This window comes from Takifugu rubripes, chromosome 12, assembly GCF_901000725.2.
Source record: "Takifugu rubripes chromosome 12, fTakRub1.2, whole genome shotgun sequence".
Classification (NCBI taxonomy): Eukaryota; Metazoa; Chordata; class Actinopteri; order Tetraodontiformes; family Tetraodontidae; genus Takifugu; species Takifugu rubripes.
Genome location: NC_042296.1, coordinates 5,898,342 through 5,967,750, shown reverse-complemented (window position 1 = coordinate 5,967,750; position 69,409 = coordinate 5,898,342). Strand labels below are relative to the sequence as shown.

The 69,409-nt window shown below is 46.8% G+C and overlaps 5 protein-coding genes and 1 non-coding gene across 14 annotated transcripts; 3 read left to right on the top strand and 3 right to left on the bottom strand.

Moving 5' to 3' along the window:
• Positions 1–32,525: 32,525 nt before the first annotated feature.
• Positions 32,526–42,995, top strand: fndc5b (fibronectin type III domain containing 5b). 3 transcript variants are annotated; one of them, XM_003968998.3, is made up of 6 exons: positions 32,531–32,924; positions 35,194–35,312; positions 35,687–35,885; positions 37,657–37,746; positions 38,553–38,747; positions 39,035–42,995. In XM_003968998.3, exons 1-5 carry the CDS (start codon positions 32,846–32,848, stop codon positions 38,690–38,692), a joined length of 627 nt encoding a protein of 208 aa, XP_003969047.1. In that variant the 5' UTR covers positions 32,531–32,845; the 3' UTR covers positions 38,693–38,747; positions 39,035–42,995. The 3 variants fall into 3 exon arrangements, with proteins under 3 accessions (XP_029701453.1, XP_029701451.1, XP_003969047.1); XM_029845593.1 differs by lacking the exon at positions 35,194–35,312 and having other exon boundaries at positions 32,526–32,924; XM_029845591.1 differs by lacking the exon at positions 37,657–37,746 and having other exon boundaries at positions 32,530–32,924.
• A 1,281-nt stretch (positions 42,996–44,276) lies between these two features.
• On the bottom strand, positions 44,277–51,395 carry ldlrap1a (low density lipoprotein receptor adaptor protein 1a). 3 transcript variants are annotated; one of them, XM_029845590.1, is made up of 10 exons: positions 51,122–51,395; positions 48,261–48,403; positions 47,148–47,260; positions 46,912–47,026; positions 46,697–46,769; positions 46,495–46,590; positions 46,218–46,333; positions 45,942–45,976; positions 45,677–45,708; positions 44,277–45,257 (listed from the first exon to the last, which is right to left on the bottom strand). In XM_029845590.1, exons 1-10 carry the CDS (start codon positions 51,204–51,206, stop codon positions 45,211–45,213), a joined length of 855 nt encoding a protein of 284 aa, XP_029701450.1. In that variant the 5' UTR covers positions 51,207–51,395; the 3' UTR covers positions 44,277–45,210. The 3 variants fall into 3 exon arrangements, with proteins under 3 accessions (XP_029701450.1, XP_011607315.1, XP_003969048.1); XM_011609013.2 differs by lacking the exon at positions 45,677–45,708 and having other exon boundaries at positions 44,277–44,645; positions 45,079–45,257; positions 51,122–51,389; XM_003968999.3 differs by lacking the exon at positions 45,677–45,708 and having other exon boundaries at positions 51,122–51,388.
• On the bottom strand, positions 47,519–47,591 carry trnav-aac (transfer RNA valine (anticodon AAC)). The gene has a single exon. It is a non-coding gene; the product is annotated as a tRNA-Val (tRNA).
• A 1,548-nt stretch (positions 51,396–52,943) lies between the features above and the next one.
• maco1a (macoilin 1a) lies at positions 52,944–58,869 on the bottom strand. The gene is given in 11 exon segments (NM_001078594.1): positions 52,944–53,733; positions 53,839–54,013; positions 54,740–54,860; positions 55,002–55,184; positions 55,559–55,717; positions 55,807–56,326; positions 56,784–56,962; positions 57,040–57,163; positions 57,283–57,409; positions 57,740–57,881; positions 58,694–58,869. Coding segments are annotated over 11 exon segments (2,013 nt in total). The 5' UTR covers positions 58,774–58,869; the 3' UTR covers positions 52,944–53,530.
• Positions 58,870–58,926: 57 nt separating this feature from the next.
• On the top strand, positions 58,927–61,596 carry srfbp1 (serum response factor binding protein 1). 3 transcript variants are annotated; one of them, XM_011609014.2, is made up of 3 exons: positions 58,927–59,074; positions 59,641–60,043; positions 60,118–61,596. In XM_011609014.2, exons 2-3 carry the CDS (start codon positions 59,672–59,674, stop codon positions 61,276–61,278), a joined length of 1,533 nt encoding a protein of 510 aa, XP_011607316.2. In that variant the 5' UTR covers positions 58,927–59,074; positions 59,641–59,671; the 3' UTR covers positions 61,279–61,596. The 3 variants fall into 3 exon arrangements, with proteins under 3 accessions (XP_011607316.2, XP_011607317.2, XP_029701445.1); XM_011609015.2 differs by having other exon boundaries at positions 58,970–59,074; positions 59,662–60,043; XM_029845585.1 differs by having other exon boundaries at positions 58,985–59,102.
• Positions 61,597–61,773: 177 nt separating this feature from the next.
• On the top strand, positions 61,774–66,572 carry e2f3 (E2F transcription factor 3). 3 transcript variants are annotated; one of them, XM_029845587.1, is made up of 10 exons: positions 61,774–62,087; positions 62,930–63,005; positions 63,216–63,441; positions 63,570–63,698; positions 63,896–64,010; positions 64,852–64,927; positions 65,138–65,363; positions 65,492–65,620; positions 65,818–65,932; positions 66,041–66,572. In XM_029845587.1, the coding sequence occupies exons 1-10, from the start codon at positions 62,070–62,072 to the stop codon at positions 66,242–66,244; spliced, it is 1,314 nt and encodes a 437-aa protein (XP_029701447.1). In that variant the 5' UTR covers positions 61,774–62,069; the 3' UTR covers positions 66,245–66,572. The 3 variants fall into 3 exon arrangements, with proteins under 3 accessions (XP_029701447.1, XP_029701448.1, XP_029701449.1); XM_029845588.1 differs by having other exon boundaries at positions 61,778–61,990; XM_029845589.1 differs by lacking the exon at positions 61,774–62,087 and adding an exon at positions 62,586–62,847.
• Positions 66,573–69,409: the final 2,837 nt, after the last annotated feature.

Here is a 69,409-nt window from a genome sequence, read left to right as displayed (position 1 = left end):
TATTGACTCGCCATATAGCCTGTCTGTTTACTGAGGGGGTAAACTGTGGGATGAATGTGTGGGTCGCTGTCAGGGTCACTTTCCCTGCATCCTTCCCTCTCCACTCGTCTCTCCTCCTCCCAACGCTCCCTCCACCCCTGTCACCCACGCCGTCTCCCCTGCTCCCTGGTTATGTGAGAGTAATGAGAGGTCTAGACATGCTTTATCAGGATTAAGGCCCTGGAAGGCAGTCAGGCACAGTGAGGTCAAGTAGGGAGAGGCAGCTTTGTGGACACACATACACACCCCTGGGATGGACACCCAGACAGGGGTTTTTGAGGAAGGCTGCAGGGTCATGGAGAGGGAATTAGGAGACAGAGGAATGAACAAGCGTAAATGCCACTGAAGTCCTACTTTCTGCTGGTTGGCTGTACGCTGGGGCTTCTCTGGCTCGCCAGAATTTGGAAAACAGCCCCGCGTTACTGCAGTGGGATGGAACTGTGGAGGAAGGAACTGGAGAAGCCGAGCTCGTGGAGAAATGTGAGTGTGGAAGAGTCGTTGCATAAACATATCTGAGATGTTTCTCACAGCCATCCACTCTAATTTATGCCAAAGTAGTCAAAAGTGTTCAAACCAACCGTCCAGTAAGTCCGAAGCACTTTCTTGTTTGCTTTTGACTTGATGGATGTTTCTTTTAAGTCAAGCATTAGCATGAGAAGAGTGGCCCTTAAGACCAAGTCTATGCAAATTCCATCGCTCTGAAATGTAGCTAAGCTTCACGTTGCCTCAAACAACCGTGATTGGCCGACCTCTTTGCTTTATATTCCCTCCTACGTGGTTTCCTGCTACTCGTTACCTAATTGCCTGCTATTTTCTGAGTGTCATACATCTTTGAGCAGCTTTGTGTCATCAATGCATGCGTACTATGGTGGGAAAAGGACATTCAAGGAGGTAAATAGAATAAAACAGGTGCTCTCACTACTGAGCAATGGTGTACTGTTCGTTGTTAATATATCAGAAGCAGAACCGTTGGATATTAACCCTTCGGTCTGGGTGTATTGCCTTTTCAGGTGCATGCAACTTCACGCTCATGCGTTTGAGGTGAAGGACAGCAGATGTTGACACAGGTGGCCCTCTGTCCTCCGGGAGCCCTCCTCCGCCAAAGAGATGGCACCCATCAAATTCCCAACTCCAGAGCTCCCAGATGGAGCTTATTTGTTCTCAGTCCCAAACATCCAGGAGAGGAGATACAGATCTGAGGCAGGGAAACGTCCCTTCCGAAAAAGGATCCCTCTGCAAAAATAAACGGACTGGCTGTGAAAACAGCTTCCAGGGACCGTTGATGAGTAAGATTTGACCTCAGCTCACATCACCTGGAAGCTCCAAGGAGAGAACGTTGCCCCTCTGCCGGATGGCACCACCATGGAGGGTGACCCCGGGCGTTGGGACCTTTTATGGTGATGTTGACACTGAATTAGCACTGTGTGTCACAAGCTGAGCAGATTTTGTCTTTCTGTTTCAGACAATACCCAAATTTATGGGAGCCAGAATTAAACTAGACGACATCATTTCCTGAACTGATTCTGAAGCATCTGACAAAATAATTGCTGCGGTTTGTGCAGAAACAAGGGAAATCAAAAAGAAATATAGGCCCCATTCATCATCCCACCACAAAGCCCAAGTGACTCATGAGTCTGTGCTGATCCCTCATGACACCCTAAACAAACCCATATGTTCCAGCCTGATGTGCACCTTCCCGAGAATGAAACTGTGTGTGTGGCCTTTTATGCTACTTGTGGATCCATCTCCAATTTATATGCCGTGCATGACCCCTCGCTACAGCTTTCAGACGCATTTCCACGGATATTTTTACTAGTCGTGTTTGCAGAAGACTCAGTGATGACACCTGTACCATCCGTGTATCCCCGACATTTTTATACGGCATCAAAAACGCCTCATATCAAACATCCCAGGATAATTAGAAAGTACTTAGAGTGTGATGCCTTGTCTGATGTGTAAATAGAGGTTCTGTCTGGCACTGGAGCTGTGATAAACTCAAATAGGTAGATAGCCTAATTTCGCACATCTTCCACATTCGCAGCTCTTTTTCTCACTCGCATGCACGGAGACTATAGGACACAGAGGGAATGTTAACAAAGACACGCTAATGTGTGCTAATGATGTCGTTATCTCCAGACGAGTGCAAATGGAGCGAGAGATTGGCACCGAGGCAACAGGCATTGAGGTGAGGGTTCACTGGCGCTGGTGTGGATGCCTGTCAAAGGTGTAAATGCGGAGACCTGAGAGCGGGCCGTCTTTGTGCAGGTCATTCAGACGTCCTGGAGCACTGACCTCTGCAGGAGGAACACAGAGCCACTCCAGAGAGCAGTCTGGCATATCTGTGAATGTGTGTCCTGCTTCCAAAATACATCCATTCATGCCGTCCCCCCTCGACAGCAGCTGAATTCTAGCTGACCACAGAGCTGTGAATCGCAACGTTTTGTGCTTGTCACCGTCTCACTTACATCCCTCTGACACCCCCCCCCCCCCCCCACCCCCCACCTTGTTACTTAATTGCCGCTACAACCCTGCCCGCGCTGAAGAGTCTGCTTGCTTTTATGGCTGCACAACGCGGCCACATGCTTTCACAAGCTTGCATCATCATCAGCGACACCCACGCACGCAGGCCCACGCTCACTCTTCTTTAAATGAAAGAGCTCCGCGAATCTCATAAAGGAGCCCAAGAAACACAGCAGAGTTTTTGGAAAGTGCCTCTTTTGTGGGAGCCTGGTTAAAACACAAGTTCCACAGTCCGGTGTCTTGAAGATACCGAATCCCACTCAGTAAATATATGTCCTTCCAGCTCCAAAACCCAATTTAAAATTAATGTTAGTTTAATATTTCATGGGGACACGAACGATGTCTGGCAGGATGGGACGCCCTGTGCCACCCAGGACCACCCAGATGTGTCCTTATCCTAATGGGAGACACTTAAATCAGCATTTAATCTTAATGACGCGGTAGGAAAAAGAAATGATCAGTTCTGAGTGTAAATGTCACCCCTGAGTTAGCTAGCCGCGGCAGGATAATAAAGCATTTTTATAACAGCCCTTTTTAAGATGCCATCAATCAATGAGTCAAGGGCGTTTATTTGTCTGGCACCATGAACTGATAACTGAAGGTGCTGTTCCGAATATTTATAACCGGGTCTTTAAACGTGTGCATTCTGGCTCATTGGCACAGTTTACCAGGACAGCTAATGGAGCTGAGCCACATTTAAAAAAAAAAAAAGCTTTGAAAAAAAAGAAGTCTATTGGGGCTGAATGCTGACGTGCACGTCTGGGCTTTGGCGACGGATCTCAGATGAAATGAGGAAAATGATGTGCACCTTTAAAAAGAAAGCAATTCAAACATTGACATTGACAACTACACTGTGACACTTTCTCAGTTCTGCTCTTGCAAAATGTGATGCTACGCTCCCAGTGAGGGTGTTTGTGCATGTGTGCATGTGTGCACACAGGAAGGGGGGGGGGGGTTGGACCTGCAAACCGGAGCTGCTTGGAAGCGCCCTGATGCCGCAAAACTGAAAATGGCTTTGACAGCCACTGCCGAGGGTCTAATTTTGAAGACCACATCAAGTGCAGAGTGGTTATCTTCTTAGGGTAACTTTGCTGAAAGAAAAATAACTGACTGATGTCTCTTTCACTGAACGTCTCCCAAGTCTGTTACTTTAGGCGGCGGCGGCTTCTTACACATCAGACTCCAACAGCTAATGTTCTGAATAAAACCTTGTTCTGAGAGCATCTAATGCAACGGAGAATAAGGGCTGTCTTAAGCCTGGACATCTTAAAATAACAGCAAGTCACATGGTGGCAGAAAACCATCGCCACTGCTCAGTGTTACTATGTTATTACATTTGAAATGGTGGCCAAACAGCCTGCCTAGGTGTCAGAACTGCATCCCTGAGAGCACCTAAGGGATGGAGTGCACGAGTGCGTTGCTCCTGTTCCAATAGGGCTAAATGTGGTGGGCCGGCTACTCATATGGGACGAGCGAAATCACGGTACAACGAGCAAATACATGGCTGAGCACATGAAACGGTTCCAAAAATAAACCAACGGTGCATCAGCTGTTTATGACACGTAACAGCTCGCTTGACCAAGAAGATCCACAAAAAAGTGCATTTCTCCACTGGGGAGGAAGTACAATGTAAATCAAGCATTTCCATTTTCCACCCTTCTGCAGGGAGCCGTCGGCCTGCGGATCCACCCTGACGTCTACACCCCCCCCCATCCTGCCTGATGAATTTCCAGGCTGTCAGATGCTCCGTCTCCCCTCTCCTTTTCTTTTTTCCTCCCCCCTCGCTGACGCTGTTTATCATTTATGACCTATTCGTGCGCTAATGCTCAGAGTTTGGCTGAGGGTTGCTCTGGAAATGGGGGGGGGGTATGGGCGGTGGGCGTGCACATTTCCAAGCAGGCTGAAATATTCATGTATGTGGGCCCGCGTCGCTGTGTGAGAGCGCCTTCACGTGTACCCCTCCTTGCGCTTTCTATACATGCGTCTCTTCGTGGTTATGGCATAAAGAATACAGCTGCCCGAGGACACATATTGATATGTACTCGTACTCCAGTGCCAGCGTGCACGTGCGCCGCTCTTTGCCAGGTGATGCGTGAAGCCCTGTCGTTGGAGTCGGCTCCCAAATTGAGACTCTGCACATCAATTACCCATGAGCTGCTCTACATGGGCTGAGGAGGAATGAGCAGCACGCCTCCGTTATTCTCCACAATCACGGCGAAGGTGCTTATCTGACCGACTGGGGCTTCTAGACGCAGCGGCTGAGTCGCTGTGTTTGTGGCCAGATTAAAGCCCTTTCAGACGCATTTGGAGGCGACTCATTTCTCGCACAAAACGGGCGCAATGCCTCCATTTGGAGGTGATTTGGCCTGCGCGCGGCCGCATTAATTCAGTCCCGTTGTTGGCTTATCGCCTCCCTCCGTGGCCCACATGGCTCGTCGCAGCGCCGTCAACCGTGAGCTCGCACTCGTCGCGCGGATCTTTAACCCATCTCTTCAAGGTTTACAGACCAGCTGATGCCCTCTGCTTCCCCCCACCCCCTCTTTCCCAGCTCTCCCTTTCCTCTCCAACAAACACAAACATGCACATGCACAAAGGAAACCAGATTGACATGCACACCCCCCCCCCACCCACAATTTCCCAGACCCCCCTTGTCTTTGCTTCCCCTCGACCTCCCACCTCTCTCTGCTCTTTACCCTTCACCCCCCCCCCATCTCCCTCGATCGCTGAGTCGACCGGAGGCAACAGCAGGCACATGTATGGCTGGTTGCTATGTGGGCGCCATGACAACCGTCATGAATTCGACATGGCGCTCACGTATCCAGGCGGATGTGAGCCTGTGTGGATGCAGAGCTTCGAATGGCGCTCACGTATCGCACGAATGAAGCTCTCGGGGGGTTTTAGGGTCGATTTAGAGGGATTCCTCCTTTTATAAACACTTGTGTGTGTGTGTGTGTGTATGCATGCCCACGTGTGTTTGGTTGCCCTTTGATGAACTGCATTTTGAAAGATGTGTTATAAGCCTTGTTATATGCCTGTCATGAGCTAATTCACTTGATATAACAGCAGGACACAACAAAGTGCGTTGAGGCCTATTATCTAGGAGACCATCCGCTCATAAAAAAGTCCCATCGGACTTTTTTATGAAGTCCCATGAAGCGCTGTGTTTTGCTACAGCCTGTACTACTGAGGTTTGCCCGACTAGAGAGGACTTCACTGTCAAAGGGAAATGATCAACGACGCCGAAGTCGTCCGGCAACTCTGCAGACTGATGTCAACTTCAGACGTGGCTGGAAAAGCGTCTCCGCCGTCTCCTCGCCCCCAACAAAAGACGTCAGCGTAACTCAAATGGAGGCAGATCGGCGCAGACCGGTCAGTCACCGCGGACAGAAACCATATTCAGAGCTCAGACTGTGTGACCACTGTGCCGCTTTACTGTAATCTGTCTTTACGCCAGTCCTGCCAACCAGGGCACTTTGTGTACCACCCCAAACACATGCCCCTCTTACCAGCAAAGCCAGCAAATAGGTCTGGCAAGGATTAACACACACACACACACACGCGCGCACGGCGGCACACACACCACCACAACATGAGTTCACTCATGTCTGTTTTCACAAGCTCACTTTGTGATCATGCACAAACACCCACCCACACGAATTCGCGCAGTTTAGCAACATTAGCTGCCCGAGGAATTAGAAGCGGTATGAAGGTTGCAGGGCTCAATCTCTAAATATAAACCGCTCCTTCCGCAGAATTCTTACGTAAGTCATCGAGAAATGAGGTGGCGATAACCGCGGAATACACTATTTAACGCTAGTGAGCCAGTTTCCTGAAGCACTCCTAATGGGTGAGCCAAAATGGTTCACCGCCACCACGGAGTTAGCCTCCGCGCGCGGCGGGACACCTGATAGTATCTGAAAAGTTCAGTCGAAGCCCACCAGGATGCCCCCCCCCCCCCCCACCTCCGCTGTTTCTTTACTCGCGCACATGCATCTGACAGCCGAAAGCCTCCAGTTTTGTTTCATCATTATCAAGTGACAAATGACCTTGTGAGCGGCTGCTACATTAAAATGGAATGTGTTTTCCAAAGCTGGTGGGGGGGGGGGGGGGGGGGGGGACACATCCTGGAGGCTTCAGTCAAGGCCGAGGAAAGTCTGGAGCGAGACACCCGCACACACATATTGGGCGTAATGCTGGCTCCTAATTTTTTCATTCCCAAAGGTCAGCTTCTATTTATTTTCTTCATTCTTCTTTCTTTCATTGACATTTTAAGTGTTTCTTATTTTGCCCGGCAGCTTGTGTCTACGACTCTCTCGGGATTCAAAAACATAAAGTGCTGCCACACAACAGTGTCCAAAGTTTGTCTCCATACCTCGAAGCTGTAAGACTTCTTCTGGTCTGGACATCTTCCTTCGCTCCCCCTCCTGCGGAATGCTGAGGGTGTGCAACCCGTCCATTGGCAGAAGTCGACAAACCTCAACGGGATGCAGAATTAAACCAATGCCTTATGAGGGCAAACTCAAGGAATCTGTCCACGAAAACACACACAGGAGGGACGAGAAAGAATGATCGGGATGACCAAACAGACGAAGATCGTCCCGATGATTAATGACTAATCAAGGGGAAAAAGGAGGAAAGGTCGTGACATTACAACTGTTGTACATCAGCCACACACAATAGTCGCCTTGTTGCCAAGACGTTAGTCCCGGTTCTGCTCTTGTGCGAAACAAATCTGCAACACATGACCTTTAAAAAAGGGATCGCTGTCGCTCAGTGAGGCCTATTAGATTCAGCTTACAACATGTTTTAAAATGTGCCCAAAAACTTTGCTTGGCCGTTGGAAGTCCAAACACGGCGAATTTTACATTTTTAACGTCGTTTCAGACGCACCTTAAGCTGCTGTGATAATTAGCTAAAACAGGAGTCCAAATGTTGGACTTGATCCAGACACAAAAACAAAGTCAGTAATCAAGAGATGCTTCGCAGGGTCACATGACAAGGAGCAGAATGTGCCCCTGGTACACAAAAAACACAGTCTTGGAGGAGCCGACACGCTGTTTCCACTGACTCAAACCACACCGCGTTGATATTTGAGGCTAGCTAGTCATGTTTGCTACGCTGTTGATGCATGTAAGCACCATGAAAGAATAATAATCATCCAGCTGATCAACAAAACATGGTGACGTTTGAACCGGTTTAGCTAATGTGAGCTACTCATCACACTGGGAAGTGGTCTAACCTTAATGGTTCAACAAGGGCGCAATTGGAATAATGAACTCAACACACACATCTCCACAACGTCGGCCCCGCCCGCGCGCGCACAGGTGAGGGTCATGTGCAGATGTTTGCACAAACGACCCGATCTTACCGATCATGATCCCGCTCAGTCTGCCAGCTTGGTCTTACCGTGCACAAAAAGCTCCCATTGTTTTCCCACTGCGCCCGGAGAGCCTGGTGTGTTTCAGAACAGGGATTCAGGATCAGCGCAGAGGAGGATTGGTACCTCTAAAGGTGCCAAAGGCTGGATAAACACCGAGAGATTTATCGCAATTTGCCATCCCAGCTACATTTTTGGTGGCTGCTTGCTGCCAGAACAGAACAACCCACTGAGCGCGATGGCGAGCTTGCCAGCCGATCATCTGATTAATATGGGCTAAATCTGGACAAACTCTTTTCCACTGTGTTTCTGTGTAATTTGGATTATTCTTTAATAATCTCTGGCCTTTATTCCTCCCTTGCTCTACAGTCCTCCTGTTTCCTCGGGCTCCATTTTTCATTGTGCTGTGCCCATAATTGTTTTTCCAGACACTCTTCTGTAGGTCAGTGACACGACCAAGCAGCTGCAACATTATCCAGGGCCACCGGTGGAATGTGAGTCCCACTTAAGTAGAAACGATCATTTAGCATCTTCTTTTTATACAGACTTGCAGCTATTGTATCTCAGACTCTACTTTGTCGGTTACTTCAACTCAACCAGCCAACGCAACGTCAGGAAATCAAGTTTAAGCACATTGAGCCGTGAAATTGGGCCATCGTGTTCGTAAAAATGAACAATATTAGGGCACCTTTGTCTCTGTCGGAGCCGATTAAAGGGGGGGAGATTCAGAGCACATGTCAGAATCGTCCACCATTTGTGTCATTCCGAGGAAAGGCAAGGAACGAATGGAAGAGCCCTGGAGCAAATGATCCCCAGAGGACCTGCGCTCCATCTGTGAGAGGAAAGATGCCTGAAGAACTTGTGTTTATTTTCTGAATTTTGGACTGCTGCCTTTTAGAGAACCCATTTTTGTGACCTTTGGAAGCAGACTGTTGTGACAGGTCCTGAACAAACAAGACAGACTAGCCAGGTTGCTGCTGGCATGCTAATAGCCTAGCATTTCATTTTACAGCGCGTCTGAAGGACAGCACTCGCCACGTTGCACCATTACCGTCAGGCCAAGCTCCACTTCTTCCTTGTTTACATCTCATTGTCAGGCAGAACATGGCACCGAATCATGCATTTGCTGCACAAATATGATTTCTTTTTTTCCCTCTGTTGCAAAGAATCCAAATTATGTTGTTTCACCACCACCACCTCTTTCTGAGACAAGGTCACACCAAAAAAGGCATTCAAACTACCATCCTGTGGCTTCAAATGTGGGTGTTTGTGAAAACCTGTAAAAAAAAAAAAAAATCTGCCTCCTGTCCAATAAACTCAACAGTGTTGTGCGCTCCAGCATGTGAACAAGGTGAAGGTGGGTTACATTAAACTTTAAAGTCAGGAGAATGTGAGGAAATGCACGAGTCATGATTGATTGCTAAGAGAATAAAATTAAATGGGTTAATGTTAGCCATATGCTTCAGGGGTTGCTAAGTAACGCTACATTAGCAGCGTGATCCTGCTGCTGCTGCAAAAAGAAAACCATATTTTTGGAAACTACATCATCAGTTGCTATACTTCATAACTTCCATTTTCTTCCTACTAATTGAAATAACAAGCAACAAACAGAAATAAATGTTGAGATACGCTAACAGACTAAAACAAGCAGCACTGCTGTTGGGGCTATTTCACTGGGAAAATAGTGAATTAGGCTCAGCTGATAAAACATAATAATTCTGTCAGTTTTACAAACTGACTCGCAATTGGATGTGTAACTAAAGACGTTAAGATGTGACCTTTGACCCAGTGGAGCCTACCCGCTTTTCCCAGTGGCCGAAAGCGTCACATTTGCTGTCATGTGATGCTGGATGTGCACCGGGTCTGGTGAGCACGTGGTCCAGTCAGCAGCTTGGTACAGGTGTGAGGCCAAGGGCGGATTTCCCGGTAGGTGTTTCTCTGAAGGACATCGGTGACCCAGTTAGAGGTCACATGTCTGGCTGCGATCATCCCGCGGGACGAAGTTCTTCACCATGGCCGCGGCTACAAAAATATTTTCCCTCCACAAGAATCTGAATTATGCTGGTTGGGCTTCCAGCCGCCACAGACAAGGTCGCGGCGTAAAAATAATAAAAGTAATCGCTCTCTCTGTTTACAAGTGTCACACAGAGATGGGGCAGCAGTTTTTAAACAGATGAAGGGCACTACTTTTGCTCAGCATACATCAGTCTCACCTTTAAATATCCGCTTCAATGTTTTGATTTGTGGCTAGTTAGCGCGCTAGTTAGCTACCACTGAGTTCATTGTATTTTACTGCGGGATTTTACTGCCGCCCAGTTGATGCTTATGGTTTCCACTGTGCCAGAACATCTTGGGAAAGTTCTTACACACCATTAGCATGTGGTTAAAGAGTCCTAGTCTATAAGGGAGACTTTGGTGGTTCATTCCAGTTCATTTAACGCTGCAGTCCTTTAAATTTCATGCTCTTCTTTACAAGAGAAACATGCACGTAATCCCGTGTTTTGGCCTGTCGTTGTTGTCAAGACAAGATGCCACCATATCACCATCAATCAGCCTGAATCGATTTCTTGGTTTCAAAAGAAAAAGCAGGGGAGCAGCTCCAATCCCTAGACAACGTGCACTAACTGGGTCACCGTGAAAAAGCGCTATGGAGACCCTGTGGTCTCCGTGGCAACCACCGTGTTGACACAGCCATTACCTCCTCCTCCTGTGATACCAAAGCAGATTTTTTTTCCCTTTTAATGGTGCACATGACAGATAGTGATACACAAGAGTGCAGCTAATACACGTGCGCTTCCTCCCCTCCGGTGGTGCATTTTATCGCTTCTCCTGCAGATTTGGTGAATATGCCCCCCCCCGCCGAGCACGGTGGAAACCTTTGACGTAAGACACCTGGATGATATTTTATTCAAGATTCAAGATGTACTTTATTCATCCCCGTAAGGAAATTGAATTGTAGTAGCAGCCTAACGTGGATTAATATAACTGTCTAGGTTTGTATTTACAAAGTATAGAAATAGAATAAATAAATACAAATAAGATTAGAACGTTATAAGCATATATACAGCATATATATACAGTATATAATATATACATATTATAAGCATTATAAGAATATATAAATAAATATAGAATAAAATAGAAATAAAATTACAACATGAACATTAGACAATTATTGTTATTGAGTGGGTTTGGGTGAATTATACAGTTTAATGGTGGACGGCAGGAATGACTTCCTGTCCCGTTCCTTAGAGCAGCGAGGCTGCAGGAGTCTGTTGCTGAAGCTGCTCCTCAGTTTGTCCACTGTGTTATGGAGGGGGTGGGAGGGACTGTCCATGATTGTCCACAGTTTCAACACCATCCTGTCCCTCACCACCTCGTCCAAGTTATCAAGTCTACAGCCAACAACAGACCTGCCTTTTTAATGAGTTTGTTAAGTCTGTTAGCATCCTTAGCTTAGCCTGCTCCCCAGCACACTGCAGCAAAGAAGATGGTGCTAGCCATGACAGACTGGTAGAACATGCGGAGCATCCTGCTGCAAACACTGAAGGACCTGAGTCTCCTGACGAAGTAGAGTCTGCTCATGGCCTTCTTGTAGACAGCATCGGTGTTTGTGGACCACTCCAGTTTATTGTCCAGCTGAACACCCAGGAACCTGTAAGATGGGACTATTTCCACATCTTTCCCACTAATGCAGACTGGGGAGGGTGGGGACTTGCTGTTACTGAAATCCACCACCATCTCCTTTGTCTTGGTCACGTTGAGCTGCAGAAGGTTCTCCCTGTTCCAGCTAACAAAACTCTCCACAAGGTCCCTGTATTCATCCTCTTCATGTCTCAGAGTGGTGCTGGACGTCAGCTGTGTAGGTGGTTATGGATGAGCACACGTGTTTCTGTTTCATTTCATATTAAACTATGTGAAAAGAATGTGATTTTTACAAATGATGAACGGCCGCGGGTCTATAAACGGAGACGTGCCGGCCGGACGTTGTATACAGTGAGTCATTTTTGGGATCCCGGCGAGAATGACATCACCATTAATCCATCATTTTCCTCCACTGTTAAAAATCCGGCTACGTTATAGCTCGCTATTTAAAAGGTCTGAGGTTTTTAATGATGTACTGTCAGAATGACAACGAGCCAGCAGAGGTTATAGAGGCCGTTAGGCTAGCTTTAGCACGCTAAATGGTCCTCCTGCGTTGATGCTGGAGTGGCACCCCTGATTACTTATGCAGAATAAAAAGTGAATTTTCATGCATAAAGTCGTCTCTGAAGGGCAGAGCCAACTTTTCCAGGAGGTTCTAGTGAAAAGGAAAGAGCTCGACGATCAATTCTTAGACTCGGAACTTGATATCACCAAAAGCCACAGGTAAAAATACCCATCTATACACTGATAATCACATCAGTAATGGAAATGATTAATATCTGGTGATAGTGGGAAGCAGATTGCTGAAGGCAGATCACAGCCAGGCTACTCCTCGCTCCATAATAATCTAATATATTACCAACGATCCGCTTGTTTCATTTTATAAAGGCAGGAATGGGAATTGAACAACTGTATATCTGGTCAGAGCCGGTGCGGAAAAATAAACTGTTCACACTGGTGGGACGATTTACAGCAAGAATAACCATCATTTAATTGCTCTCTCGAAGGAAGATAAATACAGATGTTAGCACACACAAACACATCCTCGTGTGTTGCCTGTTTTTACAGAGGTGTCGACGTGCATGTACACGCGGGATTAAAATCTAATTTTTCCCCGGGCGTGCACTGTAAACATTGTCGCACAGCGGCGTCCACCTTCTGACCTCCCTCTAAGCACCAGCATTCATTTGTATATGTGTGTGTGTGCGTGTGTGTGTGCGTATGTGGGCGATATGCAGGTCACCGGCCGCGGCGGAGGCCGAATCAGGCTGGACTTGATTGGAACTGGCGGATAATTCCGCGGCTTCCCACTGAGATTAGAGGGAGAGAGAGAGACTGGGTGGTCAGCTAAAGCTCAGACCAGACAGAAAATGAATTAGCAATAGTCTGTCGGCGTCTGCGGACGACAGAACGAGGGGAGGACAAAAGCCTGAAAACAGAACGACGAGGAAAGTTTTTAGAATGGGAAAACTGTTCCTGACCTTGCAGTAGCAAGATGGGAAATACTGCTGGAGTGTTCTGCTCGTGGCGATGTGACCGAACGCCGGCGACAGCGTGGGGCCGTTATCGTTATCGAGAGTCCGAGATCAGGAGCGAAATCTGCAAACACGCGGAAGAGACCACGGCCGATATGGTGGACAAGAATTGGACAGCCGATTTCAGTGCACTGCCAATGTTCCAGCCACACACAGACACACACACACGCACACACACACACACACACACAGAAGCCTCAATGTGAAAAATTCATGCATCTTCCCAGCAGAGAGGAATGATTAAACATTCAGATTCCAACTGAAAATGGAGTCTGAAGTGGTCCTGCAGCGTGTGTGTGTGTGTGTGTGTGTGTGTGTGTGTGTGTGTGTGTGTGCATCACATGCATAATAAAGAAACAGTAAGAGAGAGTGGAAAAAATAGACTGACAGAAAGAGAGTAGACAGGAACAGAGAGACGGGGAAGTAGTTTCAAAAAAAGAGGAACGGGCCTGTGTGAAGGGAACTGAACTGAACTCAGGCAGCTCTCGATGGAGGGAGTGAAAAGAGTACAAACCTCGTGCACATTCATGCCGTTCACTCAGGGTGATAACGCGGTTCAAGCACCGGTACGCCTGTTAGCACTACCGAATCTTTCCATATTGGCTAATATTTGGTTTTTAATACTGAGGAATGTCAGTATTTAGCGTAGAAGCGGCGTTCAAAGACTATTAACGCATCGTGGAAATGCAGCGAAAGAGCGGTTCCAATGATGTCAGAGGAACTGAGCTAATCTGTTAGCAGCACGGCGCCATTTATTGGAGCGGCATTGGATTCTGACAACACACGAGCCGTTAAAGCACTCTCAGATTAACGGGCATTAAGATTAGCCGGCGGGCTGGTAATCGCAGCAGGTGTAAGACAGTGGACAAACATTTGCTGTGATTTGTGGCCGAGTAACTTCCTGTTTGGATTACGATGCTCACACACGTGTTTGCAAGCGGTCCCGGCGTGGTGAGACATCGCCGCCTCAAAGCGTCTTAAGGTTTCACTGTTTTTAGATGCTCAGTTGTGGCAAAAAAACAAAAAAAAAGATAAGAAAAGTCAAACGTTTTGAGACGCAGAACAATTCAAGCCATGAAGCTGCTTCAACATTTAGGAAGATGGAGCCCCGCGGGGCCGCACGGACTGATGTCAACATGTAAATATGAGTGTCAACAACAGCATCCTCATAAATCAGCCCCGTCCCGCAAATCCTGCGCGCACAATGCAGCTTCTGAGAGGCCTTCCTGTTCCCCCGCGGCTGCGCCTCATATAGTGACTGGCGGCTGAAAACCGGGGTGAAACGACCACTGTGGCTCGCAGAGAGGACGCCATTGTTTGCAGCTGAGCGTAACAATGGGACCTCTGTCGGAGCGGATCATCTGTTTTCTTGGCAACTTGGCCGGTTAATAGGGCTACTTATGCTGTGCGAATGGGCCGGAGCCAGGTCGCAAACGGGCGAGCGAATAAACGCCCGCCAGCGGGCGCGGTCGGTTGGCGGCTGTGCTAACCAAGCGGCGTAGCTCAGGAAATGAACGCCTCTAAGAAGCATTGAAATAAGACAACACCCCCCACCACCACCACCACCACACACACACACACACACACACACACCTTCTGCTGACAAGGTGAGTGATGGATAAAGCGAGGGAATAAAGGAGAGCAGGACGGTGAAAGAGAAAGATAAGCACACGCCCAACATTTTCCAGGTCAGCCCGAAGGCCTCAGGCTAAACGCTCTGGTACTGTTTTTTTCTCACTAATACGCCCCCCCCCCCCTCCCCCCCCCACCTCAACCCCTCCACCACTTCATTCTCTCCCGCGCGCGCTCGCTCCTGCCTCAGGGCAAAGTCGAGCTGCAACAGGATTCAGCCGTTCCCACGGAGACCGGAGATACGGCGCTGCCATGGCAACCAGGCATCACTTGCCGGAGCGGAGAGCAGCCCTGCCTCCCTGTCCTCCTTCATCGGCGCTGAGCGCGCTCCGCTACGCCGGGTAATTCAGCGGTCCGAGTCACGGGAAGAGCGGAGTCGACGGGATTTCCGCTTCCTGCCAAAACCTTTAGGTGTGATTGGTTTAACCCGGAAGCGTCAGTGCGGCGACATCACAGGGGGCCTCCTCAAACCCGCGTCCATAAGCGCGACCATGACCGGGGCTAAAGTTACTCCCCCGATTCGACATTCAGTCGCCGACTTTACTTGAAGTCCTCAGCCCGGAGGAGGGTGGACGCCATTTCTGGCTGCTCGACTGGTGTAATAACAACATGATGTGTTCTGACAGAGCCGCGGTTAGTCAGCACAAATGGAATTCTGGTCTGGTCCATACATTTTTCATCAGATGCTGCGGGACGCGCGCATTTAAACCTCCAGTTATCCGTAAGGGCGGCTCATTAAGCAGCAGGCGGCACACCTGGGGTGTCACGTTGGCGGTGAAGAGTAAAGAGGTGCTGCGGCTGAACGCGTCAGCCTGCAGAGTCAGTGGAAGCAACAACTCCAGTCGTCGCTCCTCTTGTTCCTGCTATGGCATTTCGTTCAGCTCGCCCTTTAAAGGTGGCGTGTGCCTTTTGTGCCTTTTGTCGCATGTGCTGTAGATTAACCCCCCTTTCCCCACGGCCACTCGGCTTCCATACCTTCCACGCTCGTCATCCTACTCATCCGATGGACCCCTCGGGGGTGGGGGGATGCTGAAGCGCGCCGCCATCTCGACGGTTTGCGCGTGACACTTGATGCGAGGTCACCTAAAGAGGATTTGGGCAGAATGTGCACGACAGCGAGGGCCTGAACTTATAGATTATTTATGTGGCTGTCAGGGACTCTCAGCATCACGGAGAGGACGTTTACAAAGGTGGGGGTTATACAGTGTAGACCTGTGAGGACAACAGGGGAGAACAAAGGCCGACTAGCACCGCTAAAGTTGGCCAAAGTTCCCAGATTTTGTGTTTTCAGGTGAGCTTGAGGTGAAATCCATCACCAAAGCCCTGATAAGCCCCCTAAACGCAACGCGTGGCGTTCAGGTGCCGCTGAAAAGGTCGACTCCCTCTCCGTCGGGTCCCATCTGTCAGCCTCCAAACACACATCCACACACTCCTCTAGCTCCTACAGTATGGGGGTGTGAAAGGGTTAATTCCCTCACAGAGCTGTGTTTACTTTGGATCACTAATGGACAGTATGGATTTTTTTATAGAGAGATTTTATTGAACCGCTATCATTGGAGCCATTAACAGGAACATTGTGACACATTCATGGATGTGCTTCAGGCTTTACTAAAAGCCACGCGTGTGCTTCCATAATATGGAAATTTCCATTTAATTTCCATATTGTAATTTTTAGATCCATCAACTTGACGCATGAATACGTTACCCAGAGTTGGTTGACTTTTTAACAATAGTTGACACATTTCACGCTCAAAAACAGTCGGTTTTTCAATTACCGCTCGAAGGAGCCGCTTGGAATTGCTTCGTCAGACCATTGCAGTGTGTGTGTGTGTGTGTGTGTGTGTGTGTGTGTGTGTGTGTGTGTGTGTGTGTGTGTTTACAAAGCTGTTGTTATTAGCGGCTTCTAAAACACGCAAACTTCTGTCAGTCTAACAAACAAAACAAAACAACAACACCTCTGTGTATTACGCAGAACCGCGAATGCAGATGCCAACACACAGCCCCCCTGCTAGGCGTCTAAATAAAAATCCACCAACAACACCGGATGTGCATCATCGGTTGTCATGGCCACCAAGGAATATTCTTCGGAGTTGCCAAGACAACAGTTTTGGGGGGACTCTTTGCCAGCTTGTCACTAGCGTGAATGCTAATGGTTATAAATGTCCTTTTAAGTGTACATGGAAGCAGGTTTGGGCGTGTGTGCACTCGTACGCGCGTGCGCGCGTGTGTGTGTGTGTGTGTGTGTGTGCGCGTAAAGAGGGACGGGGGCCAACCATTGGAGCGACTCATATCAAACCGGCCGCCACTCAATCTGACATAGACAGGGGATGAGCGAAATGGAGAGACCCAGTTGCCATGGCAATGCAATCAGCTTTCAGTCGGAGCTCTTCTCCCTTGGGCGCTACCAGCGCCCAATTCCAACCATCACACGAGCGCATACACACACGCGGCAATAAATAGGTGGCAACTGTGGAAATCAGCAGCAAGGGAACGTAAAGTGGTAAAAAGTAGCGATCGATGAAATTTTATGGACGTTTGTTCGTGGAAAAGGCTTCCAGGGCGGGACAGATGTTCGTCAGATGGGATGTTTCCCATGTGGACGGGCCCTTCTAAAATGACGCTTTAATCTCCACTTCACTCCTTCTTTTTGTTTTCTCTCCCCTTCTGTTCATCGTGTCCTCCATTCCTTCCCCCTCCTCTTTGCTCTCTTTTCCTTTCTTTCTCTTTCTCCTGCCCTATATTCATACTTTAATCTGGTCCAGTCGGCCTTCTTGTCTGACTCCAGTAATCTTGTCAGGACAGATGGCACACACACATGCAGACACACACACACAACCACACACACATGTGTGCACGTTTTTCCCTTGACCCAGATTGGCCTAAAACTCTTGTTACATCACATTTCACAGCATCAATCACTTGGGTCAAATATTCTTCTCTGCACACATATAAGCACACACATGCGCCAGCGCACCACAAAACACACACAATGCAACAATCCCACTGTCTGACCTCGTCATGTGACCCATTTGGGGATGGGCTACTGGCGATCAACAAGTCCGCAGAGATGCAGATCAATGTGGAAACGAAGCGCGTTGGTTCGAAATACTGCAAATATTGGAGGTTGTTGGGAAAAGACACGATTGATCGCATAAAAAAATGGTGCGATTTGCTCCGCTGAGGGGCAGTTTCGTGTGACATTTAATAGCCCTGCTGGAGCTTAAGTAAACAGGAAGTTCATGTTTTCAGGGGAGACTTCACACCGTCGTCTGATTTACTGGATTTAGCTTTCAAAATCTGACCCCAGCAAAGGAAAGCGAGCCAATTGCTGGGAACAAATCCTCTGATTACAAATGTGGCTGATTCATTCCATAAGCTCACAGGCGAGTTAGCAAAAGTTAGCCACATGTGGTTAGTTTACCCTTGGATAAAAGCGTGGCGATGGTGTGTTTCATCAACATCTGCTGACTCATTTGCTAATGAAGAAGAGGCCAGTTATGCAAGTGCCACGCTGGTATATGACATTGCTACTCTGTAATAGTCAATCAGAAGTTTTCTTATTTACAAAAGCAGCCAGAAAAGAGGATTGTTAGCGTCACTTTCAAGGTTTTACTGCCCACTCAAAGTCTAATGTTTCACTTTAATTTAATCTCGTTACTTTTTTAATCCTCGTTTGAAGCGTCGGAACTCAAATGAAGAAAAATGACCCATTAATCTTCCATCTGAAGTGCAAAGATGCTACGAAACGGCGGAGAGCTGTGAATTTATTTGGTCCGATCGTCACCCCTGATGCGTCACTGTGCTAACATGAGAACTTGGCCCATCCAGTCGCTGCCGCAAATGAATTCATAGTTTAAAAGTTGTGTTTTTCTATAAACACTCGGTCACGCTGCTTGAGCGAGCGGCGGTAAATTAGCGGGACGAGGCGGCTCGGTAATGGATGAGAGAGAAGGGCTCACTTTGGGGATCATCTGAGGGTCTGTCACACGTTCTTAATGGGCCTCTTCATTCACCACTCCATCATCACCCTCCGCACAGACTCGTTCGGTGAAACGCCGCCACTGCAGATGCGAGCGGCGCCCTTTGAGTATCACGACGCATGTTAGCGCCGCGGTCGCGGGTGAGGCGGCGCGAGAAGGTGCGTCTCCGCCTGACTCCCTTTAACCTTCAGGAAGGAAAGAAGAGAGCCGGGTGATGGAGAGAGGAGGTGAAAAGCGCCGGAGGGGAGCGGTGACCTTTGAGATGAACTGTGATGGAAGTTTGAGGAGAGGAGCCTCTCTGAAGCACCCTCCTCTGGAGGACTCTAGCTCTCACTGGGGGAGAAAATATGCTCGGATGATTGTGTTTTTTCATGCGTCGTCGTCCAGCTTCAGCTCAATCTGGGGATGGTTAACAATGCTAACGCAGGTCAAAGGTCACGGCTCATTAAGCCGAGCTGTTGCATTTCAAAGAAATGTGACATTTCGTTGGTGTAGGTTTGATTTTTATCGCCGTTGAAATGACATTTTCCTTATCCATCCCGACAGTTTGGGGTCATTTCGGGAGGGGGGGGGGGGGCGTAAAACCCTGCCTTTCCTGGGATGTGCAGCTGTGTTCACTGGCCAGCTATGGGCTGCTCCGGAGATGGTTTTGGGAAAGACAAACTGTGCTTCGTTGCTAGAGGCGACTTCAACAACCGGCACTGGTCCAGCGGCTTCTTTTCTCTGTGAGGGTTACGGCCCCGAGCGGAGGAGCGTGAGCAATTCTGGAGACGCCGGCATGAATCCAAAGGTGCTGGTTTGGTTTCCAGGCTAGAGCTGACAGTTGGACAACAAACCTGCAGAATTCCTCCAAGGGAGAATCATGAAGGGAAGAAAATCGCCATCTGTCCAGCTTATTCTCGCATTTCGAAAAGAAATAGCAGTAGAGGAGAGAGGAAGAGTGTTTTTGATTACTGGGATTTTAACTCGAACCATTTTGGAACCAGAACCACGTGGAAAATAGATGGGTGGGATATGAGGAGAGACGGTGGGGTCGGGCCAAATGGATGATGTTGGGAATGAGGAAGCGGAGGAGAAGGATGAGGAAGAGCGCGTAGACAGGCAGCAACAGAGAGGGAGAAGTGGGGGGGGGTCATATTGGGGAGAGGGGCGGCGGTGGATGGTGGGAGACATGACGTTTGTTTCCATGGTGATGGTCTCTCCGTCTCCCACACGTAGGGCTTCAGTGTGTGTGTGTGTGTGTGTGTGTGTGTGTGTGTGTGTGTGTGTGTGTATTTCCACGTTCATGTGTGCGTGTAATGGCATTTTTGTCAATAAATGGCCAAGCTCCCCTCTTCGGCATTGGGGGGGTAGTTCTTTTATTGACACAGTAAGGTATTACAGTAAAGCGGCGGGCGTGGAGGATGCCAGGCTGCAGCAGAGCGCACGCCGCTGTTTTCTCCTGAGCTGGGCGATGCTGTTGAATATAGAAACCACACAAACAAACATGGAGCTCATTTGAAATAAGCTCGGCTTTTACATCCATCCTGGCCTCGGGGGAGAGGTCCTTGTGCCTGTCACAAGGTCTCACCATCCGCGTGTCTGCTGCATTTTAGGGACCGTTGGGATGAAATTCGACATTTTCTCCCCCCTTGTGTTCATCAACCAAGTGTGTTTCATTCATAAATACTGAAATCTAATCAACTTTGATGGTTTAATTTTCACTTTGGTTGCATTCATCATTGAAATGGAGGCGCCTTCTCCACCTGAGGGCGGCGTTTTATTAAAGGGATGGCTATAATAATGCTTAAAAATAGACCCCGGTGGGCTGATTTCACCGTTTTCTTCCTTAAAGACACTCTGAGGCTTCGCTGTTCTCCAAATGCATGTGAGAAAGCTGCAGCCTGGGTTACAACCCGGGTCCTGCTGCAAGCGTTGGGCTCTGATTGTGACACGGAACGAGTGCGTGGAGAGGTGCGTGTTGGAGAAACAGGTTGATATCTGCGTGGGGCGTGACCAGAATGGCGAGTGGATCCGACTGTGGAGCTGGATCCGCCACACTGGTGGTGGTGGTGGTGGTGGTGGAGGAGGAGGCGGAGGAGGAGGAGGGGAACGCGGCTTGGGACGTGATTAAAACCCTGAAGCCAACATCGCCACCTGGTGTCTGACGCAGGTTAATAATCCATAATAGGCCAAATCAGGATGTAAAGACATTACAAACGCAGCCAGTCGTGGAATATTGTAGGAAAATTAGAATCAAAGGTCTGAGATGACGGGTGACACAATCATTTATAACTGGATGGAAACCATTAGAAGCTGCATCGCGGCGCGTACCTGATGGTTTAAAATATAGTTGCTCTGTCTATTTTACATTCTATTAGATAAAATAGAAAAGAATCCAGTCGGGAAATTTTATAGGATGCATCATAATCTTTACCTTAGCGTACATTTAAACGACCCAACCATCAAACTTCGTCTTATAATGCAATAGTAATAGGCGCTATAATGAATGAGTGCATGTTATATTGCTTTAACTTAAAGAATATTCATTTTGTTCACGAGAATTAAGTAATGTATTGTACAAAATGAAAGAAAATCAACTTCAATCGCTGACAAACACAAATGCAGCACAACCAATTGACCACCAGGAGGCGCACAAGAGTAGGTTTATAATTGGAGACGTCTTTATAAAATCATAATTTCTTTTGTAAATTTCCACAGCATCAAAACTGCGACCATACACATCTGGCAGGTGTCAGTTACAGTTCATCTACGGACTAAAACCCAGAAAATTACCATCTGCTACAAGGGCCACAGCAACTGTGTGCATTTTGGGGGAAATGACAGCAGCTCAGTGATGGAACCTGTGGAAACCAGAGGAAGCAACACACTGCAATAGAAAGGTTACTACTAATGCACGGACTGAGTGTCGGCACCGGTCGATGGAACTTACAGTGACTGTAAACTGTCAACTCTCCACTTACATAAGAGCACCAATGACCTCTAAGCAGAGGGTGACGTTCTTCATTTCGGCACCCGGTAGTGCATGAAAATTAGTGCTCGCACTCTGTTCACACTACAGATGAGATGCAGGGGCTGGTTTGCATAATGACTTTAGGAATTTCAGGATAGTCAGGCACAATCAGAATACACCAGGGCGGCTAATGGCCGCTCGGATTTGAAAGTGAAATGTTCTAGTGCATTAGTGTTAAAACTGCCACGTTTAACCCATTTAGCGTAGCTGAATGGAAACAACTCTCGCTCTCCTGACAGCAGATCAGAAAACTGCATTTTGTGGCAAAAATATTTCGCCATTAAGCTTTAACTAAGCAAATAAATCGGGTTCAGAACTGTCCTGGAAGGAAAACCTGGAAGGACAGCGGGGAACCATCGTCTTAGGAGGAAATGTGATCAGAAAAATACCTGATGATGTCGCTCGTGCACAGGTTTGGTGGAATCGAATGGTAGAAAGACACCAGCTGAACTGGGATGGGTTTAATAGAGATAATTAAAGCATTTCCACATGGAAATACGATGGGAACTCAAGAGATCGGGCCTGAACAGCTGTGTAGCCTCAAGAAATCCACTTATTGGGGAAGCTCATCAGGAAAAAATGGCAGATCCAAATCCAGATTGATCCTACTCCAGCCTGAGGTTGCTACGGTTACTCAGCTCCAGATCCAGATTGATACCTGAAGACACTGAACGACCAGATTATTTTTTCTTCCTTGATGGCTCGGGCACATTCCAAGAGTGGTTCAGGGAGCAGGAGATATCGCTTTCATACCTAGAGTATTGGCCACCACAGAGTCCAGACCTTAACCCATAATACAAGATCCGGGTGACAAATGAATGCAACGCTGGGCGGAAATAAATCTGGTGACATTGCAGAAGCTTATGGGAACGCTGCCGCAGCGAAGGCCTCCGTAATCAAAGCAAAAGTCGGTCCAACCAAATATGAGAGTGGGTGACCTTTTTTTCATTGGCCAAGACAGAGAATAGATATACACTTATCATGCTTTCAGGTCTATTACTTTGATACTTTTACTTAGCCGCTCTAAGTTTTCATGACGTGTCGACCGTAAAATAATGACATCATCAGCCATAACGGCCGTTTTGTCTGGGAACGAGCTCTGTCTGGAAAATGAAGGCTGAGTGATGATCCAGTCTGGCTGGAACTGTTTCTAACTGCCCTCACGTCCCCATTACAGCCTAAATCAACTCATCAAGCGGGGCTGTTTATGAAACTGTCGCTTTGCCTGGGGACTTTAAAGCTTCAGCCTCTGCACGGGGAGTTTTCAGCACTTCTACGCTCAGGCAAAGAGGTGAAGGAGTGGGTTCTTTCTCAAGCGTCATGGCAGTCGTGAGCGAGACGCGAGCGAGGCCTTTTTTTGGTGTTTGTATGGGCAGAGGTCACATTTCTGAGTGACCGGCGGACTTAGAGGTCACACGGTCAATTTCAACACATCGATTTGAATGTTTTACATCCTTTCGATGAAGTGAGGAGCAAACGAAGGACCACGGATTTGCATAATCGCTTATAAAAAACGTGTGTGTGTGTGTGTGAGAGTGTGTGTGGGAGGGGTGTGTCTATAAAAGTATGGATTGGCAGGAGTTGGACTCTGTGAAGGAAGAAAAGATTCAAAATTTGGGACTTTGGTCGTCTAAATAGAAGAACTTGGCCTACGTGGGTTGGTTATTTTTTCAAGGATGGCGAAGGCGCTGCTCTTGGCCCTCAGTCTCTCAGGTCAGAGTTTCAATCCCTCAGTTCCAGGAAGTGACCCGTGTGTCTAATTTCCTTTGTCCCTCCAGGTCTGACCTTCAGGTCTGCAGGTGTTGTCAGAAAGTACCACTACGTGGACACGGCGCTCTCCTGGTGGGACGCTCGGACCCACTGCAAAGCGAAGTTCGCCAACCTCGCCACCGTGACGAAACAAGAGGACGCCGACGGGCTGCTGCAGGCGCTGCCGAGCACGGGGAACTACACGTGGATCGGCCTTCACGACGACCTGACCAAGTGGTGGTGGAGCATGACAAACATCTCCTTCAACAACCACAGGAATTACAGCAACTGGGAGATGGAGAAGATCGACAACATCAGCTCCAGGGACAGATGCATCCTGATGAAGACCAGCGGGACCTGGCAGGACCGGTCGTGTGAGGAAGAGCAACTTTTAGTCTGTTATGACGGTAGGAGTGGGATTGATTAAAATATGGGTTCGAAATGAGCCAAAAAAGCGGCAGAGTTTGTAAAGTAATTGGTGATTTCCTTTAAAAAGAAAAAATAAAGATTTTTGCTTCCAAAAGTTGCCAGTTCTTCCATTCACAGCTCATCCCTTTCTCTTCCAGAGGAGAGCCCCAACACCTACGTATTTGTGAATAAATCCATGAACTGGAGAGACGCTAGAACCTTCTGCCGGGCCCATCACACCGACCTGGCGTTCGTGCGGAACAGCTCGGAGAACGGGCGCATCGCCGCGCTGCTGCCGGCGGACGCCTGGATCGGCCTCTTCAGGGTCAGCTGGAAAAAATGGTCGGACCAGGAACGCGTCTCCTTCACTGACTGGGGCGAGGGGCAGCCCGACAGCAAGGCAAACGCGTCGTGCGGGGCGGCGGACGCGGCCACGGCGACGTGGTGGGACGACGACTGCAGCTTGAAGCGACCGTTTGTCTGCTACACCATCCAAAAAACGCAGAAGGCGAGAGTGAAGTTGAAGTTCCTGTCTGAGGCCGACCTGATGGACCCTGCGGTCAATCAGCAGCTTTTGGAGCAGGTACAGATACAAAATAGGCCTCCTAAGATAATATGGTGTCACGTGTCAACGGGGCGTTTGGGTTGGGAGACTAAGTGCTCCTTTAAATGTGGCTGATGGCTCTCGTCTTCAACATTTTGCTGACAGCTACGTGGGAAACTGGCCAAAATCTTATCAGAGTTTAAAATCCAGTGGACGGAGACAGACGGAGAAATCTTTCACAAGGAAAAGGAAACGGGACAAAGGTGGAGTATTTTCTCTGGTATTGGACTGCAAAGGTTGTAAGTGAAGCCAATATTGTGGATTTATCACCCAAAAAAGGCATTTTAAGAGATTCATCTTAAATCGTCCGGGCTCGTGTGTTTGTACTGTAGCTCATGCTAACAGCTGCTAGTTTAATGGCGTGCACAAGCGCTGCATAGACCTCTCTATTCTCTAAGAAATTCAGTTATTATGGCTTTTATATGTGGTGTTTGTTCTCCTGTTTTAGCATCGTGGATACGAGCGATCCTTGTGAAGAACACTTCTACCAGTAAAACAGTAAAAAATAAATAAAGAAATGTAGGTATAAAACCTGAATATTTTGGGGGAATTGCTTAAAAAAAGAATAGAATGTCTCTGGGATGGTCATAATTTCTGAAGTGTGTAATTTTTAACAAAAAAATAAAACTTTACACAGCAGAAAAAAATGAGCTTTTCAGCTGTTTAGTACTTGAAAAAAGAAAACAAAAGTTGGTTACTCCTTCAGTTTCAACACACCCTCAGAAACTAAACATCTATGTTATACATCTATGACGGAGTCTATTTGCAGATGACTAACTTCAATTCATAGACGCTAAACAAGCCACAGGCTAACTGTTGCTAACCGGCGCCCAGGCTAATGGATCTGGATCATAAGTCATTCTGATACAGTATTTTCCTTATTAAGACAGATGTTAAGATAGATTTTAATCCTCCATCCTAGAAAGCTGCTAATAAATCCAGATTTTTCCTACAACCACCAAAAGATGAGACGTTCTGATCAGGAGCTTGTTTGTGTTGTTTGCGCTTTATGTTGCTATTCTGTGCCCTTTCCAAAAACAATGTCCCACCACATCCTGATGATGCTGTACGTCACCGGTCTCCATGGTGACCCATCTGGACCACCAATATGAGGCCTCGCGCTGGCAGTCACATGACACCTCACGGTAATCCCCTTGTGTCGAAATGTGATTTCCTGCTAATTATAATTCCACATGTTGAACTCTTGAGGACAGTCGGCAGCTTATGTTTCTCATTATGGGCTGTGTGTGTTTGGGGGGGGGCATCTAAGTCTGAGCCCTTCTCCACCTGCTGCCGCACCCTTGGGCGCCCACGCTTGTGCTCAGCCAGAGGAGTGAAGGAGGAGTCGGTGGGATGATAACTCATCCGTGCTATCAGCCGGTGCGGCAGCAGCGCTGGCAGCCCCCCTAAATGGGTTCCCCTGGTCCCCCACGGCAAGATGGCGCAGCGCTGATAAAGCACAGCCGCGGGCTTTAGCTCTCCACTTTACACCGTTACTAAATCACAGTTTGTCCGCTTCACGCCGGACTGGGGGGGGGGGGGGGGCGACTGGAGGCAGAAGACTTGGACGCACCTGGAAGAGCTTTTTCGAAGGTTAAGGCAAGATTTTAAGGTAGACTTTCGGAATTGGGTTTAGGACTGGGTTGAGGTAAGGGTTAGGGTGAGGGTGAGGGTGAGGGTACGGAGCTGGGAGATGAATCTTGGTGGCACAAAGGGAGAAACACGAGTGTGTGTGTGTGCTTGCACCACAATTTACAGTCCACTAGTAAAATGAGAGCAGTTTGGACTGGTCCTCATCACTTCAAGGGACCGTTTGAGAGTTAAGACCTGGTTTTAAGGTGGAGGATGCGTTAAGGTTAGGGTAAGGGGCCAGCTGCGATTAGCTCAGCAGGGACGTGGTTGGACACTGCAGACGCTGTAGAACAGAACCGGGGCGAACAGATAATGTTAGAACTACCTGTACCAATAATCTGCAGATTAAAGGTTCATTTGATCGACTGAAGTGGCGCCAGCTGTTGAAACGGATCCATCCGCTCTCTCCTACAATAAGCAAGTGTTTAATGGGACAAGTGGTGAAATTCTGTTGACACCAGCTCGATCACCATTAAACATGAGCTGTTCTTCAGTGCCCCGAACCCTCTCTGTGTCATTTCTGAGCTGTAATGTGTGTTTAATGACAGTGTTTAATTGCCATTCAGGCCGGTTTTCGTCAGTTCTAATCATTACTATTGAGGATGATTAGGGCCATAATTAAATATTGGCCGAGCACACGTGCTCCTTAATGAGTCTGGCAGAAGGTGCAGCTCACAGAGTAAGTTTGTCAACAGTGAGGGAAAAGTGCCGCTCAAAGGCATAAATCACGTGCACCCTTGGCTTCTTCTCACATGCGTCTCCCTTCCTATTCTGGCACCAGCGGGTTTGTAAGTTAGCAACAGGCTGCAGCATCCATGTTTCCTGGTTTTCAGGCTGACACCAGTAGAACTGAGCATGTGGGGGGGGGGGGGGGGGGGGGTATTTAAGCACTAATCTTTCATCTCCGCTTCCTGGTTCAACACTGGGGGGAGTTTTAAGCGGAATGGGTAGAGGTTGGGGGCCGTTTTTAGTAAGTTTTGGCCATTTTTGCGACGGGAAACACAAGGAATTCTGACTGTTAGGTCGCCTTTTATTGTGTGTTCGGTCAACGTTGTTGCTGCTGTGTCGTTTTCAGGCATGTTTGGGATGGACAAGGGACTTTGGGGCTGTTTGAAGTGGTCTTGAAATCCTTTACGTACTGAAAAAAGCTTTATCAGACACTTTCATCAGAAGGAGAATTAAGATCGTCAGCAGTTTGTGCGAGAGCAGCTCTCCTGCGGTGCCTCCCTCTCCAAATGGAGCCTCGTTTCTCTCACGTCCTTGACAACTTGGCCGGGTCAGCCACATGAAACACCTCCAGCACAGAAGCCTCACCTGCCCCTCTGCCTCCCTCAGATGCTTTCAGAAACTTGTAGGTTCGGAGGTCGGAGGGGGAAAGGTCTGTGTGCGCGCACCCGCTGCTCACAAAGCCTTTGCCCTGAATAAGTCATGACCTCAGCTGGAGTTTGGGAGCTGTTACCTGTTTTGACGCCCGCTGCCAAACACAGACACGGTCCACAGCCTCAATGCATAAGCAGCGACCTCTGAACGCCCTTCATCAGTGCTCAGACGTTTGATATTCCAGCGCACGTGTCGACCAGATGACCACCTCCAACCAGAAGCAGCAGGAAAACACCAATAAAGCCTTCTGAAAATATTCCGAGAGTGAAGTTTGTGAGTTTTGTTGGTAATTGCTGAGTTACTGGCAATAATACAAAACCCCTGTGGGTAAAGTGGTAATGGTTTGTACTCCTGAGCGGGGGAAAAAAATTATACATGCTGCACATTAACATGATGGATAAGACTTCCACATCAACATGCCTTCCCCACTGGCTGTGCTATTATTGCAATGCTAATGAAGGGAACGCTCGACGAACTGCAGGATCATTACAGTGTGTGGGAAGAGGTTAGAGCACCGATTCCCTGGGAGGAGGCGGTAATGGCGTTTCGATGTATCCCAAAGATGCAGTTGGAAAAAATGGCAGCACATTCATGCAAAGAGGTGTTATTTTGGCTCTGCTCTGTCGCAGGGATGAAGAACGCGTCTCCGTCGCCAATATTGAAGACACAAACAGTAATTGTTGCAGCCTGGAGCCAAAACGGGGCTTAGATGGGACAAGTGTGTGACTCTGTGTTTGTTTTTCTGCCTATCAGAGGTCCTTAGTGAGGATATGACACATGCTGCCGAGTCTGACCTTAACGTTCTCCACGTTACTACTATATTTTTCAGTTTCCGTGTGTGTGTGTGTGTGTGTGTGCATGTGTTGAGAGAAGTCAAGTTTATGGAAACATTTCATTCATCAGAAGTCCAGAATCAAATTACAAACTGTGTTTAGACCCTGCGCTGAACAGAAACAACAGAAATTTGCACGAAAGTCACACACACACACACACACGCACACACACACAGATCTGTTCTAAAGTGTTCTGTCAGCACCAGTTCCGCAGTTATCCATCAAAGCGTCTCCTCCCTATCGTCTCCCTCCCTTTTACCTTTCTCACCATCTCTTTGAAAACCTTCGTGAAATGGGAAGCTGCTCTGGAGCCGGATGCATGGGAATATAATCCATTATGTAATCAGACGACAGGAAATACTCTCATATCGTCCATATTTAATCTCAGCATCTTCTGACATCTTATGACATCAGGCCTCCACTCAAAAGTGGAATAATATAGTTTACCAAGTGTGGCATTCCTGAAATTCCCTAGATCTTCCCAACAAAACTCTTGTGTTTTCAACAGAATATTAACGCTCATTTACCCTGTTAGCCCAGGTTAGCCCCTGTTAGCGCAGAAGCTAATCCAGGGCCTTTTTCCGATTAAAGCTTCCTAATATTCAGAAGGAGGATGAAGATGAATCTGCCGTGTGCTCATCCTGTCACATTCATCCTGTCACATTCATCCTGTCACATTCATCCTGTCACATTCATCCTGTCACATTCATCCTCTGAGGCACCAGACGCTTTTGCACCCTCAGCACTGGGCACCTGCACACGTCCTTGCATCTGAGAAGAAAGGCGCTGGCATCAAGAGCGCTGCCCTCTCCCACTTCCCGCTGCTCGTGCACACCTTCTAACATCCCCGTCTCCTCCCCCCTCGTGAGGACATCCCCTCTACCGGATGCCAACACTTCAGTGGAAATCACTTAAGGAAATAACCTGCTGCTGCCTCCACGCTAGTCTTTGCGGCCACTGCGCCATCGAGCAACCTGCGTGACTTTGGCACGGACGACCAAAACATTCACCTGAGAATATACAGCACCATCCTTTAAACGCCGCCGCCACCAAGGGACAGATGGAACTTTGTGTTCTGGACTTGAACATGATTGTCTCAGTTCAGACAAGTGGTGCTAAAATTGAACATTTCCGTGGTTTGCTTTTGGCTTTTGAATCAGTTCTCAGGGAAAACTTTTCCATTTTGCACGTCTGCCAAGACACAAAGGCACTAAAAATCCACCAAATTGATGCTGAAATTGACAGTTTTGGCAGCAGCAGTCCACCAAAGAAGGCTCCCAAATGAATAGATATGGGATTATTCCACATTCGGTTAGAAAAATAGATAAAAAAAACCACGTGTACCCGATAATGTGCACTCAATCTGTTGCTGATTCTGACCGCCTGCTGAGTGTTTGTGCGTTTTCCGAACGTCATCTGCTTGAGGTTTAATTAATTGCTGCCTCCACGGTGTCGGAGATGGTCGCGATTCCTCTCCTGTGGGGTGTTTAGTGCCTGCGTTTGCAGCATGGCTGAAGGAGGGGCGCAGAAAAAAGGAAAAGGCTTCAGTCACGTGACCTCGCCTTGGACTCCCCTGATCTCTGAGCTCGCAAGGTCGAGCGGGCACCTAGTCGCGATTAAAAACCGATCTGATGACGCCAGCAGCTTTTTAGGAGCTCTGTTGTGGCACGCGTGCAGCGGCCAACGTGCACGCGCGTGCGCCTGACATTGCTGAAGGAGCGCAGCAGAGTGGACCGGGTTCAGTTTGGCATCCGAGCGGCTTCGGGAGGGTTGAGGCTGAGGCCTCGCACTCTGGACATTTTTCTTCCCTTTCTCCATTTTCCTGCCTCCTTCCTGTGAGCAGGCCTCTCCGGGATGAGCTGAGAGCAATGTCCCCCCCACCCTCCGTCCCCTCGTCTGCCCTCCAACTTCCATTAGAACACATGAACCCACCAAACCTCCCCCCCTCCGTCTTCATTTGAACGACTCAACCATAAATATCCTTCAAACCAACACGCACAGGGGAAAGTTACAGTGTAATTAAAACATTCCTCGGGCAGTTTTGGGCTGGGGGGGGTTCGGAAACGAGTGGATGCGCAGAACGAGTGAGCGATAACGCCACTTCAAAGCTGCAGCAGACCAGCTCGTTCCCCTGCAGCCTCAGATGGATTAAGGCCACTTCAGGCCTATTTGGACCCCATCAGCTATTCCATCATAAAACAGTTCTTCAGCACAGAAAACTCCAGCAGCCCATCTGAATCTGTCTCCAATAAAACCTCTAAGAAGACTGGGCTTTAAACACTAAAGATATAAGTTTATTTAAACATATTCCGCTCCTCATTAGGAAGCAAAGCAGCCAAGATTGAATCATTTAATGCTAAATGAGTCGGGCTAATTAAATCCTACCATGCTGTACGCTAACACACAGTTCTGTGATGATAATGTGGGGAAAACAATGATGTTTGTGCTATTTGTTTGTTTGCTAGAGGGGGAAAAAAGCTGTAAAGATGGTCTGAGATGCCATTAAACTTTACTTTTATGCCCCGATATCTTTAATCATTAAAACAAAGGGCACTTTCTGTGCTCTGTCTCACAAGGGTGGACATTTTTCAAGCTAAATAGGAGTGATTGTAAATCTGATGCTATCAAATGGTTCAAAATCCAGACATAAGAAAATATATTTAAATCAAACGCAGGCACGGTTTGATGGTGACAAAAGGAGAAGCAAGCAGAAAAGTTGGTTCTATTTATATTCCACTCTAGTATTGTCTGTCTTTTCCATCGGCCTTTAAAACAATTTGTCCATTTCTCAATGTTTACATTGGATATCAGACACATAGTAAATATAGCATAATACTGTGCAGTACAACCATATAAGTAAAATCTGTAAACACCACCAACCCTCCCCATGTCAACAAGCCCCGAACGTTCTGATTGGCTGGATTTGATGTGACAGGAAGAGTCACAATCGGGATCGTTTCAACCCAAATCCCTGCCATTTTGTGGGGATCCTTGCACCCCATGAAGTGCCCTCAGTTATCCCATAATGCATTGTGAATCAGCGTGCACCTCCTCATCACTCTAGTGGATGTATGAAGAGAGGAGCTCCTCCCAAACCCAGAAATCTCTCACCTCTGTGGGGACGACGGACGGGACAAACGGGGGTCTTTTTGGATGCTGAGGACACCGAGAGGTCGTCGGGGGCGACTGGTGGAGCCGTCGGTGGCGCGATCGCAGATTTATGACGGCCGTCATCAGGAATAGTTCCCTCAACCTTCAGCTGGAGGAAGAGGAGGGAAGGAGAGTGACACCTCGGTACCAACTCATTGGAATGAGGGAGACATTAAAAAGCTTCTGTGAGGAATGTTAATCGCATATCGATTGGTGTAATCTATGGCCAAAAGCGCGTCCCTGGGTCCCTATAGAGGATCTCATTGTTCTACACAGCAGTGTTCCCTCGCAGCTGACTGGATTTATGGCCTTTATGTCCTTTTAATGCTCTGACACCTTCCTATTTGAATATGATATTAAACAGGCCATTCATCTTATGGACCACATGGGTCCAATATCACAACCCAGTGGAACTTCTGCGTTATATCTGTTCACTAAGGAATGTTTTCCTGTTTGAGCTGGTTCTTTTTTTCCCCATTTTTGTAATTGAGCAGATGCTTCATGGCCTCAGACACACATTCATCATGTTTATTATCAGCACCGTTCCCAACCTTCTGTGTCTCGAAGCTAATGGGAAACTACGAGGAGCAGGTATAAAATAAAATACAAGCAAATAAACCAACAGTATTCCAACACAACCTTTGGAAGAACGAACAAACACAAAACAGAGGGGAAAATGATTTCATTTATCCTTGAATGAGGGAGGTCAGGATCTAATTGTGCAGTAAGAAATGCAGAAAAAGACGAGATCTCTACAGATTACATCACCTTTTCAGTTTGGAGCATCCTCAAAGACAAATGTTTCCCAGCTCTAAGTTTAAAATGCCATGGAATAGAGGACATGAATAAGCTTTAAAACCTTTGTTCATTACATCTCATGTTTACGGCTCACGGGCACGGTTATTGGTTATCTTACATTGCCGCAGGTGTGTGCGTGTGCGTGTGCGTACGTGGAAGAGAGGGAGGGAGAGAGAGAGAGAGAGAGAGAGAGAGAGAGAGAGAGAGAGAGAGAGAGAGAGAGAGAGAGAGAGAGTCATTCCAGATGCGCACCGCTCGCCCCTCTCGGTAGTAAAGCCCTTCCACGCCGCCCGCTAACGCTCACACTCTGCTGGGCTTCTACAGGACCGTTGGCCGGGGTCCACAGGGTCCATCAGCATTACGACCAAAGCCACCGAGCACCACCGCCTCCCCCCTCAGCTCCTGCTGCTGCAGCCTCCCCAGCTCAGGTGAGCCTCACCAGCACCACAGGTCCGCTCGTCCCGGGAGCCGAACGGGAATGCCGGCCGCTCCATCCCCCTCAGATGGGATGTTATAAACAGGTCGCCCAGGATGAAGAAGCGGGAGGAGGATGGCTAAACCAGGCTGTTCTGCGGCGCTGCTGCTGCCTCTCCTGCTGGGCTTTCTGTCGGCGTCCTCCGTCGGTGCCGGTGAGTTTTTCCTCCACCACAGGTTGACCGACACAGCGCGCTGCTGTCTGGGCACGTTTGCACCGGAGGGTGACTCCATGCTGGGATGTTTGTGACGGCCAGATCATTAAAAAAAAGGGAAGAAAAAAAAAGGGGGGGAAAAAAAGCTTTATTTTAAAAATAACGCCAGTTAATTTCACTGGTCTGGAAAAAAAGCTTCTGTGCAAGTTTAAAAATCATTATTTCGAAGTTGCTGATGTGTATGTGTATATGTGTGTGTGTGTGTGTGTGGGGGGGGGGGGGGGGGTTTGCTATAGGTGTGATTACTATTGTTACATCAGAGGCTGCATTTAATCCAGCAAAGCTCCAAAGCTAAAGTTGTCTTAAGGTCTTACCAGCTAGTCCAGCAGTACATTTTAATATCAGCTTCCTTATTTTTAATTTGACTGTCATCTTCTGGCATTTGCCCCCATTGGAATAAAGATTCACTCTTTCAGCGCTCAACACTTGAACCTCAACAGAGTTTGTTCTCCAGAGGAAATAGATAAAGAAATGGCTGTTCTTATCTGAAGGCCTGCAGCTGCTTCAGTAATACCCCATGTGGGCTCCCTCCCACCTCCTGGTGTCTGATATTTGCCCTCTGGAGGCTCAATCTGCACCTCTTCCTGGCTGCAAACCTTTAAAAAATGGCCGAATCCCTCTATTTTCTGTGCTGGAAGAAAAATGGTGGCGAAAAACAGCTTGTGGAACAGCCAGTTGCTGTGCACACACCAGGCACTCCGCATGAGCAAACACACACACAGAGCCACCGGGAGCCGCTCGGCGAGTTCGGCCCTCACGGATGACAGCCTCGGCCTGCCGGCGGCGCTTGCGGCGACGTGTTAGCACGAGTGGCGGAGGATGGAGGGAAGAGAAAAACCCGTTGTTTCTATTTATTTAGCAGTATTTGCAGAGGTGTAAAACAAGGTATTCAGGAAGTGACAGATGGTGGAGCTGATCCAGCACGAAAAGGACAGAAGAATGTTGCCCTTCACTGCCTGACTGAGGGCAGAAGACAGTTTGATAGTCCTTAAAATGCTCTCCTAATGGTAGATACAAGGGTGCTGACCCGAGTCGGTGGCCTCTGTCCTGCTGGGGTTGTCTTCTAGTAGCATTTTATTAATGAACTTTGGACCTCTGCCATTAGGACCAGTAAAAGATTTTCAAACATGTTGTGTTTTAGGATAATAGAGACTTTTCTACTCAATATTTGCAATTATTTCACACAATAGCTTTTTTTTTAAACCCTTGGGAAGTTTTTCTTACAAAAACCAGACGAATTATAATAATTGATTCTCAATTATATGGATATTTAGTGCCATGTTTTAAAGCAAACTACATAACTGTATGAACACATATATTAAAATACATTTTTGCATTTTAAGAATTATTAATTTCTTAACCTCTGTGGATTCACAAATAATGGCTACAGTACCACAAGTGACCATTGGGTGAGAATGGGACCCAGTCCTAAACCATTTTCAAATGACAATGCTAAGTCACAGTTACTTTGTATACATACTTTAGATCAATTGGTTCTAATATGCACAATCTTCATTTGGGAATTTACTTACGATAAAGGGCAGTGAAGAGCAAAGGTAGTGTTGAGGACTTGAATAGGATGCAAAAATGACATGTGACTAGATGAATACCAAGAGAAGTGCGTGCTGTGGAAGGGTTGGTTAGTGACTCTGAGCCCATCTCCAGCTGCTTCTGCACCGTTGGGCACCCAGACAGACAGAAGTAGAGGAGGAGCGGCGCAATAATAACTCAACTCGCTGCTAGAGCATCGCCCGGCTGCGGCCCCAATGAGCACTTTAATCTTAAATCACCAGTTCTTGAGGTGAATTTGGGGAATTCTGGGTGCGCAGATCTCAGCTCATATCTCACACATCAATTGATCTCCTCCCAAATGGTGCAAGGGCTCCGAAACGAGGGCCTTTACCCTAAAACATTAGAATCAAAGGACAGAGCGAGAGAGGAAATTCAGCCTCATGAGCCAGGATTTAATGAGGTGTGCGTGGGTGCAAGAGGCGAGAGGAATAAGCAAAGATGGGAAGATATAAAGCACCGAGGAGCAAGAGGAAATCTCCTGAGAAACCCCGAGAAAGCGTGGGGTTAATTAGAACAGGCATTACTGAAACCAAGAGGATTGGGAATCAGACTGTGGGAGCGAGAAGGTGCGATGTTGTGTAGAAATGTGTAATATTTATAAGCTGGGTGCTCATTTTTGGCTGCCCGCCCTTGTCAGACACCCTGCTGTCAGCTCCGCTCAATGTGACCATCAGAGAGATTGAAGTCAACTCGGCCGTGGTGACATGGGAGATCCTGGAGGGGGATCCCGTCATCGGATTCGCCGTCACCCAACAGGTACCGCCATCTGCTGGGTGGCTTCTCGCTGAGGGCTTGTAGTGGTGCTCACTCAGCCTTCTTTATACACACAAAACTCCTCCATGTGCTCAGTTTTATGCCAAACGAACACTTAAACTAGATTGTGAGGCTGCTATTTTAAGCTAGAAACATTACATAATGTCACTTTTAATTTATTCCCTTCTTTAATTAGGATTTTTTTCCCCCAGTTGGAGCAAAATAACCTGAGCCAGCGGTCCTCGCTGGATAATAATGTACATTTTAAGTAGAGTCTGCAGAGAAGCCTCGTTCTTTAGTTTACACTGGAGGTGTTAAAAAGAAAAAGTCTAACCTGCAGCGGCGTCCTTTTAAATGTGATTTCCTGGCCTCTGCAGAAGAAGGACGTGCGCATGCTGAGGCTCATCCAGGAAGTGAACACCACCACGCGCTCCTGCGCGCTGTGGGACCTGGACGAGGACACCGAGTACATCGTCCACGTTCAGAGCATCAGCATGGGGGGCAGCAGCCCGCCCAGCGAGCCCGTGCTCTTCAGAACGCCCAAAGAGTCGGAAAAGATGGCATCCAAGAGTCCAGGTGATAGAAGATCGCTTTTTTTTAGTATCTAGGCAACCAAAAGATGTAAATATGAATATTTATAACATTTCACACCCACTTACATTTTTTTTCTACAATATACGTGTACAAATGAACACAGTGTATATGAGTATATGTGTGGACTCCTCCCACCTGCCATATGATATGATCTAATTCTATAATGCAGAGGCTGCCGCTATCCGGAGCTTCCAATTTTATCGCGCCTGTCCCAGTTACAGCGCCGCGAGGGGCTGCTTCGGAGCCTTGCGGCTAACGCTAAACGCTCATCAGCAACAAGCTGATAAAAATGGAAATGTAGAAAACACCTCCTGCGCGCGAGCTTGTCAAGCCCTGTTGACACAGCGTGGCCTCTGAAGCAGGAAGGAAGGCCAGACCCGACTGTCACAACTGTGACTTCATTTGGGACGTTTTCCCCCCCACCGGAACGGCAGATAAACATGTTTGCATTCCCCTCAGGAAGGGCAGGTAGTCTAATCACATCCAGGGCTCAGGTTTAAATTAGCCCTTTTAATATTTGCAGTGTGTTTTACAGGCATTTGTTCCATTTAAGCAGAACCTTGGATGGGAGGATTATGGCTGGAGGGCTGAAGGGACTCTGGCAACAGAATCTGTGTTTGTCCCCTGACTTTAGATCATTTTCTAGGATCCAATATTTCCAAAGGCTCTTTAGATTAGACTGAATCTATAGATATTAACACGATACCTCCCCAGACGGCAGCAGAGGACTGACCACATATGAATTCTATATAAGCGGAACTATTCGTCTTAAATTCAATGGAAAACTTCTTTACACCACCTTTGATGGAATGGCCCCTGCCTCTGTGTGTGTTTGTGTGTGTGTGTTTATAGGAGCTTTCATTAGCTGTCCTGATTAAATCTCAGTCATTCCCCCTCCCCCTCTAAGTAGACATTAATCAGCCTGCCTCGCTCCAGTACCTGCAGGTGAGCTGCAACCCAGCCTGCAGCCGTTTACTAGAGCCCCCCCGGATCTCTGCAGCCCACATCCAATAATACCGTTGTCCCACAGCGCTGAATCCCAAGGTGGCTTTTTGAGGAGGGCAGGAACATTCAATAGTAGAGACAGAATATTTCAGAGCCCAGCCCCGCATGCTCGGGTGCATCGCCACGGCGACAGCAGACGAACACGAGGTCGTTCGACGCTGCCACAAATGAAAGAGTGAAGAGGGGCGAGAGCGGCGCTAAACAACGAAATAAGCACATTTCTGCACAACGGCCTATTGAATGGCTGAGCTCGGCAGAACCTGGGAGCCAAAAGGAATCCCGGAGGAAGCTTGTGTCAGATCGAATGAAGCGCACGGAGAAAACTTCACTACCTCGGTGGGGAGGGAGAGAGCCCCCCCCGAAGCCAACGACTGACACAAGTTATAGCCGCAGATGTTCGACCTCTTTTATATATTCTCTGTCAATATTTAACGCTCGTTTCAGGCACATTTTTAACATTCCAGGAATGTCTCCAAAAGCCCCGCCCACAAAAGTTTATCAAACTAAAAAAGATCTGCTCTGCTCAACTCCGAGGAGCTGGAACCTCTCCAGCTCCTCGAGCTTTGATTACACCGAGAAGATCGTGGACCTTCCACCGCCCCCATCGCCATCCTCCTGGCCCGTGTTCGTTCCTTTTATCTTCCCCCTGCAGACGTTCACACCGATGGCAATTTTCACAACTGCTCGCGGGACAATCGGCCCCCACTGGTGCTGTTGTTGACTCGTGTGTTGTGTGTTCACGCTTCAGATGAGGTGACGATGGAGGAGGTCGGCCAGGCGGCTCAGCTGAGAGCTGGAGAGCTCATCATCATTGTAGTGGTGCTCATCATGTGGGCAGGTAACGGTTCCCCTTCTTCTCACCGCAGAACTTAAAGGATTAAAGCCTTTAAGGCGGTGTTGACCAAAAGGTTTAAGGCATCACTGGTAACATTTCTTTGTTAGCTGAGCAGAGCTAGCGGTGCTCGGGAGCTAATTAATTCCACTTTGCCCAACGCGGGAGCATAAATCTGGCCCTGAATGCAGCACAAGGAGCTGTAACATCTACATCGCTGTCCGCTCTCGAGCAAACCGAGGGCTGACGGAGACAGATGGAGATACAAAGAGCATTGCAGACGCTGCACAGAGGGGAAAAAACACAAGCTGAAGCGAAAAAGAAAAAACAAAGCAGGGCAGGATGGTGAAGAAGATGATGCTGGAGTTGAGCATATTGTATTTTTCAGCTTTTAATTGGGCCTGTGGGGCTGGAGGACATCAGAGCAAAGATCGTCTCCTTTGGTGTTGCCGTGATCACATGAGCGGCGGCTGACATAAGCAGAACAAGAAAGACAGGCGCCTGTTCAGGCTAGTTTCCCCCCAGGTCCTCCACTCCAAAAAATTCTCTTTTTTCTTTGATTATGCTTGTTTTCTTCATCCGTCTCCGCTATGCCGCGCTTTTAATCTTCCCCTCGACTTCAGATCACCGAGTTCAAACCTCTGTCAGCGGCATTGGCGCCTCTGTTTCGCACCCCGCTGATGTTAACGATGCATAAAGAGACAAATGGCGCTCACCTCACGGCGCGTTATATTACCGCAAACATCTCGCGCGCGTGGTCAAAGTCTGCTAGCACCCATTGTTCCTCAGATTTGATTCCCTTTGCCACGCAGGCGTGATCGCCCTGTTTTGTCGCCAGTACGACATCATCAAAGATAACGAGCCCAACAACAACAAGGACAAAGCGAAGAACTCCTCGGAATGCAGCACCCCGGAGCACCCACAGGGGGGGCTACTGCGCAGCAACGTCTGAGAACCGCCCGGATCGGCCTCGTGCAATAACACAACCCCTCAAAACCTCAGGAAAGGTGAGGAGCTGCAAACACTCTGGGCCATTTCGCCACTCTTTTACACCGTTATTGAAATCGTTCCTGGCTAACGTTTTATTTTCTGCAGTGGTACACAGCCGAATTACCGCGCGTCCTTGTTTCGGCCCGTTTTCTGCAGCCGATCCGTCTCCATTATCAGTGTTTACTCTGCAGAACGGAAGGCTGGACGGGTGTATGAACACTGGCAGTTTAGGAACAAAATCAGAAAGGAATGAGAAGAAGCTGCGCGTTTGTTTCTCATCAAGGCATCCGTGTGTTTCTTTCAGGCCCTGAGAGCAACCGAAAGCCATTTTCACAAACGATCATACCCAGGAAGCGATAAACTATTACCAAAAACCTCTTCTGGACATGAAGAATACAATAACGGGCAGGAATCAACAGAAAAGGACTGCGCTCCCCTCATTTTCGGCAGTGAATAAACCTGGAGCGGCGCCTGCTCTGAACGCGCCGCCAATATCCACAACAGAGCGAAATCGGCTGCCTGTTTTTCTCCCTTTCTTCTTTTTTGTCCAAATCCCCATGGATCGCCGAACAGGAAACGGGCTCCGCGTTTGAGACGGGGACGCCAGAAATGTAGGTTGCCTCACAACGATGAGCGGCCAGGCTCTCTGCGGCCGTCGCTCCCTCGCCATCAGCGCTCTCTGCCTTCATTCCAGCAGTTTGTGTAGCGGCCCATCTCTGCCCCCTCCGTCTTTCTGTGTCGATGTCTCCCTGATGATAAAGCTGCCGCCCGGTGATCCTCCCTTGTGAACGACAGCTCCCCCCCCCCCCCCCCAGGGTTGTGAAAATGGTATCATTTTGTTATCAGTTGAGAAACACAGCACATCGCGGATTTTCTCCTTCGTCTCTGTCTCTCGCTCACTGTCACCAGTTCAGTGATGCGTCCTACTTCCCCCCCCCCCGACCCTTTTGAACTGAAATTCTAACAGCCTCAGCAGTTCAGTGATACAATCTCACTTTTTGTGGGGGGAGGGGGGGTTGTTTTGCTCCATGTGTTATCTGAATGCAGCCACAAGTCTGGCCGAAACAGGAAGATAACATTTGATCGCGATCCTTCTGATCATGGCTGCGTATTCATTAGCATGTGCTGCCTGTGGTCTGCAACAAGATGTGCAGGGAATGAAGATGGCCATTTCCCCCCCTGGGGGGGGCTGTGTAGTGGCTGGAGATTAGACGCAACGCAACGGTCCGGTCGTGCGTTTCCTGCTGATCTCGGACTGCAACGGCGTCGACAAAGCAATCGCGACGAGCCCGACGCACATAGATCTTCATCAAGAAATGTGACAAAGCAAATGTTTTCTGTTAGACTGAAATGTAAATGGTGAGTAAGGAGCAATTCTAACTCCCCCCCATCCTGGTTACACCCAGGCTTACACCACAAACAGCCTCCAAATGGTCACAATGGAGCTAAATCTGTTGTCCTGTCTCCTGTTAAGGTAGGCATGCTAGCTATAGGAAACTGACCTTACTAGCTACTAATGCAAAAAAGCTCATCATATTTGATTAAAACCCGCCAGTAAGTTAGCGGCCATGGAAAGGAATCCACGCTGGGCGGAACTCTTGAAATGGAGGCTCGTTTTAATGGTTTGCGGACCGAAGCAGGTCGGCGAAATTACCCAGCGGAACGCCGAGAGCCCGCTTCTAAAGGAGAGGTCACTCCTAACTGACCCACTTGTGTAGTTACTGCATCATCAAAGGCTTCATGTGAAGGAGCTCATCTGGATTATCTGGATAAAAAAGAATTCCAACGTCCTTCGCCCCTCAGCATAAAAGCTTTGATGAAGTGGTAACTATCATTATCTGGTTTGAAGCTTCCCCAATTATTATGTCCCGTCTGCAGGATTGCAATTTTATTGGGCCCGACTCCTCGATGCCGACTCCAGGTCAGTGAAGGGTCTGAAGATGTCGCGGAGCTGAGCTCAGGAGACGAGGACATATGAGAGATAATGAGCCCTCGCCTGATATGGACTTAATCAGCACCATATACTCTCGCGCACACCTTCCACTTAATGTTGCGGCCGTATTTAAGGCCGCCCTGTGCTGACAGAGGCCACCATTACTTTCTCGTTTCAATCATATTTTCCTCACCGAACCCTCACCCGGCCGTCCATTTTTCACCCGCCGGCTCCTTTATCACGCAGCCTCCTTCCACCCTCCGCTATCTCCGGCCTCTCTCCTCCTCGCCGCTGTCTCGCTCGTATATCACGCCGACTTTGCTCATTTCTCCCCCAATATCAGCTTCTCGCCGCCCTGTTTCTCATTATGTCCACTCTCAGACTCCAGTTAGCAGCTCTGCACTTCTCCACATTTCTTCTTCTCAAGGCTCGTTTATCAAATTTGAGTTTCTGGCTCGATGAGATGGAGACTACCTGGTCAGCAAGCGAGGGGAAATAGACCAGAGGCAGGGTGTTGATGACCGGATCAAAGGTGGAGATAATGGAGATGTAAAAAGGCACTTTATTCCACTCTTGATAAGCACAGGGAATGAGATTTATTCAGGCGTGGATGTGGATGTTGTTCCCGCTTCGACGCGGCCGCGTGTTTTGCTGTGTTTTTGTACATTTCAAGAATGTTTCCCCACTGATTTGATTCCCAAACTCAATACTAAAACGCCGCTTTAGGTGGCACCTGAATGTATCATTGGACATAAATCCAAAAAGAAGATGATTTTCCAACTATGCCGGACTTCCTATTTTCAAAATGCAAATCGTTGCCGTTTTCTCTCGCTTTCGTTTACTCGGCTGCTGTTGCCCCAGTGAGCCGAGCGTCGTGGAGACGAACGTCCTCTAGAATTCAAAACGCCACCAGATAAAATCCTCCCGCGAGCGCCTCGACACATATTAATAACTGGTTTTGACGCGGCGCCTCGAGTCTGTCGGCATTTAAAATATTCAGCTCACTGCTGACAGATGATCTTTTTGTAACAATAGATCTATGAGATTACGAAGAAAGCGGTTTATTTAATCTCCCAGGTATCTTGGAATGCTAAACTAGCCTGGACATCAGAATCCCTGCACGTGCGTGTGCATGATTCCATGTATAAGATGGTCGGATTAGCACGGCTAGATGCTATTCTAGATCTCCCCTTTAAAATGAGGGAATAACAGAGCTGAAATCTGCTACACATACTTCAAATAGCACAGAAATGAACGTGAATGCTAACGGGACACACACATCCGCTCTCTGGCTGGCTGTCACACTGAGGGGACGCAGGCAGGGACAGGGGACGCAGGCAGGGACAGGCAGCTCTGGCTCTGGCTCTGAAGCTGCAGGAGGCGGCTGGACGGCTGCTGGAGGTCGAGGGTGAGGCTCATATCAGGAGCACAAGACCTGAACCAACATTGTTCAAGGCCTCCAGCGCAACCGGGGGGGCTGTTTCTCGTGTTCAGTGTGCAAACGTTGCCACCATGGAGGCTTCTCTGCACCGTCTGTGGGTCGGCAGCAGGAGGCATCTCGCCGCTCTCCGCCGTCCATCACCAGCATCTCCCCACATTCTCCGCTTGAACCCCAAACGCCGCCACAGGACGCTGAACTTTAAAATAACCCCGGCGGCCGCAGGACGTCCTACGTTGGAGGACAAATACACACAGATGAACAAGCCATAAACATGCATCATCAGAAGGACGGATAATTCAATTTGCTGTACTTTCTATGCGATTTCTCCTCAGAAAGCAACTTTTTCTCCCCCTCTCTTGGAAAAATGCTCGTTTGTATTCATAATCTCGCCGCGGTGAAATGAATCCATTTGTACGGGTGTTTGAGGCTCTCAGTCCATGTAGGCTTAGGAAATGTTAATCCAACACTATCGCGCCACCAGCTCGCCGGCAGCCACGGCCTTAAAAACAAATCCGTGCTCACGGACTCGCGGCCAGGTGGCTGAAATCATTCCCTTCAGTTGTTTGCCTGCACTGTAGCTGTCTGGATGAGTGACTGCTGAGAATGAGCACTATAAAAGGCCCCATACAGTAAATAACAGGGCTATTTACCTGTGGCATATATTTGTACTTTGTGTCAAAGCAAATAACCAAGAAGCATGGATTTACAGCAGACCAACGGCGCCAGCGTGTCCTGTACGACCACCACATCTGTGTGTGAACCATTTTGATGTTTCATGAGGGCTAGCATGACTCTGCTATTGCTCACCCGTGGTATATGCTATATACTCTATTTCTATAAGGATATAAACGTCAGATACAGTATTATGGAGTAAATAAAATATTTTCAGCACACGAGCTGCGTCTGTGTGTGTGTTCCTGTACAACATATGCGAGTGTAAAGCCGTCTGCACGACATCAGGGCCAGTGGACATTTCTCAGCCCGAACGTCTCGATGGACGCGCTGCCGCCGTCCAACAGGACGGCACGGACCCGCAGAACCGGCTCTTCCCAACTGTGTAGTCCCTTGAAGCTCCACGCCTCCGAGTTTATTGCTTCCATCCATGGACGTCGCGGCGCCACCGTCTCTGGGGCTCAGCCGGCGTCAGTCTGTGGACAGGTGCCTGGGAAAATGTGGCTTCGATGATGTCGTGATTGACAGCTGGCATCTGCTCAGGAGTGGATGAGCATGAGCTCATTACCACGGCAACGAATGGAGCTCCAAACGGCACACAGGCCCGGGATGGAAACACTTAAATGGGCGTAAAATGGATAGAGCCTCCTGACCGCCGGTCATAAAGCAGCACAAATCCAGATGATCCGCCCTGACTTCAGGCTGGTTGGTGGCACAAAAGCGCCAGACGTGCTTGTTTCTATCCTGTAAATACGATGATGTAATTACTGACAAAGATCAAATCTGTCCGAGGACAATAAAAGGGAAACTGTTCCATCGTTTGACCTTGATGCTGGAGCCACTGACTTCTCTGGGCTTCAGGCAGCCATCTTATTGCATGCGTGTGGGCAAAAGGCTTCTTCTGACTTTTGCTCGGCTTTATCTTCGTGTGCTGGCTTTCATCAAAGTTACAGAGAGACGGGGAGTTGGAGCTCCCTTTGAGAAAAAGCCTGTTAAATAATGCAGGTGGTTAAGTAAGCTTGTCAGGTTGAATTGCACAAAAACAGGCCGACTTCACTGAGCCACAGCCTGTTAGATAGAGAACCACGGGGTGTGTGTGTGTGTGTGTGTGTGCGTGTGTGGGTGTGACTTCAGGCCATCCAAAGTCCTGTTCACACACGGGCTGAATAGAAAACATGGTGATTGTGTCCTCTTGGTCAGGCTGGCTCAAAGCATCCAGTGATTGATCCCCCCGTGAGACGAGCTCTCCCTGAGCTAATGAAGTTCCATTTCTTGACCTGCACCATCAGTCCGAGTTGAGAACAGCAGAGCAGGACGATGGTTTATCCGACTGAATTAGATGTGATACAGCATCACGGGGAGGTGCTGGAAACTGTCTGAGCGGATCTGAAGATGTGACCAGCATCAGATACTGATTCAATGGACTGTGCACGTACGCGTTACTGCACTGGAAAGTACAACACTGCCCCCTGTTGGTCATTACACAGAGCTGCAGGGTCATAGCAGAAGCTGGATTTTATTGCATAAGATGCATCATTTTGCTAAAATTAGTATACATAATATTGAATAATTAAATATAACCTCAGATTGTTAGTCCAACATTTCTTTAATGGCCTGTCATAACATTTTTACCCTGCCTTGTCTAATCTCCTTAAAATAAACATTAAATGCTCAAACTATGTTTCCTGGGGAATGTGGTTCTTTTAAAGTAAATTAACAAACCAGTACAGCAGATTCATTAATCATTTACATATTTAATTCTGTGTAATGCTGGAAGATTACAGTGAGGGTGAAGCGGCGGCGATGGAATCTGAGATGCACATCAAGAAGGAGCCGCTCCACTTCGGCGAGCTCCTGGAAGGTTATCTCCTGAATGAGTCGTGGTTTAGGAAAATCACCGTACAGAATGATTTTAAGGACACAACAGGTAAACAGGCGATTGTCCTGCTCTTCTGACACGGCCTGAGTGGAACCCCAGACTTCATCCATTAAAAAACAGATACAGCTATAAATTATAACTGTGAACAAACAAAACACTGGTTGTAAAGTCAGAGCAGAAACAGAAACACATCTGCAAAGGCGGGACAACAGATTCAGACAGAAGGTGACCTAGTTTGCATGGGATGTTTGTGGGTGGAAAACTGACATTATTGCTTTGGTGCGTTCACACAAATATGAGGACAAATATGCGAAGAGGGCAACAAAAAGGCAAAAAGAGGCTGAGTATCGGCTCCTATTCCCTTCTGGACTTGCTGCAACCTCATCTTCAATGCACAGGAGGACAAATCAGCTCCACCTTTACCTTCTTGGTTGTCTCTCTGCTGCATCGGTGCTGGTCAGAAGCTGAAGATGTCGTTCTCCAGTGGACTGAGACTGTTGGGAGTGTTTCTGTTGGTGCTGTCCCAGTTGGGTTCAGCTAGCCAGTCTGGGGGTGTCAGCCCAGTGTCCAGGACCTGGGGGTTAGTACGGGACATGGCCAGGCTGAGGAGACAGGTGGAAAGATTTTGGTTTTTAGACCGCAGAGGTGCAGAACTACTGATATAGGCTTCGAGGTGGATTTTGGATTGGGTATCAGATGTAATGATCTATAAATGAACCCATGTGCTTGTTATAGTAAAGGAAGGGATCCCTCAGTCAAACTGTGCACATTCGAAGTGACCCACTGCTCTGATTTCACACTGGCAGATTAATCACACAATTTGTGAGTCAGCACATTTGTCGAGACACACAGTAAATACAGAATGCGGCTGATGATGATGATGACGATGATGGAAGGGAAAGGAATCAGCTTTCATTTCAGGAAGGACAGGAGGCGGTTCTAGACTACTGACTGATGCTGCCGACTGATTGGAATTCAGCAAGTTTGGGTTAGCGGTGGCTAGAACTACTGCAGACTTTACCTGGAATTGAACCATAGCTATCCAAAGCACAGCTGGAGACACAAACACACATTAGACTGGCGACAGTTAAAAGTTCAGCGGTCGAATTGTCTCTTATGACTGGACCAAAAGATCTGCATTACACAGAAATCACCAGTGAGCGGCGCTGTAAGCATTGTACTGATCGCCAACATGAAACTGAAGGATTATTTCATTATATAAAGCAGCAGAGGTCATTGGCAAGGATTAATTTCACTTAATTGGGTGACCCAGACGTCACACTCACCTGGAAAAAGCTTCATCCAGGCCATCTTCTGTTTCCTAGAAGAAGAACCAGAAATTTTAAATGTCCTCGTGTCCACTGACTAAAGGCTAAAATACCCCAACCTCGGATGCAGCTGTCAGAAAGTTCGGCTGGCATTTTTAAACATTTATCATCATGGGTCTAAATTCACCTCTGAGAGGGGTGATACTGATGAAGAAGAGTGCTGCTTCACCTCTGATGATCTCCACCCTCAGATGCTAATATCAGAGGCTGTACTGTAGAGTGGAGTGGACTCACCCAGGCAGAGTTATTATTGCGCCTGTTATCCAGCTGATCTTCTGGCAAATTTCCATTTGTCTCCATGACCGCTTTCACACTGTCCTCCAAGTCCAGCAGGTTGTCCGTGGTGACATCTGGCAGATAAGAGGAGTATTAGATGAGAAGATTAGAATGCATCCTTTTCAGAGGATAGTGGGAACGGAGAAGCTGGAAATAATCTTTAGAAGATGCTCAGTGATGTTCTGCACCATGTGTGAAAATGAAATAAGACTGATGGCTTGGACATTTGTTCCACCTGTTCCTTTCAGGCTGCCCAAGCTGTTAGACCTCTCTGAATGGGAACTGCTGCTGGCCTCTCCAGCCGACCCAGACTTTGCCCTCTTTCCTTTCTCTAGCATACGCAAAAGAGAGCGCAAACACACGAGTCAGAACGCAACAGCAAATTATCATCGGTACAAAACCCACAGTTTACATCCGACTCCTCCGCAGTTTCCTACCTTCTTTGGCTTCTTGCCACAGTTCAAATGCTACTGTGAAGGCCTGGGCTACTGTCAAAGCCACGGCCTGAGCCTGGGCAACAGGAAACAGTCCAGTTACAGCCATTTGCATCAGCAGATCAAAGAAAATGCTAAATTACACCCTATTTCAACATTGTAATCTTTTATTAATTTGTGCCATTGTCCCCTCTGATGCTGTAATGACAATAACTTACTACTTTCCTCTTTGAGCAGAGGTAGGCATGGCACTCCAGCGTCCCGTTGAGGGTGTTTTGAGCTATGTAAGCGAACACTTTATCATGCAGCTTGTCCACTGTGCAGTAGGATATTCTGCAGGCCAGAGGTGACAAGGTTTAGGCAAAACCACACGTCGCATAAACCACATTTCAACATTCTGAGAAGGCGGTAAAGAGCGTGTAGTGTATGTTGCAGGACAGTTGTCTGAACATGCCTGTATATGGAGACATTCTCCAGCAGTTTGTTGGTCAGGCTGTCGTACAGGACGATTCCCTGAGGGGAAATTTTGAGAGCAACCTTCTGAGGCTTCTTTCCACTGGCTTTAGCCTGTTACACAGACAGAAAAAGTCAGTTGTCAGTCGTCTGACATTTCCTGGGCTCAAATGAAGCGTCGCTCCAGTACTGAACGAGAAACAGCGCCGTCTACTGGCTCGTCGAAGAAATAACATACAACTTACTCGATTATAGTAAAGCTAATAAATAAAATCTAAGACATTTTACCCAATTTTCTCAATTGAAAATATAACTTGTTTAAGGGATTATAAAAGATTTCTTTTTAACAAGTGGGTCGTTAAAGAAAAGCTATGTTTCCACCCGGTTTCGAACCGGGGACCTTCTGCGTGTTAGGCAGACGTGATAACCACTACACTATGGAAACCCATGACGTCCCACTGTAACATTTCAACAGTAGTTATTGGCGCTACTCTATGGGTAAACTCCAATAATTTAATGTAATAAACTTTAGTGTAATAGATTGATATTCTGACAATATACTCGTCGAAAAAAAAATCAACATAAATGCACAAAAACAGACACAACACACTAGAAGTTTTAAAACAACAAATAGCTAAAGATGCTACTTCCATGGACAATCCGATGTCTGGAATGGAAACACTCTGAACCAACTGCACTTTTTTGTCCCCGTTTTGATGGAAAATTGCCTCAAGTGTGTGTATAGTTTCCAAATATCCATCAATTAGTACGAAAAAGCCAAAAATTGAACTTCCCTGACCTTGAACATTCCGAGTTATCTACAGGAAGCAGCTGATTTATCCCATAAAGCACAATGGAATCTTAATTCAAACGTTGTCACTCAAGACGACCAATCAAGCAGCGGCTGCGTCCAACCAGGAAATACCAAAAGAAAAGGAATCCCCATATCGCAGTTGATAATCTGCAGTTGACAATTATTACATTTACTTCACGTCTGAACACCCTCTGAAAGTAGCGGTGGAAATTATACAGTATTTTGTTCAAACAAACTGAAAAAACAAACTGTTTAATGCTACTTCCTGTGGGACTTGGTTGATGTTACGACATTCCTCACCGTGACAACAATCCTCTTGACTGCAGCGGCTGACAGGTCCTCTCCTTTGGGCTGGTCGACCAGCGTCATGCCCAGGTGACGCAGGTTGAAGGTCATGCCCTCCAAGATGGTCTCGCGTGTGTCCGTCCAGTTCTCTGGGAGCTCTGAGGATAAAAGCAGTTGACGTCGGGTGGAAAAGGACACAAAGAAAAAATGAATGAATTTAAGTGGAGTTTCTGGATTGAAGCCATTTTGTTCCTGGTGTGCTACTGTACACTGTCAAGGTCAGAGGTGCTGCTGTTTCAAAATAAACAGTTCAACTAAAAAAAATAAAAATAAAAGGCCATAAAAATGTAAACAGGTAGAGATGAGTATACATGGACTCTGATACACCGCGATAAGAGGAAAGCATGCTTCTCCTTGTCCTAGATCCCTGCCGAGTAGACGGTTCTGGAGAGTTTTGTTATGGTCAAAAGCTCCCGCAGACAAACGGACAGCGAGTCTGACTGGGTCACTGACGGAGGCGTCTAACGGAACCTGAAGCAACAGCTGCTATCTGCATGTGGGCTTATCAGGTTTTTTGTGGTGCTGGCTGGCCCTGACCCTGTGTTTACAAAGATTCCCTCTGAGAGACGGCTTAGCAAAGGGCAAAGCAACATTTATCTCCTCTGGAATGCACGGCGTTCCACCCGCCCACATATGCAGTCACACACGTGCACAAAAGTTAACTGTACGACCCAAAAATGCATCAGAAAAACATCTCGCGTGTAACTGGAGTGATTATTCACAGCCCTTACGAAGGAGGAGGATGATGATGATGTCATAAGCTCTTCCTTGTGATTGCAGGATCATCAGGTCTGTTCCCACTGGTGCTGTGGGGAACATCTGTTCCACATTACAGGGCAATGGCTGAGAAATCATTTCAGCTGGATTTATGGACGCGGTGCAGCCCGAGGAAACCTTAACTAAAAACATGTCCGCTACAGATTCACAAAGCTCTAAATAACACGGCAGTCCGAGGTGACAGAGGTCCTGCCAACGCCGCAGCTATTGGGGAGGCACCGTTACAATGAGCTGCTCTTAAAATCCTCGAGACAAAGTTGAGACCCCCCTCCTTTTTTTTTTAAAGACAGCTCAGCAAGTCTCAGCATCAAAAAATGGTTTTCAGGAGGTGTTTATCCTGGAAATACCAGACCAGGACAGGTACCAGGCACGGAACATCCACACTATCTAGCCCCTGTGATGTGAGGTCAGCCGCAGCCGTGCGCACGTGCGGGCCGTGTCAACCCTGCTGTAAATACATGTTGACCATTGATCACGCGTGCCAAAGGTCAGAAAGAGAAGAATCGCTGCATTCCAGAGCCTTTCAATCATTTCAGATCGGGGGTCGGATCAGAGTCTCGTTCGTGTGCAGTAAAGCTTTTGAACATTAACAAAAGAGACCTGACAGACATCCCTCGCCCAGGCCGACTTGGGCGTCCAAATGAGACACTGAATCAGTGTGGAACCCTACAACTGTGGCCCTGCAGAGCGCCACCACTTCAGAAAGATGTCAGGGGCATTAAAGATTGGAGCAACCAGCCTGCTGCACCACCAGGACTCAAAGAAAGAGATCAGACACACAATTACAATCTCAACCTGAAGTGATCCAGGAATGGGAGTAGCTGGGACCACAGGTTTACCACCCTGTTGCTCTCATGTCAGACCTGGAGGTCTGGGACCGGGGACATGGGTCAGCACTGGCACGGAATGTTCACCTGGCAGGGCAGCAAAGACCTGGTAATTTATACCACAATGCACCACCTTCTCCAACAAATGGGTCACTCTGCACTTACAGAAAGCTGCTAATACTCACAATTAAAGCCCAACCACATGTTTATCCTGCTCTGAATAAGCTAATTCTGTCATGCAGGTGCAGCAATAGGGTAAATTGATGTGCAGTTCAAACACCACATTATACAGATAGACAACACAAATCACTTATGGGAGTCAGAACTGCACTTTCTGTGCTATGGGGGAACATTTGGACCCATAGATAACAGCACACATATCTAAACAAATCACATAAGAGCACTGACTTCAACAGTGACCTGTACGGGAGTGTATTCCCAACTCCTCGTGTTAGAAACTGTTCAGCCTACTGTAGCAAAGTTATGCACTTTCTGATCTGAATTTGAAACAGGCCACTGGGGAATCGGGCAAACGCGGGCCAATGTACGCAACACATTCCTGAATTGTAATCATAGTTACTGGCAGGAGGGTTTTCAGACTGCCTTAAGCCACCCTGGGCCATTCCACCAGAAGTTACAGCCAGGATCAAGTCAGGTTTAGTGCACAAAGTGTCCCCTTGAGTCCTACAATGGGCACTGGGGATTTGGGTTGAGGCTTCAGTGTGGACAAGCTCCTTTAGCCAGAACCAGATCAGAGTTCTGGCACCGACCATGACCTCTGAACCTTTTGTGGTGTGTGGATGGTAAGGGGGAAATCTTTTTTAGAGTGCTGTAGCTACGTGATATAAAACATGTTTAACGTCACTTAAAGTCCTCAAATTGATTTAAACCCAAACCAAATAGTTGCCAGCTTTTCAAAATAAAAGTCACTGCTGCTAACTATGTTTGAAGTACACACTGCGTGTTTTAACGACCACGTAGATCGGGAAAAAGTGACGTTTTGCATCATTTAATACCCGTCAAACACAACTTAAGAAACAAACACTGCTGGGATAAAAAAAAAAAACTTGCTAAACTTGACATTTAGGCTTTAACTTTGTTCCGAGGATGTTTCTGAGCACGTCATGGTTGTAATCAAGGTAAAGTGCACTCAGCTGTAACCTAAAGGAAACTCGCTGCCTAACAAGTCTACGACTACTTTATTTTTCTTACTTCTGTGTCTTCCTGCTGTCCAGGACTGTTTCGCCATACTCGGGCTCCGGATGATGGCTCTCCCGGCCGACTTGAGGGCATCCATGTCGGTGTTTGAAGTTTACTGGTGGTTTTACTGGAGAAACGTTGTTGAGCAGACTGCTGATGGGGAGGCTGGAGTCGCGTTGCCTTCACGTCCACTCAGGAATACCGGAATTTACGCCGGCACGTGAGCGAGTTGACCAGAGGCGGGCGTTGCATTCAGGACATACCGGACATAACATAACTTTAGACTCATGGACTTTTCACGAGTGTTTTTCTTTCTTTTCAATACAAGGAATCAGCCCGAACATATACTAGACAACAGTTTGATTTTGTTTCATCACGTGGTGACACATTTGAGCTATTTAATAGTTTATTACAGTTTCTAAAAGTTGTATCAATTACTTCTTTATGAGTTTTTTTCCTATTTATGTGAAATTAAAGGTAAAGCATGGATAGAAGTCCTGAAATAAGTTTGTGTTTGTGCAGATAAACATGATTCATTTATCTTGTTATATTCTAAATGTAATAGGACAGTCTCCTCATCTTGGGCTTGAATTAGAAATGGTGAAACACACACTGGACAGTCTACATTGCCACCAGCAAGACTTTCTTTAATAGCGACGGCCAAAGTGAAAAGTGTGACGCAGTCACCGTCACTCTGGCTGAAGAAATTAAACATAGTTCAACAATAAAAAGATAAAACAAAGCACTTTTCCACCTTCCCTTCTTCCTACACAAACTTACAAAAGCAAGTTGCAAACTCACAACACCAGAGCGATTCACAAAAAAATACCCCCAACCCCCCCGCCCCCCCCAGATAGGTAACATGACAGCACGAACATTGTCAAAATGTTTGAGAGGTAACTCCCCCCCCCCCAACACAACACTTTTACAGACTCCTTCCTAGAAGTAGAAAATAGAGGAACTCAACTGAGGATGTTGGGGAAATGTGCCACTCAACAGAAGTCCGCATCAAATAAATAAAGTTATGAGTGACACAATCAGGCCAACTGATCACCTGCTGCTTCCTGGTGATCGGAGCAGAACCTTGTAAACACAACACCTTCTGAATATGTCCTAACGTCACAAAACGGCACTCCTCTGCAAACATTATGCTACAGCTACGTGGAAACAGAACGTCAACACTCGGCACTTCATACTTAAATAAAACAGCCAAAAAAAAAAAAAGACACATTCCTCTGTATGTTCATGTACATTACTGTAAACAACTAAACGCCAGCTCTTGGGCAAGATAAACAATCAGTCTGGCTGGTGTTTCAGATAGAGGGACTGTCAGAGTAATGATGTGTGCCATATCCAGTACCATATTCCCTTTAAATTTGTAACTGTAGGATTGATTTGATGGCCATCGAATGATTGAGAATCCTTTAATGAAAAGCAGGAAACATCCGTAGGAGAAACAAGGATCTTGGGCTTGATGCTTTTTAGATACCCAGCATTTTAAATGTGTTTCTGGGTTGGGTTTTTTTGCACCTCAAAAAAGGACAAACTGCAAGGCACTGTAAAAATCTGCAAATGACGGTAACAATTGGTTACCTTGACATCATTAAATCAAGGGAAAAGAATGGCCTAACGGTGTCTAATTTGGTCCACAGAGAGGAGAGGAAAAGAGATTGCAATAAACATGTAAACGGTATTTTGGCAGTGCCAGGCCAAATCTAGCAGTAATGTGAGATTTACCATTTGTTTGAAGTACATCTGCATTGTCTATCCTGGAGACCTTTCCAACACCAAGAGAGCAAATTGATTGAAGAATGTCTAAAGAATGCAGCAAATCTTTTTTTTTCTTATTTTAGGGAGGGGGGGAAAAAAAGGACACTGTCACACCTGAACGCGAACATTACTAAACAATCACTGATTTAACGGTGAAAGGAAAACATACATTCATGTATCTCTTATCTTTACAGGTGGGTTTTAGTTGAAATACCTGAACTGAAAACATCTTCAACCCCGATAAGCTTGAAATTCAAAATCAAAATGTTGCATCGCTGTAGAGGAAAATGTAGCTGTGGGGTCGTTGACGCCGAACAGAAGACTGACGTGAAGCGTTGCGGGTCGGCTTTTCCGGCCGAGTTTGGCGTCCATTTCTTTTCCCGTTCGAACAAGTCACAGTTAAACAGCAACAATCCTAAAACTATATGAAAAATATTTTAGATGACCCCCCTCTGAAACTATAGTTCTCATAACCGAACTGAAGTGGAGCCAAATACGCATCAACATGGAGGGTTAGAGTGTCTTTCTGTGATATTTTAGAGTGCAAAAATTGTCAGGGGTTTTCCATCTGAAAAAAAGAGACCTGAAACAGAGATCTGCTGAAGAGAAAGTAAAAGACCGAGTCCTGTCTGACAAAAGAGGGAGTCCCAGTCACTTTTTGAGGGGCTGGTAGACTGAGGCGTTGGGGTCCAGGGAGGAGGGACTGTTGTCCATGAATTTAGAGGAGTAGTGTGGGGTGACGGGGCTGAGGTTGCTGCCGTCTGACGAGTAGGACAGGCTGGGCATGACCGCCATCACTTCTGCTATCTTCTGCTTCAGCTCTGCGATCTCCTGCTCCCTCTGGTGGATCTGACCTGGAGGAGACAGAGAAAACGCCAATGAAGCCATTCGGGCGATTACGCAATCCCACTCAAAACCATTCAAGTGATGATTAACCCATCCCCGCAGGCAGCGCCTACCTTGTGCTATCTCCAGCTGCCTCTTAGCGTCCCCCAGTGCAGAGAACAGGTCCAGCTTGATCCTGGTCTCAGCGCTCAGGCTGTTCTCCAGGTGCTGGGTCTTCTCTTGCATGGCTGACAGCGCTGACATCAAAACCTCCGTGTCTTTCTCATTCTCCTTATACTTCCGCAGCTCCTGGTATAGAAATGAGACAAAGCGTGTTCAATTAGAAATAGAATGAAAGAATAAGCTCAAATAAAAGATGAAATATACTAAATAAAGCATGTGCGGTGTTTAATGAAGTTTTGGAAGATGTCTGTCTAGATTCTCAGTCATCCAGGTCATTGTATCCAAGGTAGTTTTCTTTGTCAACTGGACTGTGTTTCTCCTCTTTGAAGACGTTTCGCCTTCTATCCAGAAGGCTTCTTCAGGTCTGAACTCGCTGGGGACCGAGCTTGAAAATATAGCCCTTGTGGACCATTGGCATGCTAATGATCTGGGTGGTCACCTGACAGTGGTTGGCAGGGTCATTTTTGGAAGCTACAGCAGAAAGTAATGTACTGATGACAGCACTGTACATTATCCTCAGTTTTCACATCTTAATCTGGTCCAATTTGATGTTGCTAAAACAGCAGAGATGCACCCTTTTATCTCGGTCTCAGTATGATGCCATTTGTTGACATCCAACACAAGATCAAGCGCTCTCCTCCCTCTATTTTCTCGACCTAGAAGGACAAGTCAGTTCTGACAACTGGAACGTATGTGGGGCCATAGTGGGAGTGTTTTGACCTGCCCACCGTCACCTGCAGTGTGTGCGGGGGAGAGTAGGAGACGTAATGGTACGAGACATGGAGGAAAAATGCTTAAAGCAGGCAGAAATCCTACTCTTTTGGTTTCTCCTGGAATTTTCCTCCTCCTTACCTGACACTTCCCCTCCAGATCCCTAATCTGTTCCTCCTTAAGTTTCATGTCCATGGTAAGCTTCTTACACTCGGTCTCGAGGTCTCGTATACGACTACGCAAAGTGTCTGTTGACTCCACTCTGTTGGACAGGGAGAAGAAACTATGTGATTAGAATCAATTTCCCAAAAATCAAACTGATTTTTTCACTTCCTGTTTAACTATTTGCATGTATTTACATTTAATTCTTTTTTTTCCCCTTTAATGCACTAAAAGTGTGAACCTGGTAGCGGCAGCTAATGCTACAGCTCTGGCAGCGGTGGCCTCTTCCATCTTCTTCCTCTTCCTCTCTTCAGCCAGCTGTTTCTCAGCCACGGTGCGAGCATCCTGCTCTACTTTTAGCCTCTTCTCCAGCTGAGAGATGGTCTGTTTATCTTTCTGCTTAGCCTGGACGGCACTGTGGAGTCTAATGTGGAAACAAAGAATATGCACGGTTGTTGCAATCAAACTAACATCATTTGCCTCAGACATTGACAGTGCTGCCAGATGCTACTTACTACTGTTGGTGGGGCGCATCATATTTACATGAAACATGCCATCAGAAGATGGAAATCATTCACAAGTTTTTTAGAACATAACCTATAATATATCACTGCAATATAATGTCCTACTGGCGAGCTGTAGAAGTTACAGTTCTGTAATTTTCCAAAACCCATGTCCTGTTCTGTGTCCACGATGGTTCTTAATTAAGTGGCGAAATATTTCACCGCCCTGGCGAGTAGAAGACATTGATTGCGTAACGCTGTGACGTCAACGTCCACGTGCTGTGTGTGCACCCACTTGTTCTGCAGCAGCTCGTTGTCTTGGCGAAGCTGGCCCAGCTCTGAGCGAAGGCTGCGGTCCTGGCTGCTCAGAGAAGACAGCTGACTCCGCAGTTCCGACTCCAGCTGCCTGTTGGCCTGGAGGTCTGCTTTCAGGCGCTTCACGTCCTGCTCCAGTCTTTCAGGAAAGAGAAGGGCGACACAAGCAGCTGAGAGACAGCAGTACACCAGGTAATTAACAGCTGTAAAAAAGCGCACGTGTCTTACCGTACTAGAGCGTCTGGTTTGCCTAGTTGGTTGTTGGGGATGCAGTTCTCCACCGGGTCCTTCTGGGCCTTCCCTGCACCCTTCTGCTTCTTCTCGTTCTTAGCTGAGGAACCAGGTGGCACGCTGCCATTTGAAGAACTGTGATTCCGCGGAGAGGAGTTAGAAATGGTTCCCCCACCTCCAGTGTTATTTTTGTAGTTCTTCCCTGTCCCCGCCATTTCCTCCTTAGAAGTAGGATGTGTGTTGCTGTCAGTGTTTTCTCCTGCCAGGTCGTTATTCAGTCTCTTCGCCCCAGCGTAGTTCTCTATATACTCCGTCTCCTGTAGTTTGGAGTCCAGGGGGTGTATAATACTGTTGTTGTTGATTCCAACTTTTTTGCCCTCACGCTCTTTTCCAATACTGTCCTTTGTTTTTTCCCGGTATTCCAGTTCAGGTAATGGGAGTGTGGAGCTTTTCTTTCCAGGAGGTGCCCCGTTTTGGGACGTTACTGAGGGTTCTACCTCTGAGTTGCCTTTAGCGACTGAACATAGAAGAGAGAGAAAAAGCAAACAGTGTCAGCAGCAATTTTTTTTTTTTTTTAAAAAGAAGAAGCATATTAAATTCTTTGCCTGGATGTTGTATCCATTGAGAAAACAAACACATTAATGCAACACAGCTGCACTGGAGTGGACAGCCTAATGTTTCATGGGGGTGAAAACATTAGCAGCCTCTCAAAGGACTGCAGACATTTTGACTAGTCAGAATGTCAAAAGCTCAGCTGGACTTGAGGAACAATAAACCACAATAGTCCTCAAAGCAGACAGCTACGCTAATAAATATAATATAGCTGGCATAAGAAAGCTATATTATATGGTTCCAATTAGCCGTGGCTAAATGTGTGCACCTCCTCCAACAATATCACAATGACGCATTTGCCCACTTTGACCCACACTGCCTGTGCGCTTTGTTGACAAACGTCTGTGTTGCATGCTTCTCACCCTCCTCTGCCTCCTTCTCCTGCCTCTGTAGCATCTGTTGCTCTGGAGGCAACGCCTGCTGGAGAAGCTGCATGTAGAATTCATTCTCCTTCTGCACCTCCTTCTGTTTCCTCAGACGCATCTTATAGCTAACATAGCTCTTGAAGCCAAAGCCCAGAGTCACCACTGGGTAGCCGATGCTGGGGGAGAAACCAGTCAGATATTAACGTGCGATCCACGAAGAAGTGGATACTTTTAAAAGGATTTTGTCATTTACCAGTGGGCAGCAAAAGGCCGGCAGAGGTCTACATGAAAATTCTTTAGATCTTTGAACCGTATGGCAGCTTCAATGTACACAAACAGGATCCACAGGGACACCGTAGGCAGACAGACTCCTCTTTCTGCACACAAGTACAACAAAACTAATAATCAGCACTTCTGAAACTTGGCAATTGAGATTTTGTGCACTAATGCTTTGAGGTAAAGATGGCTGTTGGCACAGACTAGAAGTTGAACTGACCTGTGTGCCAGACATACTGGACCCATACGTAGGTGCTGGCGGCGAAAAACAGCCATTGGACGGGGATGAATAGAAGGCAGATGATGTCTGACGTAAACGCCACACACACGAAGAACACAGAGAACGCCTGGGCACAAAAGAGTGATATATCTCCTAAAAATGCTGTAGAAATACTATAAATTATATGTACCCTGGGAGACTTCGCCAGTTTGTGTGTCAATCCCCGGCCGCATAATGCTGATGCGTAGTTTTTGCACACATTTAACCCTCCATATTTTAAAAGTATGACGCCATCATGGCAACGTGCAATCGATATCCCATTTAAGTGTTTCAGTGCTGTAACCATGCTGAGCACATAAGTTGTTTCCATTGATTATTTGCTGTGTGAAACAGGGATCCACTACATGCACCGTCAGGCCGAAAGCTCAGTTCTGGGTGATAGAAAAGAAAGCCTTACCAGTCCCTGATATCTGAAAGAGTCGTAGACACTCCGGATAAAGAGCCAGAAGGGCCACAGGTACTCGAACCTGAACTCCAGCACAAAGTCAGCCAGCAGGACTAACACCCACACCACCAAGAACTTCAGGTACAGGAATGTGCTGCAAAAGAGAATGTGGAGGAAAGAAAACAGGGATATTTCTGGGGATTTATTCTGTATTAAGATAAGCATTCAACTCTCAGATTATGCACCAGCCTCATGTTTGTTTGCTTTTAAGAACAACGCGTCCAGTTTGCAGTATAATTACAAGATAAAAGCAGGAGAAAAGAGAAGAGAATAACAGAGAACAAAAATGTATAGACTGTCGTGTCCGGGCATGTCCAGAGAACAGCTGTTGCGGGTTCTCTGGCCTGACAACAACCTGTAAATCTCATTTACCTCAATTATTTGCCTGCGCTCTTTGAGTCCCGATTTAAAATGTTTCTTGCACGTTAATTCTCACCGATCTGTCTAAATGAACACCGCAGGGGAGCCCCCCCCAACACTCGGCGGCAGCCCGGACCCAACGTTTCTCACACCGCTGTCGTCTTGGCATCTCAATGAAACCTCACATTTTCATCACAACGGCCGTTTTTTTTTTGACTGGTCAAACATAGAATTCAATTAAACTGGCTGTGTTGTGCGTCACGGCTCTCGACACGGACCCCTGTGGCCATGTTTCATTCAAATTGAGACGGGTTTTAACTAAGAAATCGGAAGCAAAAAAAAAAAAAAAGCCGTTGACAATATGTCACACAAGTAACGCAGGGGCCTCTAATTTTAACAATACACCGACGTGTTCTGTTAGCTTCTGCAGCCAGAAACTGAAGCTCGCTCGGATGGGATCGCAGCAGAGAAAGGCACTCCAGTCTTGACATATGCAGAGAGGCGCCATTGTTATACAATAACGTCCCTCCAGCCCCTTTTTTGTACCTGCTATATATACCCTCGGTGATTCGGTTCCGTTTTAACGGCCGTCGGAGTTTGCTGCAGTCCGCATTGCGCCGCTTCATCCTCCCCCAGTTGGTTGACTTGTGATATCGCTGCGGTGGCTGGAACTAAAAATGTCATTCGCTCATCCTAATATTCAGACTTCTTCAATTATCCGCCACTGTTGTTGTTTTATGCACATGAAACAAAGAAATAAATAAAAACAGTCCGCGTAAGGCCCTCCCCCTTTCACGACACGCTGCGTCCCTTCGTTTGCGTCTGACGTCACAGTGACGTCGTCGGCGTCAGATTCAACATGGCCGCCGCCGTGGGCTGGCGATGTTTCTGTCGGTTCTTAAATGTTTAATTTTTACATTTCGAACGGTAAGGATGCTCGTTACATTTATTTTAGGTAACCGTTTTATCATGTTTTGGTTGCTGTTTGTTGTAACTTGGTTGATCTTGACATCCCGCTGACATCCATTTAAATCTCATAGTCCAAGTTACCCATGCTGGCTCCACGTTTGTTTTAGTGCTCGTCAGTGTCTCTCAGATCCGTTTAAATTTAACATGAAATAATGTTTAAGGATTAGAATTTCGAGTGTAACCTTGTGTGAAACGATGATATTGTGCAATTTGTCTGAATGAAGACACATGTTGTTGTGCTAAAAATCATTTTATAAGTCACCAAAACTAAGCATAAGCAGAAACAGGGTGTTCAAAATGGAATTGAGGAAAACGATAAAATATATAGATGTGGAATCTGCTTAATGTACATCAAAGGTTGTTCGCTATAGTTTTTTTTAACCCCAATTTAATGTATAAACTACACTGTTTAAAATAAAATAATCAAATAGGGAACATTGAAAATAATTCAAAATTAAAATACTTTATGAAGAAATAACCAAATGTGTCAGTCACTGATCTGTAGTGGATTTATTTCTGCACAGATTCTGTCATTTCTATAAAAGGATAAATAAAATGGAGCCATCTGTGGAGGAGAAAGAGATTCTGGAGGAAGACATTAAGGATGAAGAGGAAGAGGAGGAAGGTCCTGGAGTTGAGGAAGGCAGAGATGATAACGCTGAAACTAAAGATGCAGAGGCAGCACCACAGGATGCAGATGGACTGGACAAAACCAAACAGTCCGAAAGCTTGAACCTAAACAACGAGGTGGTGAGATTAAGAAAGGAGGTGAAGAGGGTGAGAGCATTAATCATCAGGAAACTGACCCGTCAGATCAGCGGCCTTAAGAAGAAAAAGGGGAAAGAGATGGAAATTGAGAGGAACCAGCGGAGAGCTGACAGGCTGCTGATGGAAATCCATGCCATGAAGGCCTTGGTGCCAGACGTGGTAAGTTGAATGTGAGCACTATATTTTAAAAAATGGCAAAATTCTGTATGTAGTAACAGATTTTCTGTTGCCAGGTGACCAAAACAGCATTGCAGAAGAACCTCAACTTTGAACTGGTGTGTAAAAATCCCAAGTCGACCATTTCAGACCGAGCTGTGGCGCGCATCGCCACCCACCCTCAGTTCAGCAAGAAGATCGAGGCCATAAAATCGGCTGTGAAGGCCTTCAAAGAGGAAAGAACAAAGGGTGGAAAACAAATGTGGAAGGAGGAAGAGCAAAACAAAGTAAAAAACGTGCGGCCACAGCTTCCAGACAAACAGGAGGAGCAAGAAGGGGAGGTTACTGGAGAGCCACAGAAAAGTGAGGAAGGGGACGATGTCTTTAAAGATCCCGTTGGTTCAACTTTTACTGAATCTGAAAAAGAAATTATGAAAGAAAGTATATCCAAGAATGCAAAGCCAGCCACTGTAAAAATTGTCAAAGATTTCAAGATGAAAAACAAACCTCAAAGGAAAGATGAAGAAAAGAAACCTCCTCCTGAATCTGCACTTCAGAGGCAGATCGATGAAGAGGAGAGCGCGCCGGAGTCATCAGAGGACGAGGACAAACCGTACTTTGATGACAGCACAGAGGAACGTTTCCTCAAGCAGTCCTCCCAGTCCGAGGACACCGACAGCGACGACGGGTTCTTTATCGGCAAAGTGAGCAAATTCAAGAAGAAAAAACAGAAACAGAAAACAGAAGCTGGTGCAGAACGCCGCGATGGACATGAAACGAAGGCAGACGCAAACGACGAGGTCAAGCCTGACCTGAAGCCCAAAGCGACCTCCTTTCAGTCAGTTTTTTGTTCTTCCCTTGCTAAAGGTGCTGCTGGAAGCGGTGCAGGGAGAGGTGGGGATATATTTAGAGGAAACCCAAAAGGAAGCCAGGGGATGCAGAGAGATTTTGGTAAAAAGTCAAGATTCCACAAGCAGGAAAGAGACACAGAAAGACACTCATTCAATTCTAAAAATGATTCCTCGAAGAAGGCATTTGGCTTTGGCAGCAGAGGGAGGGGACGCGGCGCAGGGGAGGCTTTCAGGCTCAAGGCTCACAGGGGTGGAGGTGGATTTTCCCATCAGGCACCCCAGCAGGCGCTGCATCCATCCTGGGAGGCCAGCAAGAAAAGAAAGGAGCAGCAAGGACAGATCATGGCTTTCCAGGGAAAAAAGATCAAGTTTGATGATGATGACTGATGCTATTTAGAGTTTATTAATGATTTGTGTGGACCGTACCATTTTAGAGGCCCGTGTCAACTCTAGTGTGCAAACATCAGTAGAAATGTCTCATTAAAATCTCCAGCTCCCAATATGCTTTCATTCCAAAGGACCGATGCAATTTTTCAAAGTCATGGCATATTTTAGGATTAAATGTGCGCATTTTAATTGACCAATTGACCTGATTTCTTTAGATCGTCAGTGGTTTACATTCTGAGCGCAGTGCTCTGCTATTCAAGTGGTCTTGTGTTTGGCAGAAGGGATTTAAATACATGTTTTTTAAACATCTGCGTTTAATTCTGCGTTGTGCATTTACTGTTTTATTTTGTCAAATGCATAAAGGTTTAAACTTTGAATGCAAAATCTATTTTTAAAGGTCACTTTACAGAAAACGGGCGTTCAAGCCTGGTCAGTCACGTGACGTTACGTAAGAGTTATACGCCGTCAACTGACCAATAGAAGCTTACGTACATATTCTATTGTAAGATTTCGCGGGAAATGGGTTTTAACCCGTGGCAAGCAAGCCTCATCTCCATCACACCGTTTTTGAAGCCACAACTGAGAGTTAGGAACGGATTACCTGCACGATCAGCGTGTTCGGAGGCGCTTCGACCACATCCACGCGCGATTTCCCGAGAATTGATCCATCCCGCCGCTTCTTTTGCTCCCATAGGACTCAAAAAGTGGAAAGGTGCGTTTTACAGCGAATACTTTGATTACTCCCATATCTTCTAACACACCCCCACCCAAGGAACAAGGACAGGGAAGAAATGCCTGAACAGACAGAGGTATGCTTAATGAAGTTAAATCAACTTGGAAAACACGCGAAATGCGGTTAGCCCAAACCATTACAACGTTGTCACTTCGTGTATGCGTTATTATTAATTCATTGTTTTGGAAATAACGCAGTATTTTATCTAATCGCATCGCTGTCGTGTTTTTTAATGTCCAACTATTATCATGTATTCTTTACTGCTACTGTCACATGAAACATTGTTAGCAACTTTAGATGTATAATGCACCTTTACGAGATCTTTTTTCTCACAACTTACTAAATGCGACATCAAGGAATTATTGTAGTGTTCATGATCGAGTTTGTTATATAAAATGGTTACGCTCATAGTATTGCATTTACCGGAAGTCAACACTTTTTTGCGCCAAACATGCCAATGTAACCTTGGTTTATTTTTCTGGTTTTAATCAAATGCAGAATGATAGCTAAACACGCGTTACATCGTATAATTATTTATTGGAGAAATGATTAAAATATACTTTTATTTTGAAGCCAACGCCTTCCTTTAGCTCAACATCCGGTTAAGTGGCTCGTTACTCCTGCATCAAGTATCAGTCTTCCCCAGTAATTGAAATCGTATTTTTTTGTTTGTTATTATTTTCATGGTGGAATAAACCAGGGACTCCTTTTTTCTTTAAGGATTAGTTGGTAAGATAGTCAGAAAAGTCTAGTCTTTTCCCCCCGACATCTCGGAACATTGGTTAAGGCACGCGATTGCAAACTTCAGAGAAGCTAGCTTCTGCAACGACTCCTGGGTCTGCATTTATACTTTCAAACACCGTGCAGCAACTTTTAAAGTTTAAATCCACAGATTACATTTGTACTGTTTTCTGCCAGCAATCTGCAGAACCCAGGGATGGTGGCGGGTTTGCCAGTGTCTTAAAGCCAATGGCCTCTGCATCTGGTACTGAAGGTAGGGACTACAGCTGTAATATTATAAAGCTGAATACAATTTAAGTCTATAAATGTATAGGAATGTGGTTATTTATTATAGAATAAAATATGCCTTTAACTCTTGATGTTTTTAATAGTAACAACTGATTCAGTGAATAAATATTTGCTCTCACGATATTCTGGGAATTGAAGAATAACTATGAAATCTTCTGAATCCTCACCTGTCCAGATCCTCCTATCAGCCGCACAGCAAAAAGACCCCGACATGATACCTCACTATGTTTTCTGACGCAGAGGGTTTGTATGATACTGCGGGATTCCTGTAGTAGAGTGATAGACTTAAATGCCCTTGCCAAGACACTAAAAGTCCCTAAAAGACGACTCTATGATGTCACTAACGTTCTGGAAGGGATCTCGCTCGCCAGGAAGAAGTCAAAAAACCATATTGAATGGTTGTGAGTATGAGTTGTTTGTTTCCTCAGTTCTTTCATCTACCTATTTTTAATGAATTGACCCAGTTTGAAGTCTAATCCTAAATTTGCACTTGAATTTTGCTCTTTTCTGTCCTGACATCTGCGCCCAGAGGGAATAAGTCCGACATCCTGTCTCATGAGATGAACATTCTCATTCAGACAGAAAGGAAACTGGACGAGCTGATTAACTCCTGTACAGGGCAGCTTCATCAGATGTCTCACAACACATACACCCAAAGATATCCTTTGACCCATTCTGCAGGAGAAATCAAAAAAAAAAAGAAGTTTGGTAACCTTTTTAGGCTACTAAACAATGTGTTGTCTTTTGAGTGTCTACGGAATGTGTGTTTAGTTTGTGCATAATGGTGCTGCAGTAAACTATTAAAACAAAAAGGGACCAACTACCTAAGACATTTTCCTTAACCTTGATGATCACATTTGCCTATTTAACTTATGAAGATGTCCAGAGGATTCCCAACTTGAAAGAACAGACTGTGATTGTAATCAAAGCCCCTCCGGGGACAAAACTGGAGGTGCCACACCCAGTCGAGGTAGGTTTTTGTAACGACCGTCTCCCCTTTAAATAACCATGAGTCGAATTTTAGTGAAAGTACCAGGTCGTTCGTTGCGTTGAGTTACTAAAACGCATCTTTGATCAGAGCCTTCAGGTCCACCTCGCCAGCACAAAAGGCCCCATTGAGGCGTTCCTCTGCACCGATGGGCCTTTCCCTAATGACACCACTCGCGCCTGTGTCTTGAATGGCAGCAGCTCTGGCCCCTTCGGTCCGTTGCAACAATCCCCATCGGCTGCATCGAGCACGGCCCCGCCAGTGTCCTCCTTCCATCCCACTGGTGATCGGTAAAGCTTTGTGAACGTCGCTCCGCCTCTGAACGTGTCCCTTGAAGAGCAGCAGCTGAATGGAGCATCACTGCCACCTTCCCTCTGACCTGAACCAGACGCCCATGGACCCCTGAAACGGGGATCCACAGGGATCCAAAACAACTGCTTTGAATGCTTCTTTTTTTTTTAAACTGCCGCTCCAGGTCAAAGTGGGCTTGTTTTTTTTTTTTTTTTTTTTTTTTTCTTTTTTTTTGTGTGTGAACAAAGAAAAGGAGATATTTTTGTGACTCTTCGGATTGGGGTGAAAATACCACTCGCCACGGAACGATGTCGCCCAATAAAATATGCATGGAACCGTGTGTTTTGTGTGGCGTTGGAGTGTCGTGATGTTTTTTGTGTGGCTGTTTTAAAAGCAGCCCCTCTTAAAAGAAGCTTTGCAGTTCACAGGTCCTTTCTCCTCCCCTGCAAAACAATTTTCTGAACTTTCAAACACCGTGCAGCAACTTTTAAAGTTTAAATCCACAGATTACATTTGTACTGTTTTCTGCCAGCAATCTGCAGAACCCAGGGATGGTGGCGGGTTTGCTAGTGTCTTAAAGCCAATGGCCTCTGCATCTGGTACTGAAGGTAGGGACTACAGCTGTAATATTATAAAGCTGAATACAATTTAAGTCTATAAATGTATAGGAATGTGGTTATTTATTATAGAATAAAATATGCCTTTAACTCTTGATGTTTTTAATAGTAACAACTGATTCAGTGAATAAATATTTGCTCTCACGATATTCTGGGAATTGAAGAATAACTATGAAATCTTCTGAATCCTCACCTGTCCAGATCCTCCTATCAGCCGCACAGCAAAAAGACCCCGACATGATACCTCACTATGTTTTCTGACGCAGAGGGTTTGTATGATACTGCGGGATTCCTGTAGTAGAGTGATAGACTTAAATGCCCTTGCTAAGACACTAAAAGTCCCTAAAAGACGACTCTATGATGTCACTAACGTTCTGGAAGGGATCTCGCTCGCCAGGAAGAAGTCAAAAAACCATATTGAATGGTTGTGAGTATGAGTTGTTTGTTTTCTCAGTTCTTTCATCTACCTATTTTTAATCAATTGACCCAGTTTGAAGTCTAATCCTAAATTTGCACTTGAATTTTGCTCTTTTCTGTCCTGACATCTGCGCCCAGAGGGAATAAGTCCGACATCCTGTCTCATGAGATGAACATTCTCATTCAGACAGAAAGGAAACTGGACGAGCTGATTAACTCCTGTACAGGGCAGCTTCATCAGATGTCTCACAACACATACACCCAAAGATATCCTTTGACCCATTCTGCAGGAGAAATCAAAAAAAAAAAGAAGTTTGGTAACCTTTTTAGGCTACTAAACAATGTGTTGTCTTTTGAGTGTCTACGGAATGTGTGTTTAGTTTGTGCATAATGGTGCTGCAGTAAACTATTAAAACAAAAAGGGACCAACTACCTAAGACATTTTCCTTAACCTTGATGATCACATTTGCCTATTTAACTTATGAAGATGTCCAGAGGATTCCCAACTTGAAAGAACAGACTGTGATTGTAATCAAAGCCCCTCCGGGGACAAAACTGGAGGTGCCACACCCAGTCGAGGTAGGTTTTTGTAACGACCGTCTCCCCTTTAAATAACCATGAGTCGAATTTTAGTGAAAGTACCAGGTCGTTCGTTGCGTTGAGTTACTAAAACGCATCTTTGATCAGAGCCTTCAGGTCCACCTCGCCAGCACAAAAGGCCCCATTGAGGCGTTCCTCTGCACCGATGGGCCTTTCCCTAATGACACCACTCGCGCCTGTGTCTTGAATGGCAGCAGCTCTGGCCCCTTCGGTCCGTTGCAACAATCCCCATCGGCTGCATCGAGCACGGCCCCGCCAGTGTCCTCCTTCCATCCCACTGGTGATCGGTAAAGCTTTGTGAACGTCGCTCCGCCTCTGAACGTGTCCCTTGAAGAGCAGCAGCTGAATGGAGCATCACTGCCACCTTCCCTCTGACCTGAACCAGACGCCCATGGACCCCTGAAACGGGGATCCACAGGGATCCAAAACAACTGCTTTGAATGCTTTTTTTTTTTAAACTGCCGCTCCAGGTCAAAGTGGGCTTGTTTTTTTTTTTTGTTTTTTTTTTGTTTTTTTTTGTGTGTGAACAAAGAAAAGGAGATATTTTTGTGACTCTTCGGATTGGGGTGAAAATACCACTCGCCACGGAACGATGTCGCCCAATAAAATATGCATGGAACCGTGTGTTTTGTGTGGCGTTGGAGTGTCGTGATGTTTTTTGTGTGGCTGTTTTAAAAGCAGCCCCTCTTAAAAGAAGCTTTGCAGTTCACAGGACCTTTCTCCTCCCCTGCAAAACAATTTTCTGAACATTTTCCTGGAGGAAAAGAAAAAAGACAAACAGGAGTTCCACTGGCAGTGGTGCGTTCTTTATTACTAACAGTAACCATGGTTACAGCTGCTGCTGCTGTGGCCAAACACCTAGATGTCCTTTATTTAATCTGGTTTTTCCTTTCATGTCACAAGTAATAAATCATGTTTTAAAGCACCCTCACCTGGAGCACACGTCCGTCCTGACCCCTTTTCTATCAGTAGATGAGAGTTCATGCTCCTGACTCTCATGAGGAACTGAAGAGACTAAAAGTATGTGTTTTTGTTACCCAGAAGATTCAAAGGTATCAGTATCCTGCAGCTGAGCCGCTAATTGAGCGAATTTCTCTGCCAGTCCGGACACTTTTTTATCGGCATCTGATTCCTCTTTGACCTGACCGCAGTTCATCTTCTCAAGGCTGGTTTCTTCGTCTCTAGAGGAGAAGTTCATCCACAAAGTGGAGCCATCTGTTATTATGAAGCACCATAAACCGAAGAGAGGTCAGGCGGAGCAGCTGGAGGAAACAGAATCCAGACCCGCCAAAACCAGCAAATTCAGTGGTGTTTTTTCCTCTAATGATCGAGGCCTGCTCCCTTCTGGCACGTATTCAGATCCAGAACACGCAGTAAATGAATGGTTACAGAATTTTTGTTTTATTATTGTTGGAAAATGGCAGGAAAAAGAAGTTGTAGACTAGGTTATTTTTCCAAGCTGCAGTCAAATTAAAATGCTACTGCGTTTTGTATGTCTACAACTTATATCCATTTAAATATTCAATGTTTCAGTGTATTTATTTGCGTTTGTGTGTATTTTACCTGACACTGCTGAGCCTATCAAAGCTCAAATAGTACAGAGACTTTATGCATGTCTATCAATTCAAATGCAGTTAATGAAATGACGTATTTTAATGCTGCTTGTGATTTCTTGCAGCGTTCCCTCAGAGCAAACATGCTTCAGTGATGGCGATGCGGGGACCTGCAGGAGCAGATGGCCTTCTGGGAATCAGGTCTGTGGAAATTTGGTCAGTTTCTGTCTGGATGCCAGGCGCGCATCAGGTTTCTCACCTGAGCTCGGGAAAAGATCATGACGTCACCGCTTGTCCCGTCAGTGATGCTGCAGTAGCGGAGGTTTGGCCGGTAGGTGGCAGTGTAACCCCACACACCCCAATACGGGGATGCGGCGTTTTCAAACTCATAATTTCTGTGATTTTACTTTAAAGTGGCTGTGGCATCAAAGGAAACTGGCGTTTGCAACCTCGGCGACGGCCTGTTTTGTTCCGATATTGAAAAACTGAATGTTACATTGACAGAAATTTCTTCAAAATAGTTCCCAATACCTTGCTGGAGCTTTTAGTTTTTCTACACTTTACACGAGCCACATATTTTACAGACATTACGAGAAGCTAGGGGGTTTAAAATACTGGATTCGAAACATTAGCAAATGTTTACTCTGACGTTGTTGTTTTCTCCTGATCTCAGTGTCAGCAGTGAGGCAACCTGCTCGAGTGTGCGGTAATTCATGGAACAGTTTACCGACCAAATACTTCAAACACCACATTTAATGATCACGAAATGTTCTGAAGAAATAGCAAACTTCTCGCTTGTCTATTCCGTGCAAACACCCACACGCACGCCTGCATCCTTGCCGTGCAACGAGCAGCTGCCTCTTTGTCTGAGAAAAACATCAACTCTGTCAATATGATGATGTAATCCACCGGGAGGCTGCGGCGCCCCATCCCGCCGATAGGTGGCAGTGTTGCGCCTCGACACCCGCCCGCAGCCCCGTCAACCCAGTTCACTAAAACTCTGGCACACATACTTTGGGTTCATGGAGAGTCACTGGATCACAGCTATTATTGATTCATGTGTGTTGCTGTTGGTTTCTCTCCTCTCTGCGCCTCAAAGATTTGCACATGGGTGGGTGGGTGGGTGGGGGGGGGGGGGGGGGGGGGGGGGGGGGGGGGAATAAAAACAAAGTGAATATTGAATTGGGTCATATCGATTCAGGCCTGACGTAAGCCCCCCTCCCATCTCAGGGGGGCGCTGTTAAAGATCAGTCAATATGCCTGTCAATCAGCCAATCAATCAAGTCAATAACGTTTCATTTTAAGAGTGCCTTTCCCTGTCACCTACATGGGAAGGTGGTGCCGCGGAAGGTTTTAAACCTCTGGACAAACTACAGAAACAGCTTAAAGGGCCGCCACTTAAGACTTGGCCCCTCGGGGACCTTAAGGGGTGACTTGAAGTAAGTGCAGTCCAGTCTGGAGATGTGGGCTGACTGTGATGTGACTGTACCTTGCTGTTTCGATGCTGCGCTCTCCTCAGGCGCGCTGTTGGTTTGACTGCCGCAATGCACTGGGATGAGAGAACCAAAATGGGTTAAAGAGGGAGTGTGAAAGCACGCCAGAGAGAGGGAGAGTGCGTACTACGGCTCTGCCATTGGCTACGGCAGGAGCGCGCCGTCTTTCTGTGCGCCGCGCTCGCAGCCAACCGGCTGTCTGGACAACATTTTAGGTTTATGAATGAAAGGAACAGCGAGGGAGCAGGACAGGAGGGGTTTGAGTCAGAGCGTGAGGTGTGCAGCATAGGTGTGCTTGGCGGCTGCGCAGGCTGACTCAGAGGGCCTCGGGATCCAGAGCAACAGTTGAGCGCGAGCACACGTGAACAACCCCTACGTGCACATCCGGATATGTCTTTAATAAAGCTCTG

Bases quoted from the DNA above. Each gene is read 5' to 3' on its own strand.
- ldlrap1a (XM_011609013.2), bottom strand. From the start codon at position 51,206: ATGGATGCCCTCAAGTCGGCCGGGAGAGCCATCATCCGGAGCCCGAGT. The intron at 48,404-51,121 runs GTAAGAAAAATA...TTTTATCCTCAG, and splicing joins GACAGCAGGAAGACACAGAA to AGCTCCCAGAGAACTGGACG. The intron at 46,770-46,911 runs GTAAGTTATTGT...CCTGTTGCCCAG, and splicing joins TCTGCTCAAAGAGGAAAGTA to GCTCAGGCCGTGGCTTTGAC.
- srfbp1 (XM_029845585.1), top strand. From the start codon at position 59,050: ATGTTTAATTTTTACATTTCGAACGGTAAGGATGCTCGTTACATTTAT. The intron at 59,103-59,640 runs GTAACCGTTTTA...ATTTCTGCACAG, and splicing joins GCTCGTTACATTTATTTTAG to ATTCTGTCATTTCTATAAAA. The intron at 60,044-60,117 runs GTAAGTTGAATG...TTCTGTTGCCAG, and splicing joins AGGCCTTGGTGCCAGACGTG to GTGACCAAAACAGCATTGCA.
- fndc5b (XM_003968998.3), top strand. From the start codon at position 32,846: ATGGCTAAACCAGGCTGTTCTGCGGCGCTGCTGCTGCCTCTCCTGCTG. The intron at 32,925-35,193 runs GTGAGTTTTTCC...CGCCCTTGTCAG, and splicing joins GGCGTCCTCCGTCGGTGCCG to ACACCCTGCTGTCAGCTCCG. The intron at 35,886-37,656 runs GTGATAGAAGAT...TTCACGCTTCAG, and splicing joins GATGGCATCCAAGAGTCCAG to ATGAGGTGACGATGGAGGAG.
- e2f3 (XM_029845587.1), top strand. The intron at 63,699-63,895 runs ATATCCTTTGAC...CTTGATGATCAC, and splicing joins CACAACACATACACCCAAAG to ATTTGCCTATTTAACTTATG. The intron at 65,621-65,817 runs ATATCCTTTGAC...CTTGATGATCAC, and splicing joins CACAACACATACACCCAAAG to ATTTGCCTATTTAACTTATG.